The 72,089-nt window shown below is 44.0% G+C and overlaps 2 protein-coding genes across 2 annotated transcripts; both read left to right on the top strand.

Moving 5' to 3' along the window:
- Positions 1–27,568: 27,568 nt before the first annotated feature.
- IL36RN (interleukin 36 receptor antagonist) lies at positions 27,569–31,631 on the top strand. Its single transcript, XM_055539104.1, has 4 exons — positions 27,569–27,704; positions 29,037–29,122; positions 30,099–30,226; positions 30,398–31,631. Exons 1-4 carry the CDS (start codon positions 27,676–27,678, stop codon positions 30,620–30,622), a joined length of 468 nt encoding a protein of 155 aa, XP_055395079.1. The 5' UTR covers positions 27,569–27,675; the 3' UTR covers positions 30,623–31,631.
- A 12,228-nt stretch (positions 31,632–43,859) lies between these two features.
- On the top strand, positions 43,860–47,091 carry IL1F10 (interleukin 1 family member 10). The gene is made up of 4 exons (XM_055539105.1): positions 43,860–43,891; positions 46,083–46,168; positions 46,471–46,598; positions 46,879–47,091. The coding sequence occupies exons 1-4, from the start codon at positions 43,860–43,862 to the stop codon at positions 47,089–47,091; spliced, it is 459 nt and encodes a 152-aa protein (XP_055395080.1).
- The last annotated feature ends 24,998 nt before the right edge of the window (positions 47,092–72,089 follow it).

Raw genomic sequence — 72,089 nt, forward strand, 5'->3', positions numbered from 1 at the left:
ATAGTCAAAGGCTTTGGCATAGTCAATAAAGCAGATGTTTTTCTGGAACTCTCTTGCTTTTTTGATGATCGAGCAAATGTTGACAATTTGATCTCTGGTTCTTCTACCTTTTCTAAAACCAGCTTGAACATCTGAAAGTTCACAGTTCACATACTGTTGAAGCCTGGCTTGGAGAATTTTGAGCATTACTTTGCTAGTGTGTGAGATGTGTGCAATTATGCAGTAGTTTGAACATTCTTTGGCATTGCTTTTCTTTGAGATTGGAATGAAAACTCACCTTTTCCAGTCCTGTGGCCACTGCTGCGTTTTCCAGATTTGCAGGCATATTGAGTGCAGCACTTTCACAGCATCATCTTTCAGGATTTGAAATAGCTCAACTGGAATTCCATCACCTCCACTAGCTTTGTTCATAGTGATGCTTTCTAAGGCCCACTTGACTTCATATTCCAGGATGTCTGGCTCTAGGTGAGTGATCACACCATTGTGATTATATGGTTTGTCTAGTTCTTCTGTGTATTCTTGCCACCTCTTCTTAATATCTTCTGCTTCTGTTAGGTTCATACCATTCTATCCTTTATTGTGCTCATCTTTGCATGAAATGTTCCCTTGGTACCTCTAATTTTCTTGAAGAGATCTCTAGTCTTTCCCATTCTATTGTTTTCCTCTATTTCTTTGCATTGATCACTGAGGAAGGCTTTCTTATCTCTCCTGGCTATTCTTTGGAACTCTGCATTCAAATGGGTGTATCTTTCCTTTTCTTCTTTGCCTTTAGTTTCTCTTATTTTCTCAGCTATTTGTAAGGCCTCTTCAGACAACCATTTTGACTTTTTGCAAGATGGAGGAGGAATAGGACGGGAGACCACTTTCTCCTGCCACAAATTCATCAAAAGATCATTTGAATGCTGAACAACTTCCACAAAACAACTTCTGAACACTGGCAGAGGGCATCTGGCACCCAGAAAGACAACCCATTCTCTTCAAAGGAAGGTAGGACAAAATATAAAAGACAAATATACATATATGTGTGCGTGTGTGTATACACTATTGATACTATATATAAAATATATCATTAATGAGAGTCCAATGTATAGCACAGGGAATGCTACTCAATGCTCTGTGGTGCTCTACATGGGAAAAAAAAAAAAAAAGAGTGGATATATGTACATGCTGTGCTGTGCTTAGTTGCTCAGTCATGTTCGACTGTTTGTGACCCCATGGACTGTAGCCCTCCAGGCTCCTCTGTTCATGGAATTCTGTAGGCAAGAATACTGGAGTGGGTTGCCATGCTCTTCTCCAGGGGATCTTGCCAACCCAGGGATTGAATCCAAGTCTCCTGCATTGCAGGCAGATTCTTTACCAGCTGAGCCCCAGATATATGTATACATATAGCTGATTAATTTTGCTGTACAGTAGAAACTAACACAACATTGTAAAAAAAAAAAAAACTATAGTCCAATAGAAATTTAAAAACAAAAACCTATCTGCTCATGCAGGTTGCGGACTTAGCATAAGTCTTTTTGTTTATGATTATATGGATGTGACAGTTGGACCATCAAGAAAGCTGAGGGCTGAAAAATTGATGTTTTTGGTACTGTGGTATTGGAGAAGACTCTTGAGAGTCCCTGGGACTGCAAGGAGATCAAACGAGTCTATCCTAAAGGAAATCAGTCCTAAATATTCATTGCAAGGACTGACGCTGAAGCTGAAGTTCCAGTACTTTGGCCACCTGATGTGAAGAACTGACTCACTGGAAAAGACCCTGTTGCTGGAAAAGATCGAGGGCAGGAAGAGAAGGGGACAACAAAGGAAGAGACAGTTGGATGGCATCACAGACTCGATAGACATGAGTTTGAGGAAGCTCTGGGAGTTGGTGATGGACAGGAAAGCCTGGTGCACTGCAGTCCATTGGGTCGCAAAGAGTCAGACACAACTGAGAGACTAAACTGAACTGAACTGATATTCCCTATGCTTACAACACTGTCTGTGTGCTTAATGTTTTTCTCACCATTTGAATAATGATGAGGATAAGATGATAAAGGGCTTCCCTTGTGGTTCAGCTGGTAAAGAATCCGCCTGCAATGCAGGAGACCTGGATTTGATCCCTGGGTTGGGAAGATCCCCTGAAGAAGGGAAAAGCTACCCACTCCAGTGTTCTGGCCTGGAGAATTGCATGGACTGTATAGTCCATGGGTTCGCAGAGTCGGACATGACTGAGCCACTTTCACTTTCACTAAGACAATAAACATTCTTCAGGAAAAATAAAAGCATCTCTAGATGGATTCAAAATAATAATAATAAATCCTCTAAGAATTTGTGCTGGAAACAACACCCCAAAATGTATCTTCCTAGCATGAGGATTTGTTTAGGCTGATTATGTTTAAGAAACAGAAGACCTAGGAGGTTTTCTGTTTCTTTTTTTTTTTTTTAACTTTCTCCTGCTGCCCAAAGAATGTAGATAGAGGGCTTGTTCCAGGAATAGATCTTTGACCATAGATAACTATTAGTATGGCTTCCCTGGTGTCTCAGTGGTAAAGAATCTGCCTGCCAATGTAGGAGACCTGAGTTCAATCCCTGGGTTGAGAAGATCCCCTGCAGAAGGAAATGGCAACCCACTCCAGTGTTCTTGCCTGGAGAATACTGTGGACAGAGGAGCCTGAAGGGCTACTGTCCATGGGGCCCCAAAAGAGTCAGACATGACTTATGGACTAAACAGCAACTATTTGTATGAAGTAGGCAGAGTGAACATGCAGGAACTGAGCAAAGTCTATTTGTTAAAATTTCTCTCTGTCCCATTATCTGTGCCTGGCCCAGCAAACATTTGCTTATAACACCCTTGCTTTTCTATCTTCATGTGAATTGCTTTCTTTTCCTTTGAAGTCCCAAACCACTACCCCCAACACCCTCTTTTGTCTTTAGCTGAAGATGTCATTTAAGGGGAGGATTTTGGTCATTTTTGTCTCAGTTTTCCTGGGTCTCTCCCATATGAACATGTTATTTTAACTTTTATTTGATTAGCTCCTGCTAATCTGTCTCATGTCAGTTTAATTTTTATACCAGAGAGAAGAACAAAGAAAGGTAGAGAAAAATTTCCTCCTCTCTGACAAAACCATATCCAGATCCTTCTCTACCTCCATGAATGTTCTACCAGCAAGAACCTTTGTTCTTTCTTGGAGTTCTCTTGAGACTTACATGTGGATTCTCTCAACAGACCAGAGAGTACAAATCTGTGTCATTTCAGAAGACCTAACTCCTGTAGAAGACCCAATGAGTCCATACTTCATGTTTTTGTACACTCTTCAAATTATTATATTAATAATGAGATTTTCTACATATATATAGTATATATAAATTTTTATATTTTATATGTATTTATATATACATATGGGCTTCCCTGGTGGCTCAAGGGTAAAGAATCTACCTGCAATGCAGGAGACCTGGGTACAATCCCTGGGTCAGGAAGATCCCCTGGAGGAGAGCATGGCACCCACTCCAGTATTCTTGCCTAGAGAATCCCATGGACAGAGAAGCCTGGCAGACTGCTCCTGCCAGGAGCAGGGTCACACAGAATTGGACACGACTGAAGTGACTAAACAGCAGCAGCATAAATACATATAGAGACTCTTTAGGAAATTTGTTTTAATCAATTTTATGCTTTAGAGGTAAATTCTTATCAAATTATAAACTAAATTTTGTGTACTGATTTCACCCTTAATCAGATCAATTAAAGGAGGAAACATATGGTATTACAAAATTTGCATAAGTAATTTTCTGTTTCTTAGACCAGTTTAATTTATGCATCATAATTAGGGTAGATCTGCAATGAGAGAATTTTTCTGGGCAATTTCCTCCTTGAGAGAATGAATCAGAGTTTGAATGAGACTTTGATGATGACATTTGAAGTCCAGTAATACTTCTTCTCCTTGGGTTAAATGACAACTTGAGAAACCCTTCCCTCCCCTCCACTACAAAGACTTAAGTGGGTCTGAAATATACCCAGAGGACAGACTGTATGGATTACTTGGGCCTGGGGACAGCTGGGGATCTGTGCTTTGCACTTCCCAAACAGGGAAGACACTTTTCTTCTTGCTACAGGGTGATAGACAGGAGGCCTTCAGAGAACAGGGTACCCAGTTCACAATCCCAACTGCTCAGAGTTTTTCAAAGCTGTCTGGGCTCAGGGATCTTCCTTCTCTAGGAGATCTTCCTGACCCAGTGATTGAACCCATATCTTCTGCATAGGCAAGCATATTCTTTACCACTGAGCCACCAGGGAAGCCCAAATTCCTGGTAGAAGATTTCTAATCCAGCTGTGACCTCCAGTTGCTCCTCTGTTGTAATTCATAGAATGAGATGTGTGCTACTGGGTGGCATCCTTGAGTCTCAGTGCAGTTTGGTCACACATTGAGGAGGTTGGTTGATATGGGGGGCAGATGTAGAACAGTGAAGATTTCAAGCCTAAGGCTCAGATGAGAGGCTTTGGGATGGGTTATCTGGGGAGATCCCAGGAGAAAAGATAAGCTTCACAACTTCTCAGCAGGTAAAGAATCCATCAGCAATGCAGGAGACCCTGGTTCGATTCCTGAGTTGGGAAGATCCCCTAGAGAAGGGACAGGCCACCCACTCCAGTATTATTGGGCTTCCCTGGTGGCTCAGCTGGTAAAGAATCACCTGAAATGTGGGAGACCTGGGTTCAATCCCTGGGTTTAGAAGATCCCATGGAGAAGGGAACTTCAGTATTCCACTCCAGTATTCTGGCCTGGAGAATACTGGAGTATTCCCCCTATGGGCTGTATAGTCCATGGGGTTGCAAAGAGTTGGACATGACTGAGCAAATTTCACTTCACTTCACGACTTCAAGGACTGTTGTTAGGAGTGAGAGACCAAAGACAGAGATAAAGACAGAAGATAGAGATGCAGAGACTGTATGGATTCAGGGACAGGTGGAAAGAGCTCATTCTCTCAACTGCTCCATCTCCATCTCTGCTTATTTTTCAGATGAAGAACTCAGCAATGAGTGCTGCTCAGTAGGAAACTGTCTATTGCAGACCATACAAACCATGTCCTTTTGTGACCTACTCCCCTTATCACCAGACTGAAGGCAGATAATCGTGGGTCCTGTCCTTTAAGTTCAAAGGCTGAGGAGTAAGAGTAGATAGACTTGGGTTTCTGCATACAGCCTCCTTTCTCTAGGTTGGATACCAAAGTGGTCCCTGATGCCTGACTCGCTCCACTCATCTTGGATGTCCAAGAATGTAGTCAGTATTTGCTTTGTTGGGTGGAGCAGGTACCAACTTTGAATTCTGCCCTTGCTTGGCTCTTCAACAAAGCCATTACAAATGAAATGACAGAGAGTCACCTTCTGTCTGCATCACAGCACTCAGGGGACACTCAAGGAGGGAAAATTCAGATAACCCAGAAAGAAGTTACTATCCTACCCTCATAGCCACCCTCATTATGGCACAGTTCCCCAGCTAAAAATAACAACTAACTTTGTATTTAGTTAAGTCTAGAGAATCCCAGGGACGGGGGAGCCTGGTGGGCTGCCATCTATGGGGTCGCACAGAGTCGGACACGACTGAAGCGACTTAGCAGCAGCAGCAGCAGCAGGAAATGGCTAGAGTAACTATCAAAGTAATAGAGAGTATGTAACTTCCAAACTTGAGAGGAAAATGAATAAAGGAAAAACAAAACCACCTTCCTCCATCTGACTGAAAGTAGTAAAGGAAGGCGCAAAAGAAACAAACAAACAAAAAAAGATATCAGAAAGGAAACAATGAAAAAATGGAAGAACAGTGGAAGTAAATTGAAATCAGTCAATTTAACAATTCTCCAGTTAACATAAAAATAAGAGATCAGAGAAAAAAATGTCATGATGTGCTAATTATGAAAGCTATTCTTATAAAGATATGAGTTTCTTTTGGTGTCCTGAGTAGGCTCGTATTGGACCAAGACTTTCACAAAAACAGCTATAAGGCCTGGTAGGGAGGGGATCTGAGTGCCTGGGCAAGTGATCACAAGAAAACACATGCAGACAGATTCTAGAGTGAAGTAGCCGCTTAGAAAAAATAATCCACAAATGTCAGTTTCTCATTTTTGCAGTTTTAGACTGCAAACTAACTAATGCTGCATAATGTGAAACAACTAGAACTAACAGAAAATCCTACAGTCTTTGAAAGACCAGGGGAGAGGTTTGGGGACAACCACAGCCACTGGAAACTGAGAAGGTAACCTTAGAAGGAGAGAGGCAGTAAGAGAGAGTCACAAAATTCTATGTAAAAACCACCCAAATTTCTAGCTGATCCTTGAAACATACATAGAAACCCAGTTAAAGATAAAAGAACTGATCTAAGATATATGTTGTTGTTGAAAGACAGACTTTGCATTTCACATCTAAGTGAACTGAGTCCTAAAGCAGAAATAAAAGCTTCTCCAGAGGAATGTAACAGACGTGTTCTGTAATACACAATTACAATGTCCAGAGGGCAATTCAAAATTACTCAACATATGAGGAACTGAGAATATGACTCCCTCCAAAATGATTCGCTTTCTTCTTCCCTTGCTGGTAGCACAAAAGGATTTTCCTCTGATGTTTACTGTAAGAACCTGGTCCACAGCCTGGAGGTAAAACTCACAGTGTATGGGGATTCCCCACCATGCACCCTGGCTCCCTAGTTTTTCACTTTCAGACTCTTCCCCTTTGCTGCTGCTGCTGCTGCTGCTGCTGCTAAGTCGCTTCAGTCATATCCGACTCTGTGCGACCCCATAGACGGCAGCCCACCAGGCTCCCCTGTCCCTGGGATTCTCCAGGCAAGAATACTGGAGTGGGTTGCCATTTCCGTCTCCATTGCAGAGCCTCCAGCAATTTGTCAATTACAGTCCTGCTTTTCCAACCCTGGCTCTGGTTCCCATAGAGATTTCAGTTCCTGTCTTTTTGCTCTGATGCCAACTGTATGTATCATCACCATATGTTGAAAAGACCATCCTTGTCCCTAACCCAGAAACCTTGTGTTTTCTGTCAGTGTTCGTGAAGCTTGGCAGGCTAACTTGTTAGTAGCCTGCCCATTTATAGAGAGTGGAGGTCCCAGATCAGGGTACCAGCATGATGGAGTTCTGAAGTGGGTACTTTAGTCCTTGAGTATCGGGTCTTATCCATCCATAGTGTTTTCATTTAAATAAAGACACATTAAGTTTCTGCAAGACCAAATTTGTCATGATGAAGAGATGCAGACTAATGAAAATCCATTCCTTTTTTTGTTTTTACACTAGTTATAATTACAATAGGGCTTCCCTGGTGGCTCAAATAGTAAAGAATCTGCTTGCAATGCAGGAGACCAAGGTTCAATCCTTGGGTCAGGAAGATGCCCTGGAGAAGAAAATGGCAACCAACTCCAGTATATTCTTGCCTAGGAAATCCCATGGACAGAGGAGCCTGGTGGGCCACAGTCCATGGGGTTGAAAAGAATCAGACCCAACTGAGTGACTAACACTTTCACTTCACTTCATAAATATAATATGAAAAATACAATCATTTCATGTCTGCTTTAATAGTGGCCTTTGACCAAATTTTGCCGTATTTTAACACAATGATAAAACATGTACAATTATTTTAATTTTAATTATACCGCAGAGCTGTTTTTTAGATGTTTGTTCTAAACTTAAAATCTAAGTAGATCTGTAGTAATCCTCACTTTGTGTATGCCTGTGGGCATGCTAAATCACTTCAGTCCTATCTGACTCTTTTTGACCTTGTGGACTGTAGCCCACCAGGATTCTTTGTCCACGGGACTTCCCAGGCAAGAATACTGGAGTGCGTTGCCATGCCCTCCTCCAGGGGTCTCAACTCAGGGATGGAACCCTTGTCTCTTATATGTCTCCTGCATTGGCAGGCAGGTTCTTTACTACTAAAGCCACTTGGGACGCCCTTGTGGATGTCTACTTACCTCGAACTTGCACTGTTTAATAGTAAAAACATGTAAATGAAGGTGAAAGCACTGAAGTAATTTATATATGCATTGACAACTGCCGGGGTCCAGCCCCGGTGGATCCAGGGAATTCGAAGCGGGGACGGCGTCGGCGAGGATCAGGAAACAACTGCTTAATTAAACTTTAATTAAGGATATAAAGAGTAATAGAATAAGGATAGCTCAGTGAGGAAATTCAGTGGAGAAAAGAGGCTGAAATAAGGATAGCTCAGTGAGGAAATTCAGTGGAGAAAAGAGGCTGAATAATTCAGCCAGAAGGTGAGAGAAAGAACGACATGGGGAGACCAAGTTTTGGTGAACAAGGCCCGCACTTTATTTTCCAAAGTAGTTTTTATACCTTAAGTTATGCATAGAGGATAATGGGGGAAGGGGTAGAGTCATGCAGCAAGCCAGGCTTTCTTCCTGCAAACTTATAATATGCAAAAGCTTAGGTGATTTGCATCATCTTCTGGCCCGGAGGCCTGTTAACATTTTAAGACCCTTTCTTCAGAAAGCTTATTTTTCTCTAAGGGTGATTGGTCAGGAGCCACCCTCCAAAAGCATTAGATAAAGTTGCATTCCTACAGAGCAAAGGTGTGGTGGGCTATAACAAGAAAAAGAATTAACTCAAGGGTCCCAGGTTACAAACATTAAAGCTACTACTTACACCAGTTATATTAATCAATACACTGCCAGGGACACAGCAGGTAAGGGATATGGAAACTTAGCAGCAAACATTGGCCCAACAAGTGAAAATCCCTTCACCAATACAATTTCTAATCAATCTTTTAACTGCTCAAAGGAATCTGTATTTAGACAGTTTAGAACATCTCATGCCTCTTACAGTTGGGAGGCTCTGAGCAATCACATGTGGCCAGAAAAACCTATTCAGGCAGGCTAGAGGACTTCCAAAGGAATTTGTAGGTTGAAACACTATCACACCCAGGAACTTTTTTAACTGGAGCTGTAAGTTAACTCTTTTTTCAGAGAGAGGTAGTGGGGGACAGCCCCCCGTAAAGTCAGAGGTGTAGGTGAAAGCACAAAGCAGAAAGTAGGCAGACTCTGGTTTTGGTGGGTAGATGCTCGAGAATTTCCAGGGGGACTCCTGAGGCTCGATCCCGCCTTTGCGTATGCCGAGCCTCCTTCCTCATGACCTTTGTCATGGGTGGAGCTCCTCACGCTGGCTCCCAGCAGTGATAGAATTCCAGTTGAGCTATTCCAGATCCTGAAAGATGATGCTGTGGAAAGTGCTGCACTCAATATGCAATATGCACTCAATATGCAATATGCCGGCTCCCGGCAGACAACGTATATTCATAGTTTACTCATAAGTTAAATATATAGAACTCACATCACACCAGACACTATCTCATTTAATCCTCTCAGTAACCCTATAACTATGGTCACAACACTTAACATACAAACCAGGGTACTTTTGAGGATGAAAAGGAGGGCTATTAATAATTACTTTGGGAAAATAAGCAAAAACCAGGAAGACTAGTCACTCCACCCATAGGGTGAAAGTTTTCATGACTAACTCATTCCAGAATGATTTCTTCTTTCTCAGCAGTTGTTACCCCACTTACAAATGAAGAAATTGAAGGGAGGCAAAGGAACTTACGTAAGTCCCACATCTATTAAAGTATGTTAGTAGGGATTCAAACTTGGGACACACACTAAAGGTGACTGCTGTCATAACAAGTGAAGAAAACATGCAATCGCTTCTCGGCCTTTTGACTAAGATCAAGCAAAAATACGCACATTTTAGAACAGAAATTCTGGCCATTTTTCTTTACATATATATTTTTGTGCCTTATCTTCTCCAAAGATTTCAATTACATATATTAGGACATTTGGAGTTGGCCCACATTTCACCACATTTCACTGGTTCTCCTTTTTTTTTTTAGTTTTGGCAGCACTGGGCCTTTGTTGCGGTGTCTGACTAGTGGCACGCAGGTTTGTCTAGCTGCAGCTTATGGGTTTAGTTGCCCCATGGCATGTGGGATCTCAGTTTCCCTGACCAGGGATCGAACCCAAGTCTCCTTCATTGGAAGGCAGATTCTTAACCACTGGACCCCCAGGGAAATCCCCTGATTTTCCTTTTTTGTTGTTGTTGGATTTTGTTTATATTTTTTCTCTATATACATAATTTAGGATATTTTCTATTGCTGTGTCCTCTAGTTTACTAATCATTTCGTCTATAATACCAAATACTCTATTAAACTCATTCAGTGTTTATTTCATCTTAGACATTGTAGTTTTCATCTTAGAATTTCATTCAAATCTGTTTTTGAAAAATCTTTCATGACTCTTAACCTTTTTTAAACATGTGAACTTTAGTTTTAATAACTAAATTTCTTATTTTGATGTCCTGTATTTTTTAATTTGAGCTTCCCTGGTGGCTCAGATGGTAAAGAACTTACCTGCAATGTGGGAGACCTGAGTTCAATCCCTGGGTCAGGAAGGTCCCCTGGAGAAGGGCATGGCACCCCACTCCAGCATTCTTGCCTGGAGAATTCCATAGACATAGGAGCTGGTGGACTACAGTCCATGGGATCAAAAGAGTCAGACATGACTGAATGACTAACATTTCATTTAATTTTTTTCATTTTCTACTTTAACATCTGTGCCAGTTCTGGTTGGTTTCAACTTATATTCTTCTCCTTCTATATCTTTTTTTCCCTGTTTCTTTGCTTGCCTAGTAATCTTTGATTGGATGTCAGACATTATGAATTTTACTTTGTTGGATGCTGGTTGTCTTAACTAAATGTTGAATTTTTCCACAGCTTTAGATTTACAAAATCATCTCACAGATAGTACAGAGAGTTTTATACATTCAGAACTGTTTTCTTTATTATTATCATTTTTCATTAGTACAACACTAATGTTGCAATTAATATATCAATAGCTACACATTGTTATGCCTTTTTTTTTTCCATCTAATATCCATTTTCTGTTCCAGAATCCCATTCAGGGCACACACTAACTGTCTGCATTTCCAATTCCAGATAGTTAGGACTTCTTGATTTTTAAAAACATATAAGGAAGAAGAATACTGGAGTGAGTAGTCATTCCCTTCACCAGGGGATCTTTCTGACTCAGGGATTGAAGCCGGGTCTTCTGCACTGTAGGCAGATTCTTTACCATATGAACCATCAGGGAAGCCCTATTTAATCATTTGGGGTCTTGATTTCAGATTGGAGAGGTGGGACCACTGCAGTATTTAGTCCAGGTCTAATTTTCCACTTCTTAAGCCAAGTCCTTCTGAATAATATACTCCAATGCCTGGGAATTATGGGATTCCCAGTCCAGCTGGTGAAGACAGGTATTACTCCCACTCAACTTTTAGAGTGTCTTAACCTTCAGCCTTTTCATACTGTTTGAAATCCTAAAGGAATTCCAGGGGAAATCAGTTCTGAGTATTCATTGGAAGGACTGATCTTGAAGCTGAAGTTCCAATACTTTGGCCACCTGATAAGAAGAAGTGACTCATTGGAAAAGACCCTGATGGTGGGAAAGATTGAAGGCAGGAGGAGAAGGGGACAACAGAGTATAAGATGGTTAGAAGGCATCACTGTCTCGATGACATGAGTTTGAGCAAGTTCTGGGAGTTGGTGATGGACAGGGAAGCCTGGCATGCTGCATTCCATGGGGTTGCAAAGAGTTGGACATGACTGAGTGGGTGAACTGAACTGAATCTCCAGCCTTGGGTAGATTCCTCATCTATAATGTGTGAATCAGTACTCTGGTGATTGTGCAATGGGGACCCTCTATAGATCTTCTGGATTCTCCTTCTATGCAACCCTTCATTCTTATACTCTTTTATATATATATATATATATATATATATTTAAATCTCCCAGTATCTTTATTTCCACAGACTGAAAAGCTCTATCTCCTGTACTCAGAAAGAATGCTGAGCCCCTGGGTTTCTACTGCAAAGTGGGGTTAATTATTGGGTTGCCACATTTGTTTCCTGTCTCTTTGGGATCACTGTCCTTCACTGGCTGATGTTCAGTGCTTTAAAACCATGGCTTCATAAATGTTATCCATTTTCTTTTTTTTTTTCAGTTGAGTCAGGTGGGAAGTTAAATTTGGTTCTTGTTACCCCATCTTGCTAGAAGGAGAACGCAGGACATTTTAATACTATAGAAGACACATTTACATTTATAGAAAGAGTCAGATTAGCTTTGTATAATGCAGTATGATTCAGTCTCTCAGTGTGCTTGATGAACTAGTCTTCTCAAGATTTTACTTCATATCTAGAGAGATAATTCACATGCAGATGAAACTGTTATCAGAAACACTAGATCAAAGTTGGAAGGCAGGTAGGTGATAATTTAAATAGTTGTTTATAGCATAATATTGGGCTTCCCTAGTACTCAGATGGTAAAGAATCCGCCTGCAATGTGGGAGATCTGAGTTCAATCCCTGGGTCCGGAAGGCCCCCTGGAGGAGGGCATGGCAACTCACTCCACTATTTTTGCCTGGAGAATCCCCAAGGACAGAGGACCCTGGCGGGCTACAGTCCACGGGGTTGCAAAGAGTTGAACATGACTGAGCGACTAAAGAACATGGTCTTCTAATAGTCTTTGGCCACCTGATGTGATGAGCTGACTCATTGGAAAAGACCCTGATGCTGGGAAAGATTGAAGGCAAAAGGAGAAGAAGGTAGCAGAAGATGAGATAGTTAGATAGCATCACTGACTCAATGACATGAATTTGAGCAAACTCTGGGAGATAGTGAAGGACAGTGAAGCCTGGGATGCTGCAGTCCATGGGGTCACAAAGAGTTGGACATGACTTAGCGACTGAACAACAAATATAGTCTTCTAATATAGGGGGTGGTGCTCAGGCCTGGAGAGATACAAAAATACTAAGATCATTTCCTGTTCTTTTGCCTGTCATCAACCTGGTGGGCAAAGAAAGCCTAGGTTCCCCACTTCATAAAAGTGCACAATGTGAACTTGAGTTAGGGAAGCCTGGAGAGGCAACATTTGACTGATGATCTCGGGGTTGCCAGGCTTCCCTGGTGGCACTAGTGATAAAGAGTGAGTGAGTGTTAATCGCTCAGTCATGTCTGACCCTTTGCAACCCCATGGACTGTAGCCCATCAGGATTCTCTGTCCATAGAATTCTACAGGCAAGAATACTGGAGTGGGATGCTATTCCCTTCTTCAGGGCATCTTCCTGACCCAGGGATTGAACCCCAGTCTCCTGCATTGCAGGCAGATTCTTTACCCTTTGAGCCACGAGGGAAGCACAGGGGTAAAAAACCCACCTGTAAATACAGGTAGATGTGAGAGATGTGGGTTCTATCTCTGGGTCAAGAAGATCCCCTGGAGGAGGGCATGGCAACCCACTCCAATATTCATGCCTGGGGAATCCCATAGACAGAGGAGCTTGGTGGGCTACAGTCCACAGGGTCACAAAGAGTCAGACATGACTGAAGTGACTTAGCGCACATGCTAGGGGTTGCCATACTTTTTCTATAAAGGGCCATATATTACAAGAAATATTTTAGGCTTTGTCAGTCATATAGTCTCTGTGACAATTATTCAACTCTGCTGAAGTAGCAGCGCAAAAATAGACAACACATAAGTCACTGAGCAAAGCTGTGTTAAACCTTATCTGTGGACAGATAAGATAAAATTTGAAATTCATATAAATTTTACTGTTATGAAATATTATTCCTTAAAATTTATTTCACTCATTTATTTTTTATTTTTATTAAAACATATTTATTTATGTATTTATTTGACTGTGCTGGGTCTTAGTTTTGGCACATCGAATCTTCAATCTTCATTGCAGTACGCAGGATCTTTAGTTGTGGCATGTGACCTCTTAGTTGTGGTATTTGGGATCTAATTCCCTGACTAGGGACTGGCCGTGGTCATTGGGAGCATCAGAGTCTTAGTCATTGGACCACCAGGGAAGTTCTTATTTCACTCATTTAAAAGTGTAAAAAATGTTCTTAGTTCATAGACTGTACAAAAATAGTTAGTGGGCCAGGTTTGGTCCATGGGCCATAGTTTGCTGACCCCCAGTCTAAACTGGAATAAATATCTCTATCTCACACTTTCTTCTAAGAAATAAAAATTTAATTTATTTGAAGCACATAAAATCAGTCCTGAGCAAGGTCTTATAGAATATAACATGCTAAATAACGAATAAACATAAATTTTTAGAGAAAAAGAAAAATACATTTATTTATTTATTTTTTTTTTTTTGTACAAAATGTGTTAGTTTACTAACCCTACTTTTGTCATACATTGGCAACCTCTTTAATATCTAGAGACTAGATATTATAAAATTGGGACCCATTTGTCCAATATATACATAATATATACAGTAAAGTTAAATGAAATGCACTTAACATATAAAGCAATGGTAAGCTGAAATGTTCTAGTACACACTAGCAAAACATCTTTTGCAAACTTCCCTCCCACCTCCCTCAACCCAGTGAAAAAGCAGAGTATACTGTTTGGAGAGGAGGTTTAACAATTTCAATTACAGTTATTTCCCATCAGTTTTAAAAAGCTATTTACAAGAAGCATTACTACACTACATCTACTGTAAAATGCATCAAGCACTTCTAAATATCTAGAAAGACTAGATATTTCATATAAGAACTTACTTGTCCACTATGTACACAATATTGTTAAGTAAAATTGCACACAGGTAACAATGGCTATAATTTGAGGTATCTCCTAAATATGACGATTTTGGCCTGAACCATTCCCACCCTCACTTCCTTTTCTCCACCACCAATCCAGTGGACAAGTACAGGCATGTGTAACGCTTAGAGGTGTCTGAATACATTCATATAAAAAAATCATTTACAGAAAACAAGCATTCCTATGAATTTCAACACAAAGTGTACAAAATGTGCTAATTTTACTACTTTGTCATACACTGGCAACCTCTTTTAACATCTAGAGATTAGATGTCACAAAATTAGGATTCATTTGTCCATTATATACACTATATACACAGCAAAACAAAATGCACATAAGATACAAAAAAGGGTTCCATCTGAAAATGTCAGGTGCAAACAACTAGCATATTACCTTTTGTAATCCTTTCCCTCCCACCTCCTCCAAACCACCGAACAAGTGCGGGCAACAGTACACTGCTCAGAGTGGTTTAACATTTACATTCTCAGAGACAGCGCTTCCTATGAATTTGAGCAAAAAGTATTTACAAAGCGGTATTTCACTACCTCTACATTTAACATACGTCGGGCACTTCTAAACATCTAGGTGGGCTAGATGTTTCAAATAAGGACTTAATTTGTCCACTATATACAAAGCAGTCTTGAATAAACTGCCACATGTAACAGTTCTAATCTTGAAATTGTCTTCAAAATATGAGTATTCTAGCCTAAGACCCTTCCCTTCTCTTCTCTCTCCTTTCCACCATACCCAGGGGGCTATAATGCTCAAATTTTGAGAAGACAATCTTTCCTAGAAACTTTTAACACAAAATGTACAAAATGTATTATTTACTAACTCTACTTTTGTCATACACTGGCAACCTCTTTAACATCTAGAAAGACTAGATGTTGTAAATTAGGACTCATTTGTCCATTATGTACACTATATATACAGCAGAGTGAAACAAAATGCACTAACGGAAAAGACAATGGTTACTCTTGCCTCACTATAAACACACTGGCAGAGATCTGCACTTCCCTCCCCTCTCCCGACACTGCACCAGTGCACAAAACACAGAGTGTACTGGTCCAGAAGTGGTCTGGCCAACCCCCCACTCCCCATCATTTCGTATGAATTTTAACAAAAAGCTCTTTACAAAATGTCCTTTTACTACCTCGACTTTTAACATGTATCAGGCACTTCAGAACATCTAGAAAGACTAGGTATTTCAAAAAAGTACTTATTGTCAACTATATATACAGTAGTGAGGAATAAAATGCACACACAAAACAATGGTTATATAGAAATGTCTTCTAAGTATGACCAGTCTGGCACAGAACTTTCTATTCTTCCTCCTCAAGGTCTTCCATTCGACGTCCTCCAACCCACTGAACAAACGGCGACTTCGGTGGCTCCGGAAGTTGCTTCTAAACGTAATCAAACAACTCCATTTCGAAAAGTCATTTCCAGAAGACATTTCTTTTCTACAGTTTTTTTTTTTTTTTTTAAACAAATGGGCATTTACAAGACGTGATTTTTCTAACTATTTTATCATACGTCGGCAACCTCTTTACATCTAGGAGGCCTAGATGTAGCGAAAGTTTTCTTTTGAAAGGTTGGGGGTAAAGTTGAGAGCAGCTTTTTCATATTATATACACAGGCCTTTTATCAGCGGCCAGTAAATCTTCCCAGAGGGCCGCGGGCACTTTCTGTTGGCCACAAGGGGTATGTTATTCTACCATTTCTATCTTCCGACATCAATGTCTCGGTAGAACGACAATCACCGCCCGCTGGCCCGCAAACGTTCCACCCGTCGTCGACCGCGGCTCCGCTCACCTTGCGGGCCCGTTAAGGCCTTTGTCCGTCGTTGTCCGGACGAGGTGAGGTCTCGTCCAACTGGGACAGAGCGGTCACCTCAGGTCGCGGATTCGGGTGGCCCCAAGGCCTAAGGGTGGACGAACTGGCGTCCACAATCCTTCCCGGGCCTCCGAGGCTCTAACGGCCCTCCGCGGAGTTAGAGCGGCCGCCATTCTTCTACTCCTGCCACGCCCGACGCCGAAAGGCGCCACGTTCTCGGTGGCCAGGCGGAGGCTTCGCCTAAGCCCAAGCCCTGCAGTTCTGGGTGAAGAGACCCAGCGGTCGGCAGGATCCTGGCTCGGAGGGGTCGCCGCCATTAGGTCGCGGCGGTGGGGGTGGGGGTGGGGGTGGGGGGAGAGGGTCGCGGCTGCTTCCAGTCTTGGGCCCTGCCAACTGCCAGCCTCGGCGATCGCTCTGCAAAACACACCCGAGAATGTCCCGGGGCCCCCCAGTTCACCTACCGACCAAAGGCCGGAGGGCCTGGAGGGCCCCAGGGTAGAAGGCCACGATCCGCTTCTAGCCGCGCTCTCTGCCCAGAAAAATACATTTAAATCTGTGTATCAGAAATTAGTTAACCAGTATAAAAGTAAAAATAGAATTGTATGTTTCTAACATACTAGAAGAAAATGAATTGAAACAAAAAAAGAGTGAATTGAGCAAGCAAAAAGTATGAATGAAGCACAACAAAAATTATGGTAGACAGAAACCTAAAATAAAATCATAGGATAGATACAACAAAAAACATTCATAATCTCAATAAAAGAAAAGGGATTAAATTCACTACTCAAACTAGGGCACTTTAAAAAAGCACATATAAAGACATACTAATAGTAATACTTATGCTGAAATAACAGGAGTAAAACTAAACAGTTCCCAGCCAAGTGGGGACTATTAAAAAGCAGATAGTGGATGCTAGGGATTAGGGATTGGGGGTGAAGCCAAAATGTGAGTTTGAAGGGATAGCATGAGAGAGCCTTGTGGGGACAGAATAGTTCTCTATTTTGATAGTGGTGGTGATTGTACAAAGCTACAGGGTTTCCCAGGTGGCACTAGGGGTAAAGAATCTGCCCGTCATTGCAGAATATCCCCTGGAGGAGGGCATGGCAACCCACTCCAGTATTCTTGCCTGGAGAATCCCATGGCCAGAGGAGCCTGGTGGGTTACAGTCCATAGGGTTGCACAGAGTTGGACATAACTGAAGTGACTTAGCATGCACGCACTGAGGTGCTATCATTGCAGAGAAACACATATGACTATGTGTGATAAAGATGTCAGTTCTCCAAAAAGATGTAATAATCTTAAATGTGTATGCTCCTAACAGCAGAGCTTCAAAACACATGAAGCAAAGACAGAATAGAAAGGAGACATAGACAATTATAGTTGGAGAATTCAACATTCCTCTCTCCATAATGGACTGAACAAGTAGACGGGAAATCAGTAAGGGTACAGAAGACCTGAAAAACACTGTCAATAGAGCACTCCACACAACAACATCAGAATGCACTTTCTTTTTTAGTGCGCACAGAATATTCACCATGATAGGTTATATTCTGGGTTGTATAACAAAACCCAGTGAATTTAAAATAAGAGAAATCACACAGACAATAACTGAATTAACTAGAAATTAACTAGAAAAGAAAATCTTTAGAAAAACTCCAAGTATTTGGAAATTAAACGATATACTTCTAAGTAATTTGTGGGTCAAAGAGGAAGGCTAAGGGGAAGTTTGAAAATATTTGAATTAAATAAAAATACAATATGTATAAATTTGTGAGATGTAACTAAAGCATGCCTAGAGCGAAATTCATAGTGTTTAATACTTATAGTAGAAAAGTCAATGTGTCAAATTAATAATCTAAGCTTCCATCTTGAGAAACTGCAAAGAATATAAACCCATATATATATATATATATATATGGGCTCTCCCAATGGCTCAGCGGGTAAAGAATCTGCCTGCAGTGCAGGAGACACAGGAGAGATGGGCTCAATCCTGGGTCAAGAAGATCTCCTGGAGGAGGAAATGGCAACCCACTCCAGTATTCTTGCCTGGAAAATTCCATGGACAGAGGAGCCTGGTGGGCTACAGCCCAAGAGGTCCCAAAGAGTTGAACATGACTGAGCGACTATCTGTTTAGTCATTAAGTCGTGTCTGACTCTTGGTGACCCCATGGACTATAGCCTGGCAGGCTTTTCTGTCCATGGAATCTTCCAGGCAAGAATACTGGAGTGGGCTGCCATTTCCTTCTCCAGGGTATCTTCCCCACCCAGGGATTGAACCTGGGTCTCCTGCATTGCAGGTGGATTCTTTACCAACTGAGCCACCAAGGAAGCCCTGGGCAGCTAAGTATATTTATATATATATGGGGGATAATTTTACCTTCTCTGTTGCAAGCATCACTAAGGTGAAAAAGTGAACATTTGACCCAGGGATTGAACCCAGGTCTCCTGCATTGCAGGCAGACTCTTTACCATCTGAGCCACCAGGAGTCTTAGAGCCTCCCTGCAGGGAGCCCTGATGCAGCTCCCCTTGTCCTGGCTGACTCTGCTGCAGGTGCTCACTGCTCCAAGTCCTCTGTTGAAAGAAGCAAAGATCACACGGACCAGTTGCATGAATGGTTGGAAGTGATGGATCAAAGTGTGGCTGGCCTGATCCACCCTGTCCGAGAGTGCCCTCTGATGAGATCATGGCCATGCACACAGAGCTTAGGGCACTTGACAGGCAGAAGGTGGGGAGGACCCAGGGAGAATGGAGCCAGACCAGCCCTCTTTCTGAACGGCTGGCTTTTCCCTTCCATGTTTTTAGTTTAATTCCAATTTCACACCCAGGTCCAGAATCTGGCTCAAGTCCCAGCTGTTCTTCAGACAGAAGTCTGGTCGTGCCCAAACCGCACAACCCATGGGAGGGGAGTCCTTAGGCTCTGGGGGCTTCTGAGGTGCAGAGGACAGAAACCTCTGGACCTGCTTGGGAGTGTCTTATCCGCATCTGGGGTAAGGAGTTTGCCAGTGGCTCTGGCCCTGCCCTGGTGACTCAGTCAGGAGAAACTGTCGGGTGGGTGTGACACACACAGAACCTCACCCTGCCTCCTGGGTCACCCACACACTCCTTGATCCCTGCTTGTAGAACTGGCCCATCCCCAGCCCTCCCCTACTGGAAGATGCCACTGAATTAAGCAGAAACAAGGCACTCAACTGCAGCCAGTGCCCAGACCTCAAACCTTCCTGTGACCTCATGGGGAGCCCAGGGGTTCTCAGATGTGCTAAGAGCCCAGGGGCACCTTCCCCTATGTCACTCCCACAGTGACCACAGGTTGTGGCTGGAGTCGGGGGAGGAGGTCCCTTTCTGCTTGGGGCTCCCTGGAGGCTGTGTGTGCATTGCCACTGTCTCTCCTGTGCCAGGCAGGGTCCTTCGAGGATGTCCTAAACACCTTGAAGTCATCCCAGGGGGTGAGCAATCCTTTCCATTTGGATGTCCAGCACTGCATTTAAAAAAATTCCATAATCCAACACATTCTTTTTTACAAAATTAATTTATTTTTGGCTGTGCTGGGTCTTTGTTGCTGCACGCGGGCTTCCTCTGGCTGTGTTGAGCAAGGCACTCTCCAGTTGTGATGTGCAGGCTTCTTACTGCAAGTGGCTTCTCTTATTGTGCAGCGCAAGCTCTAGGTGCATGGGCTTCAGTAATTGTGGTTTGTAGGTCCTAGAGGGTAGGGGCTTAGTTGCTCTGTGATATGTGGAATCTTCCTGGATCAGGGATGGAACTCGTGTCCCCTGAATTGGCAGGCAGGATTCGTATCCATTGGACCACCAGGGAAGTCCTGTCCACCACTGTATTGTCTGTACTGGTGAAGCCTTTTGTCTCTGAACCAACTCTGGGGGTTCCCACTGTCTTTCCTGTTCTTGTGAAGAAAGACGCCCCTGTTCTTCTGGAGACTTGATCCTTCCTGCAAACAAAACCCTGAGAGGGAGATCAACTAGTTCCCATCTCTGCCCCACTTTCCTCTGTCTCTTGAATCCGTAGAATTCCATGGTTTATTTGTTCACAGTTGGGGATGGAGCTTGGGAGGGGGGACAAGTTAGTATGGAATCCAACTGCCAGGGGACCAATACTGGGTCCATTTCATACTAGTTTGTGATCTTGTGAACCAAACTCTCTAAGCCTCATTTTGTCTTATCAGTCAAATGCGAATAAGACTGGTGCTCATCTCCCAGGACCCCAGGCACAATGCCTGTACTGCTTTTGAGATGGTGCCTTTCACTTTTTCACCTTAGTGATGCTCGGAACAGAGAGGGCTTCCTTGGTGGCTCAGTTGGTAAAGAATCCACCTGCAATGCAGGAGACTCAGGTTCAATGAGCAGCCAATGTTAGCCAATGTAAGTAACGTGGAAATCCCATAGCATGTGCTATGGCCTCTCAGCCAGACTGGGGTGGGGCTTTCTCATTCTCTGGCCCAGGTAAGGGCATTAACCTGTGCAAGGAAGTGTTTGATCTTGAACCAGCCTCAAATTTAGGGGAATGTGAACCTGGCCTCTGCTATGTTCCCAGTTTCCTCTTTATGTACCTGGGGAGGAGACAGGGAAACACAAAGAGGGCAGTAAGCAGGTGTCTGTGGGTTCGTGCCAAGTGCCTACCATGCTCTTCGCAGCCTCTGTCTCATCCACTCCTCGTGACAACCCAGTGAAGTGCCTATTACTCTGTTTTTATAGAGAAACAAAAAGGTGAGATGAATCATCACATCAGAGAGAAGAAGAAAATTCCCAAGGCCACGTAGCTGCTGCTGCTGGTGGTAGTGATGATGTAGCTGACATTTAAGCATCTACCATGTGCCTGGCAGGCTTCCCAGGTGGCTCAGAGATAAAGAATCTGCCTGCCAATGCAGGAGATGCAGGTTCGATCCCTGGGTCTGGAAGATCCCCTCAGAGAAGGAAATGGCAACCCACTCAGTATTCTTGCCTGGAAAATTCCATGGGCAGAGGAGACTGGCAGGCTACAGTCCATGGAGTCACAAAGAGTTGGACACGACTGAGCCACTAAACATGCCTGAATGAATGTGCCTGGCACTCTTTTAAGTACATCACATATATCAACTCATTTAAGCTCAACAACCTGAGTAAATACTATTTTTATTCCTGTTTCACAAATGAGGACTTCAAAACACAGAAAGATTCAATAACTTGATCAAAAATACACACTGATAAGTGACACATTTAGGACTTGGATCCAGAGTGTCTTGACCAGACTTCAGCAAATGTTTTCTCTCAAAGGCCAGGTACGAAGTATCTTAGGTTTTGTAAGCTCTGTAGTTTCTGTCATAAATATTCAATGTTGTTCATTGTAGTACAGAAGTGTTCATAGACTGTTTAAGCAAGTGAACATGACAGTTGTTCCAATAAAACAAATAGTGGGCCCAACTTAGCCCATAGGCCAAAGTTTGTCCACCTATGGTCTTAACTGTTACAGCAAGAGAATGAAGAGTCAAAGGCATCAATACAGAGTAAAGTAAGAAAGAGAAAAATGAATGTCATATATTAACACATATGTATGGAATCTAGAAAAATGGTACAGATGAACCTATTTGCAGGGCAGGACTAGAAACAGAAGAGAACAGTTTTGTGGACATAATAAGAGAAAGAGAGGGTGGGATGAATTGAGAGTGTAGGATTGACATATATACACTGAAGTGAAAAGTGAAAGTGTTGGTCACTCAGTCATGTCTGATTCCTTATGACCCTATGGACTGTAGCTCACCAGGTTCCTCTGTCCATGGGACTCTTTAGGCAAGAATACTGGGGTGGGTTGCCATTTCCTCCTCCAGGGGATCTTCCCGATCCTGGGATTGAACCTTGGCTTCCTGAATTGCAGGCAGTTTCTTTACCATCTGAGCCACCAGGGAAGCACCTCCATACACTACCATGTGTAAAACAGATAGCTAGTGGGAGGCTGCTGTATAGCACAGGGAACTCAGCTCAATGCTCTGTGATGACCTAGAGGGATGGGATAGGAGAGTGGGAGGGAGGTTCAAGAGGGAGGAGATATATGTATACGTGTAGCTGATTCACATTGTTGTATAGCAGAAACTAATAGACAATTTAAAGCAATTATATTCCCAAAAAAAGTTTAAAAAAAATCTCTGAGAAATAAAATCATAATTGTGAACAAAATGTTAGGCAATTGTCTGGCTTTTTCTACATGATACAGTGTGTAATTTACTCAATGTCAATGCAGCATCATTTATCAAAGGCATTATGTGTCTAGAATATGCCAATGAAGAAAATAGAAAACATCTCCCTTTGAGTTTGTTTTCCAACAGGACTGGCAGGGGAGCTGATAAGTAGTACACCCAAATTATTCAATGTGCTTACAAGTGGTGAGTGCTGTGCAAAGAAATGGAGCATGGAAAGGGGAATTGGAAGTAGGAGAGAGCAGTTTAGGGTGGTGAGTGTAAGTTTTGTTCAGAAGGCGACAGTTTAGCAAAGACTTTAAAGAGTAAAAGAGTGAGCCATGCTGATGTCTTGGAGAAGAGCTTTCCATGCTGAGAGAATGGCCAGTGCAAAGGCCCCGAGGCAGGGACTTGCCTCACTTGTTCAAGAAAGAGCAAGAGGTTCATGTGCCTTGAATGTACTGCATGGAGTGGTGAAAGGATGAGGTCAAGAGTTAAAGAGGGCCTGATTTCGTGGGGCTTTGAAAACATGGCCAAGTCTTTTCTTTTACTCTTAGAGACTCTGGGAGCAGATGGGCTGTGATCTGACTCAGACTATGAAAAGATCACTCTGACTGCTGTGTTGTGTTTTGGAGTCAATAGCTTTGGATTCAGGTTTCCTGGGCTTGATTCTAACTCTAATATTAATTATAGGTCCAGGGCTCCAAAATCACTGCAGATGGTGACTGTAGCCATGAAATTAAAAGACGCTTACTCCTTGGAAGAAAAGTTATGACCAACCTAGATAGCATATTCAAAAGCAGAGACATTACTTTGCCAACAAAGTTCTGTCTAGTCAAGGCTATGGTTTTTCCAGTGGTCATGTATGGATGTGAGAGTTGGACTGTGAAGAAGGCTGAGTGCCAAAGAATTGATGCTTTTGAACTGTGGTGTTGGAGAAGACTCTTGAGCGTCCCTTGGACTGCAAGGAGATCCAACCAGTCCATTCTGAAGGAGATCAGCCCTGGGATTTCTTTGGAAGGAATGATGCTAAAGCTGAAACTCCAGTACTTTGGCCACCTGATGCGAAGAGTTGACTCATTGGAAAAGACTCTGATGCTGGGAAGGATTGGGGGCAGGAGGAGAAGGGGATGACAGAGGATGAGATGGCTGGATGGCATCACTGATTCGATGGACGTTAGTCTGAGTGAACTCTGGGAGTTGGTGATGGACAGGGAGGCCTGGCGTGCTGCAATTCATGGGGTTGCAAACAGTCGGACATGACTGAGTGACTGAACTGAACTGAACTGATCAGGTGAAAGTTAATCTTTCTATTCTTGGTTTCCATGAATGAAGCATAATAATTATGGTATTAACTACCCAGGGCAGTTCTGACCACAGAATGAGAACATTCAGGCCAACCACTAAACATAGTTCTTGGGACATAGTGAACATCAAATGAATATTGGCTATTTTAATTATCGTTTAATTTATCTTACTAATAAAAATGACCATTTTGCTATAATAAGCTGTTTGTGAATGTGTGCTTACCTAGTAGTACAGGTGTGTACTCTTACACTGTTTGAATCCTTATCTCCCCATCAAGGACAGGATCTGCACTCACCTCCAGGGCACTGCCACTCAAAGGTGGTGAGAAGTCTCCATTGGGAGCATTACCCTTCTGCAGGCTGGGACAGCCTCTGGGCACCTCCATGGTCCATAAGATATTACAGACAGATCCAAATGAACTTTTTGGCCAACCCAATATATTCTTTAGTCACTAAATCCAGTTCACACTCAAAGGAAAGAGAATTAAGCTCCGCTTCTTAAAGGGTGGAGTATCAAAGAATCTGTGTATATATTTGAAAACCACGACACATGGTGTGTGAATCTGGGGCAAAGGAACATTGTTTTATATAATGCCAGTTTAATTTTCAAAAAATCCAAAACATGACTTTCACACAAACATACAATGAGCATGCATCAAAGATATATCATTATTAATAAATGAAGGAACTGGAAGGATGATAAAGCTGATTCAAAGGGTAAGTCAAGGAACAGAAGCTTATATGATCAATCAGGAAAGAAATGATGGAGTGGATTGGCTTAAATTTAAAAAAAAAAAAACAAACCTTGCTTAATGAATTCTAAAGCAATACAACTGTACCCAGATCAAAGCAGTCAATTCTGAAGGAAATCATTCCTGAATATTCATTGGAGGGACTGATGCTGAAGCTGAAACTCCAATACTTTGGCCCCCTGATGCAAAGAACTGACTCATTGGAAAAGATGCTGGGAAAGTTTGAAGGCAGGAGGAAAAGGGGATGACAGAGGATGAGATGGTCAGATGGCATCACCGACTCGATGGACATGAGTTTGAGCAAGCTTTGGGAGTTGGTGATGGACAGGGAAGCCTGGCATGCTGCAGTCCATGGGATTGCAAAGAGCTGGACATGACTGAGCAAGTGAACTAAACTGACAGCTGATACCTTTTAGGACTATCTTTTCTATCAGGCAGAAATTATTTGCAATTTATCAATCTTCTCTTAGTTCACACCTAACTTCATGGAGTCTGATAATCTAACCCATGGTAATTGATAAGTCAAACAAAGACGGACTTTCCCCAGAGAACTATGCAATTGTTGGTGGGACTGTTTGACAATGCTCCAGTACAACACCGAGAGCACATGCCATTATCATTGTGTTTTATTTTCAAGTTTGCAGAAGTTTTCTTAGCAGGGATTTGCTTTATATTTCTTTCTTTCATTTTCTTGGTTCATCCATTCATTGCCCCATCCTTTCACTCTGTATTGCCCCCTTGTTATGCACAACCCTCTGGATGTTCAGCATCATGGGGACGAGGGGAAGGGGACCACATACTGGCTTCATTCTTTATTAGCAGAAGGAGGAGGGAGCTTGATGAAGCACCATGGCAGCGTCCTGTGGTCACACAGGTGCAATTCACTAGAGTCAGGGGATCACAGGGGGCAAACCAAGCGGTTGGCATTTTACCTTTTTAGGAGAAAAAAAACCTTCCCTATTACCACTTCACAAATGAAAGCCTGTTTGCTTAAAGTCATTTTGCCTATTGGCCAACTCCTTCTGCAGTGTCTTTTTTTGTTTTGTTCTTTTTTGCAATTATTTGCACAAATAGTGTCTTTTCTATTTGGCCAGTTTATGGCCAACTTAATAATTTTTACATAAGGATATAATTTTCTGAAAGGTGTTTATCACAGTAGCAGCATTATGAGTGATGAATTCCTACCCTTTGAACCATGTGATATTTTATTTATTTTTTAACATTTTAGGACATTTTAGTCCATTCATCTGAAAACAATATTTTTACATTAACAATAAATGGTTTTATGTGGTGCTCAAGACATAATTAAATTGTTATTATGCACTGACCCTTACCTTTCATTTAGATCCATTACATGGAGCATATGGAAGGATTAAAACTTCACGAAATGTCATACAATCACACATTATTTTATCAGTTATGTACTGAAGAAAGAGCAATAATAGATGGCCCAAGCTAGATTTTTTCAAGGGAAATAATCAGACACACAAGCAAAGATGTTGATGCAAAGATGTTTGTCACTGAAAGATTTTCAATAACACATTATGATAATAACAATGGCTAATAATAATTGATTGCTGTAATTAAATGATGTTGCATAGAAATACTCTGCAGCTTTTCAATGTTCTGATATCATTATGTCAGCCAGTGAAGTTGCTCAGTCGTGTCTGACTCTTTGCAATCCCGTGGATTGTAGCCTACCAGGCTCCTCCATCCATGGAATTTTCCAGGCGAGAGTACTGGAGTGGGTTGCCATTTCCCTCTCCAGGGGATCTTCCCGATCCAGGGATCAAACCCACATCTCCTGCATTGCAGGCAGACACTTTACCACCTGAGCTACCAGGGAAGTATATCATTATACTTGATATGAAAAGAGATTCTGCTATTTTGCTTACATGACTAAAGCGAGTTGAAAGTAGGGTAGGCGGCTCAGACGGTCAAGAATCTGCCTGCAATGCGGGAGACCTGGATTCTTTCCCTGGGTTGCACAGATCCCCTGGAGGAGAACATGGCAACCCACTCCAGAATTCTTGCCTGGAGAATCCCCATGGACAGAGGAGCCTGGCAAGCTACAGTCCATGGGGTCACAAAGAGTCGAACAGGACAGAGAGACTAAACAGAGCACATCTGGGATGTAGTATGTGTAAAGTGATGGTTACAGGTATGTATGTGCAGAGGAAAAACTGTTGTTCTTGGTTTGCTGATGATACACAAGCTGGAGACGAGAATTCTTTTTTTTTTTTTTTTTTTTGTCAATCTGGATTTTCAGGTTTTTCTACAATGAATAATCTTAACAGTACCTAAGCAGGCGAGCTCCACCTCCAGCATTTTCCATAGTCTTGGCAAAGGCATACAGGAAAGAAGGAAGAAGGGAAGGAAAGGAGGGAGGAAACGAAAGAGGGAGAGAAGGAAGGAGGGCAGGGAGAAAGGAGGAAAGGGGGTTGTTCTAGCTCACTGCATGTTGCCCTTGGGTCTGGCAGGGCCAGATGTCTAGGAGCTCAGTGATCACAAAGGGCTGGAAAGCCCCTGGAAGTTCTTCAGAATTGCTCGAAGAAGAAGACTGTTTCCAAAACTTTCCTTCTCTGAGTGAGATAATGAGCAGCAGGTGTTTCTGGAAGCTTAAGGTGGTATGAAATCACTCTGGAAATCCTGCTCCTCCCGAGACTGAGGCAGTTTCAGGGGCCCCTCCCTAGGGATCATTAAAAGGGCTGAGGCAACCTTGGAGGAGCAGGCAGACAGCACGGGCTCCGTCAGGAGAAAGGAGAATTCCAAGGTGTCCTCTGGGGAACTGAACCTCGCCTCTCCTGACCCCAGACTTAGAATTCCCCTGCTCCTTGGGGGTTCTTCCCATGCCAAGGCAGAGGGTTGAGGGGGGAGGTGGAGAGGGCTCAGGGGGCCCAGGTCCCCTGCAGCTCAGCCTCCATTTCCACCTGAGATTTTCCGTTATCTCAATATAGGAGAGTCTACACACCGGGAAGCTCAAGATGGTCCTGAGCGGGGCGCTGTGCTTCCGGTGAGTATCTGAGCCCCTGACTGATTTGTGTCCAGTGGGAAGGGGCGCAGTTCCAGGTAGACCTGTTGTCCAGTCTTTCCACTGAGGGCATGCTCAGGATTGCCTACAGTGGGGGTGGCTGGAAAGGTGTGAACAGGCACCTACCTCCTTGCCTTTAGACCATCTCTTCCAGCCTCTCCAGACTGGGGCAGGCTTCCCTCTTGGGGGTTACCTGATGAGAAAAGAGCTGTGGCCTCGTCCATCATAATGAGAAAGGCAGTTAGGAGCTTGGATCCCTACTGTTACCTACCATCCCCGCCCTCCAATGTGATGAAGTGAAGTCAATTCAGGCATTACTTCCTTACTGTCCTTTAGGACAAAATAGCATTAGCAAAACTCTTCTGTCAGTCTGTCTGTCCACTGGCCTATGCTGAGTCAGGCGCTCCACTCTGGACTTGGAACAGTGAATGAGAAGACTCTTGCTCTCACCGAGCTCAGGGTCTAGTATAGCTTGCCCCCAAGAGAAGCCAGTCTTATGAGTGGCTTTATATAGTGGTGCTCTTTAGTCAAGGATATGTGGAAAATAGGTTTTCTAGGTCCCCTTTCGAAGAGGATTGTAGCACAACTCAGCATATTAGTTACTTTGAAGTAGAGATTTCTTTGTGTTTAGCCAACATTTAACCAATTTGTATATAGCATACATTTTTTTCCCATATGACATCTGGAAGAACCCCCTTCAGAATATATCTTTCACCTCACAGGATGTCAGAAAATCAACTGAGATTGTAAATGTGAATTAAATTTGAAAAACAAAATGAAAGAATTTTAAATGTAAAGAAATCCTTCACATAGTAGGGACTATATAGGCAATGGAAATATTAATAAATGCACCAAGCAGAAGAAGTAAAGGTAGAAGTTGATCAAGGCACATTTTAACCTTGAAAAGGCCTGAACAGCATCTATCCCATCTTCCTAGTTTAGCAATGAGGAGACTCAGGCCCAGAGAGAGTGAACCATTTGTCTATTGCGACGACGGTGGCAGAGCCAGGGTGAGAACCCAGGACTCTGACCCACAGTTTAGTTTCCTTCCCAACGTGGCACATGAAAGAGTCTGGTTAGTGTAGAAAAGATTGCAGAGGGAGAAGGAGAAAGTCCCAAACTCAGATGGGAGGCTGTGGTGTTGTCCCGGTGATAGGTATGTGCCCCCAGGGGTGGGAGAGGAGGCTGTGCCATTACTTCATGCTCAGTGGGAAGAGAGGGCGATAGTGCCTGAGATTGGGGGAGTCTCAAGAGACCAGGTAAGCTGGAGCAACCCCTCCCCTAACTGAGTGTCATCCTGTCCTGATATTTCAGAATGAAGGATGCAGCATTGAAGGTGCTTTACCTGCATGATAATCAGCTTCTAGCTGGAGGCCTACAAGCGGGGAAGGTCATTAAAGGTTGGTGGCCAAAACCTGACCCTACTTCCCTAGGTCTCTCTATATGCTCAGAGGGAGGGGTTCTGAAGAGGACTTAAAAACACTGGCACAAACCTACAGACCTGACACAGTAGATAGAGAATCAAAAAACCAGGCTCTGAGCAAGGACAAATGAACTACCACACTTTCCAGAATGGCGCCATGCCCCGGAAGCCTCTATGTAGAGGTGGGATTCTTTTCCAAGATGGCTGTTTTGTCATTTCCTCAGTAGGTGGAGCTGCGTCCAACATCCCTTTTCCTGGTAGCCCTTGCTGAGGACAGCACTAATGCAGGCTGTCTAAATCTTTACTTCCATGTGAGAGGGGGTTTCTGCCTCTTTACTCTGGGTCCCCTTGGCTCTCTGAGGGTCCTTGGTCACTCAGAGTGGTGGGACTTAGAGGGGCAGGTGGCACCATCTGGCTTTGTGCTCACAGCATGACCGGGCCTGCTCACTAAGCAGCACACACCTGGAACACTCTTACCAGGTGTTAGGGCCAGGTAGAGCTCTCTGTGAGGTTGTGTGTATGTGTGAGAGAGAGAGAGAGATGGAGGAATTATACAGAGAGGAACGAGACCTTTTTCTGATCTCAGGACTCTCACAGGAGGGTAGGAAGATGTCCAAATAACTCTAATTGGGAGTTTTATCAAGACAGGTAGCAGAAAAGTCTGGGGGGTCAAGGGGCATTGAAAGAGGTGATCAAATTTCCCTTGCGGTTTGGAGACCTGAAGTTTTTTTCTGGACAAGGGAGTGGATGTGGGGGTGGAAGATAGTATCTTCTTCAAGGTCCTATGTGTCTTGACGTTCACTGGACCACCTTAGGAGACCACCCTTCCCTACATAGCAGCTGCTATGAAGCTCCCCTTCTGCCCAGCCGTGGGGGAGGGTGTCCGATACATCCCACAGTTGGGGAGAGAGAGGAAGGGCAGTCAAGGTTCCCGCATCCCCTTCTTCCTCTAGGTGAGGAGATCAGCGTTGTCCCCAATCGGTCTCTGGATGCCAAGCTTTCTCCAGTCATCCTGGGCGTCCATGGTGGGAGCCAGTGCCTGTCATGTGGGACAGGGCAGGAACCAACCCTGAAACTAGAGGTGGGTCCTGTCGGGGCACTCTCACCACTCTCTGGCTTCACTAAGTCAAAGATGCTGCTGCTGCTGCTGTGGCTGGGGCACCTCTCCCTCACAGGATTCTGTTGATCATGGCTCTGCCTCCTTATGTTCCATTTGCTCCTGTCCCTCACCTGTCGTGCCCTCTGTCCGCAGCCAGTGAACATCATGGAGCTCTACCACAGTGCCGAGAAGTCTAAGAAATTCACCTTCTACCGGCGGGACACAGGGCTCACCTCCAGCTTTGAGTCGGCTGCCTACCCAGGCTGGTTTCTTTGTACGGTGCCTGAAGCTGACCAGCCTCTGCAGATCACCCAACTCCCGAAGGACACCAGCTGGGACGACCCCATCATCGACTTCTACTTCCAGCAATGTGACTAGGGCAACATGTCTCCAGGGCTCCCTGCAGGCCAGCTCTGGCAGGGGCTGGAGGTGTAGGAGGACACCCGTGGTGTCACTCTGCCTCTGCTCTCATGGCCCCCACTTTTGAGGGCTGGGCATACTGCCAGTCTTCCTGCCCTTGTTTCCCAGTTTGGGTAAATCCTTCTGAGATGTGGGGCGTTGTACAGTTTCTTCTCCTGCTGATTGGCACGACTGGTGTGAATCCTTCAAAAAGCCCCATGAAATAAACCTCTAATGAGTCAGGGTCAGGGGAGTGGTGGGAACCCTCCATGCTGTGATAAAGTACCTGGTAGCTCTTAGCCCCACAGGGCAGCACATCTCTGGTTGAGCCTATCAGGGCCACCAGCCGGCCACACGAGGTCCCCACTGTGCAGAAGAGGGAGAGTGTTCATAGAGTTGAGGACACAGACCCTGCCCCCTTCTCTTTAATTCAGCCGCCATCATATGCTGCCTTTTCCCTCTCTACCTTCATGTTTCAGCCATGGATGGGAGAGGGTGGTGGTGTCTGAGGAAGTGGCTCCAACTCAGAAGACGGAAGATGGGCATGTCACACCTTTTGAAATCCAAGTCACAATTAAAACCCAAGATACTGATGTCTCTTCACATGGAAAGATGCTCATGACATATTGAGCGAGAAGAATGAGTTACAAAGTAGCATATCTTGTAATTGCAATTTAATGAAAAAAACCTATTTATATATATTTCGACATAGAAACAAAAGTCTGAAAGAGTTGACTTCCATTTTAGCAATGTCAGGGTAATGCTATTACAGGTGATTTTTCTTTCCTTCTTTTTATTTATCTGTATTTTCTAATTGTTCTACAATGAAGCTGGAGTGATTGATGATCCCCAGTCGCTTGGTATTCATGCCCCACCCCTGTGCTCCCTCCCACATTGGACCACAGTTGTTTCCATGACCAATAGAACACAATGGAAGTGATGTTATGCAGCTTGTGAGATTAAGTTATAAAAGACACTGTGGCTTCTATCTTGGTCTGTTTCTTTGTTCACCTGCTCTGGGGGAAGCCACCCACTATTGTGTGAGCAGCCCTATAAGGAGGCCCAGTGGTGGGAAATGAAGGCTCCTGACAATGGCCACACAAGTGACCTTGACAGTAGCTCAGCCTCCAGCCCAGCTAGGCCTTCAAGTGATGCACCTCTGAGTGACTGTAACCTAGTGAGAGGCTGAAGCAGAGTCACCCAGCTAAGCTCAGCCCAGTCCTTAGGAACTCTGAGAAAATAAGTGTTCCTGCTTTATGTTGTTAAGGTTTCGGGTCAAGTCACTTGTTACCCAGCAATACATGACTAGTATGGAGGGGAAGAGAAATAAATCATTTACTTTATTATGATTGCAATTTTCTCCAGTGCTTTTATTGTCCTGCTCAAAATGAACACCATCCCTTTATTTCCCCAAATATGAAACTTAAAAAGCTGACCAGGGACGTCCCTCATGGTCCAGTGGTCAAGAATCTGCTTTGCAATGCAGGGGACGTGGGTTCGATCCCTGGTTGGAGACCTAAGATCCCACATGCTGCAGAGAAACTAAGCCCCTGTGCCACAACTACCGGAGCCCAAGTGACACAACTAGAGAGTCTGTGCACTGCAATGGAAGATTCCATGTGACATAACAAAATCCCGAGTGTGGCAACTAAGACCCAACACAGCTGAGCAAAATAAATATATTTTTTTTAAAGCTGACCATACTCAATTGGTTGAATATTCTGTTTCCACAAGATTTAGATCTTTCTCAACTACCTTTGCACCTTCAGACATATGGCCCAGAGGCTGTGACTCCAGGGTCTCTGCCTAAACCATGGGGAATCATAGCAGAAGCCAGAGGAGGGTCCCAAATGGTAGTTCCATGTGTCCCCTCTGCACCTCACCAGTCAGACCAGCCTGGCAGGTTCAGCTGCCACTGAAGGATCAGCGAGGGAGAGGCCAGGCCAGAGGGTCTGGCTCCAGGGACCTCAGCAGCTCCAGCCCAGAAGCAGCATAAGGCCTCAGGCAGCAGACAGCAAGGCCACAGGCCCCTCAGGGCTGCTGAGAACAGACTTGGTTCACACTGTCTGCCAACACGCCCAGAAAAGGTCTCATATCGTCACCTCCTCCCAGGAGCCCTTGCTGAATTGAGAGCCGTGGTCATCAGCTCTGACAGTGCTTTGTGCTCGCCTGTATGCTAACTCCCCCTCCTTGTAATAAGTTGACTTGGGATCTGAGGCCCCTGAGATCACCTCAAGTTAAAGTCTGTCCCGGCTTGTTTCCAAGCACCTTGTGTAATGTTTGGCAAATTATTGGAATCCAGAGAGTGTCAAATGTGGAGACTATTCCTCCACCCAGAATATTCTTTCACCCTCTTCTGCCTGTCAAAATAGACCCACCCTGCAGGGAACAGCTGAAATTCTTCCTCATTCTTGAAACTTTTTCCAGCTTCAAATGTGATTGCTGTATCACTTGTAGGCTGATAGAATTCAAAAGGGCTTTAGCAGGAATGAGCTGACAGGAGTAGTTGAAAGAGGAGGAATTATATAAAGGGCTAAAGCCCTTTCAATTCTAGGAATTTATCTTTCTACTCAAGGAGGTTCTCCCCTCTATTGTCTTCAGTATTCCCTGGGCTCAGAGATTAGAGAGTCTGGTCTTTTCAAGTGTTTATGACTTAGCTCCCCAGTCAGACTGTAAAGCTACTTAATAACAGGGACCATGTCTTACATGCATCTGTTACAGGTCTTGTTAATGCTCAGTGAGCACTCATTGGTTGCCTGGTAGAATGCTCTGTGCTTTGATGGTTTCCATTGAGAGGACAAGAGTTTGGGAGAAGGGGTGAAGAATGACTATTGGCCTTAGGAAACAGAAATCTGTTTCCACCTCTGCCCATATTTTTTCATTGCTCACTCTGCAGACATCTGGGTATAGGACTGACCTCTCCCTTGTCCTCATCAAGCCTTTATGAAATTTTGCAAATGACCCATGAAGGAGAATTGCAATAAAGCAGTTTGTCCCCAGAGAATACCATGCCTAAGTATCTCTGCCCCTTGTAAGTGGGTGGATAGATGGGTAGACATTCTGATTGGTGGATGGATGGGTAGATGGATGGATGGATGGGTGGATGGGAAGATGTACTGATGGTTGGATAGGTGAATAGGTAGATGAACTGATGGATTGATGGATAGATGGATGGATGGACAGATGAGTGGCTAGATGGACTGAATTAAGCAATATCAATCAGAGGCCCAGGTGTTCTTCACCCCTGCCCTGCTTACACTGTGTCATATACCCTTGTAGTCTAGGGCACAGGGCACCTGCTCAATCCCAGGATAAATCTAAGGTCAATGTCTTCTGACTGCAGTGGATTTCTTTAGAGATTCATCTCATCAAGCTGGTACCAATTAATAGAGCCTGTTGAAAAACAAAGACGTCCCTTTCATCTTTCCCAACAGGGGCTATTCATAATATCATCAACTCCCATTCTCACATTGCCTTGATGGCCACAGCCTGGCTATGGACAAAAATTTGTCTTTAGGCCCTTCAGACACACTCACTCTTGCCTCTTCTGCCTCCCTAAGTCTAGATGGAGCCCCATGGGAACCAAAGGGAAGGTGATATGAAGATGTCTGACCCCAGCATCATTTATCTGGCTGCCAAAACCACCAATCAACGACAGTAGCTTTGAGCAGGGTCCCAGCACTTGGCTTCTGCGAAGGCTTTATGGGCGGCTCTCTCCCCTTTAACAAACATTCATTAATGTTCCCACCTTCTTATTAGCTAGACTGTACCAAAGACCTTGTAAAATCCCAATGCCTTTCTTCCCCATCCTGGAGCCAATTATAAACATTGCTATAGGCTGACCCACCCTGATCAGGAAATATAAACTCAGTGTAGACAGCCTGGAGAAATCAGTTGGAGGTTCCAGGCACCCAGGATCTTCAGGTCAGTGGTGGAAAGCAGTGTTCTCTCTTTTTCTCTTTTCTTATCCCTCTATCAATAACTCTGATTGGCAACCTCCCTTTAATTCCTCCTGGCAAGCTCTCTAGTTAGCAAGGTATCCCCTACATAGATATCATAGGATGCTAAATAAGTCTAGGGACACATAGAAGAATTTGAGGAGAAGGTATAGCTAAGTCATGTCAAGGTTTTTAAATGTTTAGGATGACAGATTTTAAATAAATTTTAAAATACTTTTAAATTTATTTGGCTGCATTGGATTTTTTGTTGCAGCATGCAGAATCTTTTGTTGTGGCACACGGACTCTGTAGTTGTGGCTCAAGTGATCAGTTGCTCTGCACCTTGTGGGATCTTGGTTCCCTGATTGGGATCAAACCCATGTCCCCTGCATTTCAAGGCAGATTGTTAATCACTGAACCACCAGGAGAGTCCTCAAGGAGCACGGATTTTAGAAAGTAATTTCAGAAGAAATCATTTAGGCCAGTGGTACCCAGCAATGTTTGATGAAGCCTGATTTTCTTTAGGGATGCCCCAGTGCCTTTGGAGGGGGGAGGCAGTGTAATTAATATATATTTTTTTTAATTTTTAAAAATTAAAAAAATTAAATTTTATTGTTGATTTACAGGCTTGCCTGGTGGCTTAGCAGGTAAAGAATCTACCTGCAATGCAGGAGACATGGGTTTGATCCCTGGGTCATGAAGATCCCCTGGAGGAGGGCATGGCAACCCACTCTGGTATTCTTGCCTGGGAAATTCCGTGGACAGAGGAACCTGGCAGGCTACAGTCCACAGGGTGGCAGAGAGTCAGACACGACTAAAGTGACTGAGTATGTGTGCATGCACGCATAGTTGGTTTACATTGTGTTAGTTTTTGCTACGGAGCAAAATGAATCAGTTATATATGTTTGCACGCATGAATGCATGTGCCGGGGACCAGCCCCGGCTGATCCAGGGTATTCGAAGGGGAGAAGGCGTAGGCGACCTATTCAAATGTTAATTAGAGCTATAAAGAGTAATAGAATGAGGATAGCTCAGTAGGAAAATTCAGTGGAGAAAAGAAGCTGAGTAGCTTGGTTTACGCGGATAATCAATATAACCCATGACACCAGGTTAGCTCTGACCACGGAGGCCGCAGGCGCCCTCTCAAATAGCGGAAGGTGCCCCACCTTAGACACCTTCTCGAGTGGGTCTTAGAAGCCCAGGCAAATAATTGGTCGCAGAGGATATCCGCGCTCCAGATGGAGACTCAGCTGGAAGTTAAGGGGAAGAATGACATGGGGAGACCAAGCTTTGGCGAGCAAGGCCCGTAGCTTTATTTTCAACAGGGGCTTTTATACCCTAAGTTACACATAGAGGATAATAGGGGATGCAAAGTCAGCAGTCTTTGATCCTTATCAAAAACCAGGGTTTCTTTCCTGCAAATTTATCGTATACAAATGGTTTAGGTGATTTACATCATCTTCTGGCCAAAAGGCTTATTAACATTTTATGACTCTTGACAAAGACTTATCAACAAAGACTTATTTTCTCTAAGAGTAATTATTTTAAGGTTTGGCGCCATCTTCCGAAGATAAAATTGTATTCCTATAGGGCGGATGTGTAATGGGTTTACAAAGGAAAGAATTTATTACCTTATGGGTCTAAAGTTACTAACACCAAGGCCACTACTTATTTTTTTCTACATACCAACTATATTAATTAATACACATTCAAGGATACAATTCAGGGGATGTGGAAACTTGGCAACAAGCATTGGCTCATCAATGAAATCTTTTACTAGTTTTATTCTGACAGTTTCTAACTCTCTGAGAGGCTCTAAGCTATTTGAATATCTTAAGCTTCCCGTGCCTCTCGAGGCTGGGAGACTGTAAACAATCATATGCATAGCTGTAGGTGTCCGGGTAAACTTGTCAGGCGAGTTAGAGAGCTATCTGAGGGGTTTAGATTTAAACACTCCTGATTGCCCAGAAACTTTATTAATTGGAGCTGTAAGTTAACTCTTTGACAGAGAAAGCGAGATGGTGGTGGGGGACAGCCCCCAGTAAAGTCAGAGGTGAGAGCACAAAGCAATAAAGTAGGCAAACTCTGGTTTTTGGTGGGGTAGATGCTCGAGAATATCCGGGGGGACTCCTGAGGCTCGATCCCGCCTTTGCGTATGCCGAGCCTCCTTTCTCATGACCTTTGTCACGAGTGGAATGCCTCACCGGCTCCCGGCATGCATGCTAAGTGGCTTCAGTCATGTCTGACTCTGTGTGACCCTATGGACAGCAGCCTACCAGGCTCCTCCGACCACAGGATTCTCTAGGCAAGAATAGTGGAGTGGGTTGCCATTTCCTTCTCCCACATTTCCCGAAGGAGGGGAAATTTCCCAGCCACCCAAGACCAGACCCTGGCCTCGCCAGCCAGTCAGCACCTTGTACAAATGAATGAGACCTGTTTCATAAGACATTTCTTTCAACTCAGGAGGCACCAAATAATTGGGGTCAGCAGCTTGGCATGCTGAGAGAAACATCAGGCTCCCCCTATCTCTGAGAGGTAGCCAGGGAGGTAAGGGCCAAGGCAGAGTCCATTCTTTACTGGCATCTACACAGACACGTCCTTGTTATTTAGAACAATCAGTTTCCAGTGTAAAAACCTGTGGGCTTATTGCATCTACCCCACTGATGGTTTATCTTTTTCTTTCCATCAGACCTGCCATGAGGGCGTGGTTTGTTAATTAATTTGTTAATTTCCAGGGATCTCAGACTCACAGATCCTTCTAGGCATACAGAGAGACTATCTATTAACACAGTGAAAGTGAAAGTTGCTCAGTCTTGTCCAACTTTTTGCAACTCCATGGACTGTAACCCACCAGGCTCCTCTGTCCATGGAATTTTTCAGGCAGGAATACTGGAGTGGGTAGCCATCCACTTAGTTGTTTAGTTGCTCAGTCATGTCCATCTCTTTGAGACTCCATAGACTTAGCCCACCAGCCTTCTCTGTGCATAGAATTTCCCAGGCAAGAATACTGGAGTTGGTTGCCATTTCCTTCTCCAGATATACAAATATATCCACTCCTTTTTCAGATTCTTTTCCCATTTAGGTCATTACAGAATATTGTGTAGAGTTCACTGTGCTATACAATAGGGTCTTATTAGTTATCTATTTTATATAGAGTAGAGTGTTTGGTTACCAAGGGGAAAGGTGTAGTGAGGGATAAATTGGGAAGTTGAGATTGATATACACCCAGTGCCTACTTCAGTGGTCAATGCTTACTGGGTTCCCATATCTCCATTTCTCTCTGATTCTGCTAAGCGGGTACCTTTTATCCATTTAATTTTCCTTAGGTTTCCATGAAAACTTTTCTTTGAAACTTAAAATATCTTTGAAAACTATTTATCTTGCCCAGCATTTCATTCTAATGATAAGAAATTGGAGGCCTAGGGACAAAAAGGGACTTTCCAAGGTGGCAGAACAAACTTGTAGCAGAGTTAATTCTAGAACCAACCTTCCATTTGAATCTGCAGTGTGTGTCCTACTTGTAAGCATGGATGTATCTCAGCTGGGGCAGGTGGAGAGAGCTACAAGCTTTATTTTGTGGCCTAAAGAGCCTGTTCAATTTAATAAGGGAAATAAATGTCTACATATAAAACAATAAATAACACAATGAAACTTAGTGGGAGTTCAGAGTAGGATTGCAATGGTAAAGAAAATAGTCTTTAAACATTGAGTCATAGAATCACTGATAGTTTGATCTGGAAAGAATTTTAATAACCACATACTCTAATTCCATGATTTATAGATGCTGAAACTGAAGATTGGAGGTTAAGTGACATGACTTTGTAAGTCTGAGCTGATAATTAACTAGGCAGAACTAGATACTCAACTATAGATAATAATAATGGTATTATAATTATGGTATATTATTATCTATCTTGAATTCACAAGCTAACATCCTAAGCACTTTTCTTTCATATCCCATGGAGCTACAATCCATCCATTTCCACAGGTGCAATGATCATCTTTCTCTGATGCCTCCCAAGCCCAGATTGATCATCCTCTATAATTATCCATCTATAATTATCTATATCCATGTCCAGTGACCTTAATGCCAAAAGATCTGAATGGACAACAATTAGATGGGATGACTTTGGAGGTAGGGAAATCAAAGATAACTTTGAAAATACCTATGAGGAAAATAAGAAAGAAGTCTCATTGTCTGGGAGGTGGTTTAGTGTCCCTGGAGAAGTGAGATACACCTAGAAAAGTGTATCATACAGTGGGAAACCACTGTAGACTGGAGTGGGGTGGGGATGTGATGAGAGCAGATACAAGTCCAGAAACCTCAGATAGGTTGGGCTGTACTGAAGGTGGAGAAACCAGGAGTATAGGCACAATTTTAATGGCTATGAAGAAAACAAAGGTTATATGTTAAAGATATAATTTATTGGAACTTGTTGATAAATCTGTCATAGAGTCAAGAAGGTAGGAGAAGTTGTCAACAGTTCTCAGGTTTTGATCTCACTGTCTAGGGGAATATTATGGCAGCAAGAGAAATGATCCCGGGAGGGACGAATGGACTTGGAGGAGGAGAAGATGAATTTGACTTTGGATGCATTTGGTTGAGAATGATGGCAGGATATCCAGAGGGTGGTATCCTGGAGGCTGCTGGAGATAAAGGAGGATGATCAATCTGGGCTTGGGAGGCGTCAGAGAAAGATGATCATTGCACCTGTGGAAATGGATGGATTGTAGCTCCATGGCATATGAAAGGAAAGTGCTTAGGATGTTAGCTCGTGAATTCAAGGTTTAGGGATGACCCCCACAAAAAAGGAAGAATCCATAATGGAGCTGAGAAGCAGAGAATGGAGAGGTGTGAATCAATATCAAGGGATCCAAGGGAGGCAGTTGCCAAAGATCTGACAAATCAAAAAAGTCATTGGATTTGACTCTACAGAAGTTAATATTGGTCTTGGAGAGAACAGATTCGATGAAGACAATGTGTAAGAGGATGAAGGAGAGGGTGGGATCAATGTGAGTGTGATGTGCAAAAGAGCTTAAGGAAGCCCAGGGATATTTTTTGGTGATATTGGGTCCAGGACAGGTGAATTGATGAGAACTGAGATATCCAAAGATGGTGTCCAGAGAGGGCTATAGCCTAACGTCCAATGAAAGGTCACTTGGAGACAATTGGGAAGGCAAAGCTTTGGGGACTATGTGGTACTTTGGGAAGAACTATGGCAGATGCTCCACACCAGGAACCCAGGCTCTCTGATGAACTAGAAGCCGGCTTCTCATTCCTACTCACTTCTATATATCATAATCTATACCAAGACCCCAGGCAGGGATTCCTGATTTGGGGGTCTTTAGGAGAGAAACAGGTTTGAGGCCAGACCAGGAAAAGAGGCTTCTAGAGTCCCAGAGATCCTGCTGGACTGGACCATTCTTGACTTTCTGTTGGCTCTGAGTTGACATTGACCAAGAGGAGGAGTCATCAGCCTGTCTGGCCTGACGCTTGGCCCTCTACTTGGTCTACCGCAGCCAGCCCTTGGCACAGCACCAGGCTGCCCATATTTCTGCTGCTCCAACCAAAGTTTCTCCAGTAGTTTGGCTGAGAGTGAGTGCAGCATCAAGTGGGTTTGCATCAAGACCATGCTGCTGTCAGCCTATAAGGGCTGGGGGATCATGTGTCCTTTGACACTTAAAGTGTCATCCAGTATTAATACCATTTGGTTGCATGTTTGAAATGCAGAGTTTTAGGTCACCCCAGACCTAGGGAATCAGAATCTGTATTTTAACAAGAGCTGCAGATGATTTATATGTTCATTTAAGAGTGAGAAGAACTGAACTCTTGTACCATTTCCCCAGCCCTGTTGATAACAAAGTAACTTCAACAAACTTTAGTCCAGGAAATAGTACTTCTCAAGAGTCCTCCAGGTGATTCAATGGGCAGGCACATTCTGGAAAACTAATGACTTGGATTGAAAACTTCATTTTTTTAAAAATTGAAACTTAGCATATACTTCCCCCATTCCAGTATTCTTGCCTTGAGAATTCCATGGACAGAGGAGACTGATGGGCTACAGTCTATGGGGTTGCAAAGAGTCGGACATTACTGAGCAACTTTCATTCATTCATTCACAAAGGAAATTCATATTCATATAAAGGAAAATGTTGAAATGCTAAAATAAATAAAAATCACCCATAATCATGTCAGCCATAAATAAGTGCTGTAAAATATTGATCATCTTTGTTTCTATGTATGTGGGTAGATTAAAATGGAAACATAATACACACATTATTTATAACCTGCACTTTTCACTTGGTATTTTGAACATTCATATATCATAAAATGTTTTTCCACAACATTGTCTTTCATGTACACATACTTTCTTATTTACCATAATTTTTGTTGCTGTTGAGTTGCTAAATTGTGTCCGACTCTTTTCGACCCCATGGACTGTAGCCTGCCAGTCTCCTCTGTCCATGGGATTTCCCAAGCAAGAATACTGGAATGGGTTGCCATTTCCTTCTCCAGGGGATTTTACCAACCCAGGGATTGAACCCATGTCTCCTGTATAGATTCTTTATCACTGAGCCTCCACTTTCTTATTTACCATTTTTACCAGTCACCTATTATGGGAAGATAGATTATTTCCAATTTCTTGTTATTATAAAATATGATGCCATGAACATCTTTATTATTAAATACTTGGGCAATTCATTATTTTTCCCTTAGAATATGGAAAACAGATGAAATTACAAAGTACACAGAATGCTTTAAGACCTTGATTCACATCACCAACATCTCTCCAGAATTTGTACTCCTGTTGGTGTCCCATGATCCTTTGTCCTTACCAATGCTCAAACTCTCACTGCAAAGCTGAGAGAGAGGAAATGACCTGTTCAAGGTGATCAAGTGGCAGGTCCTGTACTAAAAGGAACCTTGACTACAAGCATCCTTCTAACATCCAGGCCAGGAGCTCAGGGAGGTTGAGATGGTTGGAAGTCCTGCCATCTGCAGGACTTCCATCTTGTAGATTCCCAAAATGTTGCTCAGGATCACCCTCTCCCTCTCTGAGCCCTGCTTCTTCATTTCTACCTTTCTCCCATTTCCTCTATGTTTCTCCTTTCTTTCCTCTTCTCTTCTCTTTCCCTTCTTCCTTGGTGAGAGAATCAGATCTATTCTTTAGCCTCAGCCCTAGCCATCCTTGTATTTACTTTTCTGGACTCTTCTCCAACTCCTCCCAGCCTCATGCCATGATTGGTTCTGGGTTTCTTTCTGTGCTGGATTCTAGAATGGCCTTTCTGAAAGTGATCATTTCAGGGAAAAGCTCTAGGGACAGATGATCCAACTGGCAGGAGCGGAGCTGTGTGAAGCTCTGTGGTCTGAGATCTGTATAGAGGTCACTGGCTTCAGTTTTTGGACAATTTCTTCCCCAGAACACAAGTCTGTGTCTCATGTGTGTGCTGTTTTCCATCTGGAATAGAGCGGGGGAGTTTGGATAACCTCTGGTAGGTCACAGTCTCAGCAAAGCATCCCCCAGAACAATGCTCTCTACCTGCAGGGAGATCCTGCCCATCCCTGGTGCAGGCTGCAGGTTCTTCCTAGAAGTGCTGCCCAGAGGAAGTCAGGATGGTGTCTCTAAGGCCAGGCTGGGGAGTGGGACAGGGTCTAAGCCAGGTTCTTCCTCAAACTGTGATGCTGGAGCCCACCCACCCCCATCTAAGCCCTGGGGAATGTCTCTTGGCTGAACTCTTTGGGGGTACCTTCCAACCTGTTTCCCAGAGCTGGCCCCAGGGCACGGTCATGGCTCATACTCCTGCCAGCTCAGCTAGATGTGATCCTGCATGGCCTCAAAGGAAGGCGATTCAGAGGGCCTGGAACTGGCTGGACTGGGGGCACCTTGGTGAATTCTCAGAGGCCAGCGATAGACAAGTTCCTGGTGAGAACTTTCTGCCTTGTGATGGGGTGATTTGGGGCCTTTGGGGTATCTGTTCTCCAGCTCCACCACCTTCCCTTTTCTTTTCTTAAAATTTCAGCCATTCTTTTTTAAAATTTTTAATTGAATTATAGTTGATTTACAATACTGTGTTAGGTTCAGGTGCCCAGAAAGTGATTCAGTTATACATAGATAGATAGATGGATAGATAGATAGATGGGTTTCCCCTGGTGGCACAGTGGTAAAGAATCTGCCTGCTAAGCAGGAGACATGGATTTAATCCCTGAGTCAGGAATATCCCCTGGAGGAGGAAATGGCAACTCACTTCAGTATTCTTGCCTGGGAAATCCCATGGAAAGAGGGGCCTGGTGGACTACAGTTCATGGAAGTCTCAAAGAGTCAGACAAGACTTAGTGAATAAACAGCAACAACAGCAGCGGTATATATGTACAATTCTCTATGCTATACAGGAGGTCCTTATTAGTTATCTATTTGTATATCAGTTCAGTTCAGTCGCTCAGTCGTGTCCGACTCTTTGTGACCCCATGAATCACAGCATGCCAGGCCTCCCTGTCCATCACCAACTCCCAGAGTTCACTGAGACTCACGTCCATTGAGTCAGTGATGCCATCCAGCCATTTCATCCTCTGTCATCCCCTTCTCCTCCTGCCCCCAATCCCTCCCAGCATCAGAGTCTTTTCCAATGAGTCAACTCTTCGCATGGGGTGGCCAAAGTACTGGAGTTTCAGCTTTAGCATCATTCCTTCCAAAGAAATCCCAGGGCTGATCTCCTTCAGAATGGACTGGTTGGATCTCCTTGCAGTCCAAGGGACTCTCAAGAGTCTTCTCCAACACCACAGTTCAAAAGCATCGATTCTTCGGTGCTCAGCCTTCTTCACAGTCCAACTCTCACATCCATACATGACCACAGGAAAAACCATAGCCTTGACTAGACGGACCTTTGTTGGCAAAGTAATGTCTCTGCTATTTGTATATAGTTGTGTGTATATTTTAATCCCCAACTCCTTATTTATGCCTCTCATTTCCCCTTTGGTAACCATAAGCTTGTTTTCTATGTTTGTGAATTTCTTTCTGTTTTGTAAATAAGTTCATTTGTGTTATTTTTAAGATTCCACAGATAAACAATATTTTATGATATTTGTCTTTCTCTGTCTGGCTTACTTCACTTAGTATGATAATCTCTAGGTCCATCCACGTTGCTGTAAATGTCATTATTTCATTCATTTTTATGACAGGCTATGATTCCATTGTGTATATGTACATCTTTTTTATCCATTCACACTCTGACAGCCCTTTTTCCCCCCTCAGTGAGGACCAGTAAGCCTGCTTGCAAGAATGTGCTCCCTCCCCATGGCAAAATACTACATGTAAGTCTTCCTGGAGTCTACCTTTCCTAATCAGGGGTCTGGGAATGAGAGAGAAAGAAGAAAAGAAGGCTGAGTCAGAAGGATGAAGTTCCCTCTCACCCAGAAAGCTCAAGTGCCCCATAATTAAGGCACTTACCATAATCACAGAAGCTTTCTTCCCTGAGCTTCTGCAAGAAGCCAGCCATCCTACTGCCTTGCCTTCATCCTGAGAAATCTACAAGGGAGTGTTACTAAACCCATTTTATAGATTTGAAAACTGAGGCTCAAAAAGGTTATTAAGTACCTGATGTCACACAGGACTAGGACTCAGACTCACATTCTCTGTACTGCTTCAGCGTCCTCTCTCTAAAAGCTCAGAGATAATTTTGAATCTCAATGATAGCATTTCATATATTAACCTCTGTGGTTTTTACTCCCGTTCTGGGCTTCTAATTCTTATTTTTTTCTCATTTGATATTTGAGTCTTTACTTTTCAGTTACCACTTTATTATCTGTGTTTTTTGTTGTAAACTATCATGAGCCCTTCAAGGAATGAATTTGGGCATAATAAAAATAGAATAGGGTTAACACCTGGGATGCATTCCCTCAGCTTCTCCATGACGACTTTTTGCGACTGAGTCCCTCCCCATGGACTGTAGCCCGCCAGGCTCCTCTGTCCATGGAATTCTCCAGGCAGGAATACTCGGAGGGGGTAACCATTCCCTCCTTCAGGGGATCTTCTTGACCCAGGGATTGAACCAGGTCTCTTGCATTGGTAGATAGGTCCTTTACCACTAACGGCACCTGGGAACATTGCCTTCTCTGTGGCCCCATCCTCTCCTAGACATGGGGGATTGGTCAGGGCCTCCAGGAAGTTACAGCATGGCTGAGAAGGCAAGACACATGTGCATGGAGCCTGCAAATGACAAAACAGGATGTCAGCTCTCTGGGGTCTCTAGCCTGGGTTCTGTCCCTGAACAGAATGCGGATGGCAGTTCCTGGTAGTTGAGGTTGGAGGGAGAAGGCCAGCTGCCAAAACAGGTTCTTTTCAGATCTTCATTTTTATTATACAAGGGAACCTGCTTTAAACACATACAGTCATGAGCTCAGGGTACTATAATTAGCTGTTACTGAGAAAGAAGAGTCCCCTAGAAGTAGTGGTGTTGGCCCAGAGGTTCTGCCCTTGAAGGTAAGGAGCATCCCCAGGCCTGAGAGCAACTGATGGCCATCTCTGAAACCAGCCAGCAATGGGTTAACCTTGTGGGCGTGGCTTTGATCTGCACAGACTCACCATCGTTCCTTTTCAGCCTCCCTGCACATGTTTACACTCCCACACTGATCATTAGAACCACTGCCAACCCCACTGCCAGTCATCAGGGCCCTGCTCTGACTCTCTGCTGACTATCTGTATTTGGTACACCCAAAGCGGCCTACTCCACCCCCCCGCCCCACCCCTTACATACTTGCATGCTGGAGGGCTGGAGGGTCAGGAAAACTCTGTACACCTCAGTGAGAAGACCCTGGCTCCCATCACTGCCCTGAGGGCCTGACAGGGTCCAGGCTTGGTAAACACAGAGATGCAGTCTCTGAAAAATGCCCAGCCCCAGGAGAACTTTCCTATAGCCTATGGCTAACCTAGTCTTGACCTACTTTTGGATGGAGTAGCATCCCTTCTTCTCACCTGCAGGATGTTGGGGCAGTCTAAGTGCGGGTTGGGAAAGAATTTCCAGAGAGCATTTCAGAAGGGAGTGAGTTTATTAAGAACAAAGAGCAGAGATTTACTGCAAGTGCAATGGGCTGACCTCCTGACAGACCAGGGAAAGATAGTTCTTGTGAGTTAATAGCTGATTCTTATAGCCTCAGGACAAAGATAATTCCTGCTGGAAGGATGGCATTGGGTGATTGGTTAGGGTGTTATGGGGTGTTTACTGGAGCAGGTGTCTTTGCTTAATTGGGAGTCAGGAAGCTTGTTAGTGATGATCAGGGGGGCTTTTGGGAATGGTTACAAAGGGGCTCAGTCAACTTTGCAGGTGATCTTGGTTCTAGGTTCTGCTTCTGTGGCCATGGTGCAAGGCCTCGCACCCGTGGCCTGGGGCAGGACTCAACACAGAAGAACTGCCAATGAGCAGGTCATTCAGAGCCTGGGGCAGAAGGGCTGGGGGGCCCGGGATGTCTGAAGGGAGTGGGCAATCAGCATCAATTCCTGTTCCAGAATTAAGGATGCAGAGCAGAAGGCTCTGTACATGAGAGATGGCCAGTTCCTGGTGGGAGATCCCGATGCAGACAACTGTCATGCAGGTGAGTATCTGGGGCCTTGACCTCCTGGGACTCATACAAACTCCATCTGCCCCAGGCTCTCCTTCCCCTTCTGTCTCCAGTGACAGTGAGAATTGAGGCAGGGAAAGCTCTCCCATTGAGGGATCAGGGCCCTGATAGGAGTCCCAGCCTGCATGCAGGGGCCAGGTCAGCTGTGCCCTGGCCCAGTTCCTTCCTACCCGAGCTTCCTACCCAACCTTCCTACCTGAGCTCTTAAGCTCGCTTAAGAGCTTGCAATCTGGGGTCCCCTCAGCACCTGGCTCTCTTCTCTTCTTCCCTCCTAGAGACCATCTGCATACTCCCCAACAGAGGCCTGGAACGCACCAAGTTCCCTATCTTCTTGGGGGTCCAGGGAGGTAGCCGTTGCCTGGCATGCGTGGAGACGGGGGAGGGGCCTTCCCTGCAGCTGGAAGTGAGCAATCGCACCCTGTGCTGGGGGCCCCTATGGACCTCCAGGGTGCTCTGGCATCTCTATGCCCATCTGTGGTCCAGCAAGGTCCACATGTCCCTCTTGTTTGGATTTCCACCATCTCCCTTTGCACCCAGTGCCCAGACCCTTCCTCCTAGAACCTGCAGAGGGAATTTCCCTGGAGAAAGACTCACCTTTTGGTTCCCTCATTGGCCAACTCCCAGAAGCCTCGAGCGATGACAGTCAGCTGCCCCATCCAGCCTCCTCTGCCTTGTCCCCACAGGATGTGAACATCGAGGACCTGTACAGGGGCGGAGAAGAGGCCACCCGCTTCACCTTCTTCCAGAGAAGCTCAGGCCCTGCTTTCAGGCTCGAGGCTGCTGCCTGGCCTGGCTGGTTCCTCTCTGGCTCCTCTGAACCCCAGCAGCCCCTGCGACTTACCAAGGAGAGTGAGCCCTCAGCCCACACTGAATTCTACTTTGAACAGAGTCGATAGGGAGGCAGGAAGCTTCCTTGGAGCTGATAATTGAATGGGAGAAACACTAAACAAGCAAATACACAAACAAGAAAACAGACAAGGGCAATTTGCATGAGAGAGGGTGAGGGCAGTAGATATTCAATGGTAACATTAGAGAGGGCAGTCAGGGGAGGTGACTCTGACTTTTTGGAAGAGGTGACATTTGAGCTGATGCTGAAGGATACAAGGCAGTGCAAGCAGGAAGGGATGCAGGAGAGAAATAGCAAACACACAGCCCTGAGACAGAAGGGGCTCAGTGTGTCCAAATAGTAGTGGAAGGCTTAGGGGCTGCATCCTGGAGAGGGTTAGGAGATGGACAAGACCAGCAGAGGACTGGATCATGGTGGGGATCTTGAAGGCAAATAAGTATTTTCACTTATTTTTAAGTGCCAAAGGATATGGGAAAATTTTAAGCAGAAGAAAGACATGCCAGGCTTTGTGGCCCTAATAAATTTAGACTCTTTCCCTGCATGTTCCTCATAACTTGTCACCTGGCTATCATAACTATGTATTTTTTTAATTAATTAGTTATTTTACAGTTTGGATGTAGTGGGTCTCCCCTGCTGCACGAGGGCTTTCTCTAGTTGTGGTTAGTGGGGGCTACTCTTTGTTGTGGTGTGCAGGCTTCTCACCGCAGTGGCTTCTTTTGTTGCAGAACACGGGCTGTATGTGCACAAGCCTCAATAGTTGCTGCGCATGGGCTCAGTAGTTTTGACTCGTGGGCTCTAGACCACAGGCTCAGTAGTTGTGGCACATGGGCATAGTTGCTCTGCAGCATGTGGGATCTTCCTGAATCAGGGATCAAAGTAGTGTCTCTTGTATTGCAAGGTGGATTCTTAACCACTGGGCTACCAGGGAAGCCCCATAACTGTGTATTTATGTCCTGGGATTACCCTGTGCTATTTAAGGGCATGTTCTGTTCAATTATAGGCTTCCCAGGTGGTGTTAGTTGTAAAGAACCAGCCTGCCAATGCAGGAGACATAAGAGATATGGGTTCGATCCCTGGGTTGGGGAAATCCCCTGGAGGAGGGCATGGCAACCCACTGCAGTATTCTTGCCTGGAGAGTCCCATGGCCAGAAGAGCCCAGCAGGCTACAGTTCACAGGGTCACACAGAGTCAGACATGACTGAAGGGACTTAGCATACATGCATGCACTCTGTTCAATTTGGATCACCAGTGCCCAGAGTAGTTGCTGGTACATCGAAGGCCCTAAGTGCAGTCTTGAATTAATGAGCGGATGATCACCTGGTTCTTGTTGGAACTTTGGGATACACCAGGAGGACACCTGGCAGCAAGGTAGATGACACCACGAAGTGAGGGGGTATAGCTGGCGGAAAGGGCTAGACAGCCCTACACAAAGGAAAGAGCGCTTTATCTGGGCCCCAGAGAAAAAGTAGTTTCCAGGCAGAGAATGTGGGAATAGAAATTTCTAAGCAGAGGGAATAACTTGGGAAGGGGTGATGGAGGAGTTCCCAGCACATTTAGGGTATGGATGAATCACCCACGTGCAGGGAGGGACCCAAGGCTTATGGCTGGGGAGTTGCCAAAAAATTAAGATGGGAAGATAGGTGGGGCCAGATTATGGATACCTGGTGAAGGAGGAGACCTGGAGGAAACATCCAGGTATTTCAAGTAGGACCCAGATTTCAAGTCTGGGACCCTAAGATCAGCACTGGACCAACAGGCTCTTACTAGGTCTTCTGTTCATCTCAGCTTCCTCTTTGCTCTGCCTCTCACCCCCTCCCACCCCCTGCCTTCTGTTTGGCCCTGTCCTGGCATCAGCTTTGATGCTGTGGTTCCAAGGTTGGCCTGACCCCTGCTTCATCTTCCCATACCAGCTCCTCTCCTTGACCAGTGATAACTCAACTTGACCCAGCTTGGAACAGGGCCAAGGAGTGGGAGTTGCCTGGGTATGCCTGGGTGGGTGGCGGGCACAGTTCACAAGAGAAGGGCCAGCAAAGATGAGTTGGATCATATTCTCTATTTAAGTAAAAAACATTTGGAACATCTAATATATGTCAACACAGTATTAGTGCTTGGGAGGGGGAGAAGATACAAGAAGTTTAGAAGACATGGTCCCTATGCTTTAAAGATGAAGAGACCAGGCATTATGAATAAAAGCCAACATCCACTGACTGCTTTCTATGGAATGACTAGAAAACACTCCAAACAGCACTCAGGGAACCTTGGGTTGAAATAATGATGGGGTGTTCTGACCCTGGGGATTTAAGAGTAAGAAATGAAAGCAGCTTCTGACAGACATGTTGGGATGCCAGGCATATATTCTTCGCCCCGCCCCAAGTATTGTCTCTGAAATTCTTCCTCCTTCCTGGTGACCACACCAAAGGCTTCATTCCACAACCAGCCCATCAGAGAGCGGTTATTATGCAAATTCCTGGGAGAGGCACACTTGAGGTCTTATCCACCATTGACATCTCAGAGTGAACTGAACTGGCAGGTCCTGAGCCAGAAACTAGTAAACAGGTGATTGGAACACAGTGTGGTAACCTCTCATTCAGGTAGCACCAGGGAGCTGGGCTACTGGATGGTCCCATCCCAAGGGGTCAGGAAAGGATTGAAGAGGGGTAACGCACGCATGAGAGCCAGCCAAGTGAGGGGCAGGAGGAGCTGTGGGCAGACACAGGCTTCAAGGAAGTCCTGAGTGCAGCTGTGTGTGTTAGTGCATGCATCTATGCATATGTACATACCCGTGTGCACAAGTGTATGGTGTGCATGTATGCATGCATGAATGTGTCTGCTTGTGTGTGTATGTATGCTGTATATGTGTGTTGACAAAAAGTTCCAGACATAGGCAGTGGCTTATGCTTAAAGGACTTTCTCTTTATTCTGAGAAGCTCTGAAGAGACTTTACACAAGAGGATGATGTGTTCAGGGTCTCCTGTAACTTGTATGCCCAAAGTCACATGGACTGAAAAAAATATCACACTTCTTTCACAACCCAAATGTTCACTTTGGGATTCCATGCCCACCCTAAGGCCACTGTAGTACTATAGCCCCTGCAAAACAAATGCTGAAGATATCACACACTCCATAGGCTATATAATACATGGAAGTCTGGGGAAGCCTAAACCCAAATTTAGGGAGGAAAAAGTAAAAGTGAAGAAGAAAACTCGAATGGAAACCAAATTTTCCTGAATACTGTTGGGTCTACCTATGCACAGGCTTCACCTGTGCATAGTGAAGCCAATTTACTGACACCAGGTTGTGGTGAAGGCAAGTGTAGTGTTTACTGCAGGCACCCAGCAAGGAGTCCAGGTAACTAATGCTCAAAAGGCCCACTCTCAATGGTTTTCAGGGAAAGATTTTTAAAGACAGGGTGAGGGAGAGCATCCCAGGATCCTCCAACATTCTTCTGATCGGTTGGTGGTGAGATAACCAGGAATCAACATCATCAACCTTCTTGTTCCAAACAGTCTTGGGTCTCCGTGCTTGTAGGGAGCACGTACAGTTAATTTTTACCTGGTGGGGGTTTCAATATCTGTAAAACAGCTCAAAGGACATGAGTCAGAATATTATCTATAACCCTTAGTGAAGTGAAGTTGCTCAGTCATGTCCTACTTTTTGCGACCCCATGGGACTGTAGCCTACCAGGCTCCTCATTCCATGGAATTTTCCAGGCAAGAGTACTGGAGTGGGTTGTCATGTCCTTCTCCTGGGCATCTTCCCTACCCAGGGATTGAACCTGGGTGTCCCACATTGCAGGCCGACGCTTTACCCTCTGAGCCACCAAGGAAGCCCAGGGAAGATATCTATAGCCCTTAAAGTGAGTGAGTGAAGTCGCTCAGTCATGTCCGACTCTTTGCGACCCCATGGACTGTAGCCTACCAGGCTCCATCCATGAGATTTTCCAGGCAAGAATACTGGAGTGGGTTGCCATTTCCTTCTCCAGACGATCTTCCGACCCAGGGATCGAACCTGGGTCTCCCGCATTGCGGGCAGACGCTTTACCGTCTGAGCCACCAGGGAAGCCCATATAGCCCTTAAGGAGAAATTAATTGTCCTTAACTTCATTTAATGGCTAAAGTATTATTATTTTGTCATGCTTCACTGTTTTCCTTTATTTTTACATTTTTTCACTTCTCTGATTAAATTCATTCTTTGGAACCTGGGGATGATTTGTGAGGCTAAAGCTTTACTATAAACAAGAGGCAGGCAGAGGACATGCTAGGTTTGTCCAGGGAAGGCCCCTATGGGGTATTGGTTGGTAACAGCATTTTGCTACAGTATACAACCATTTCTTAAGTGAGCATGTCAGAAATTAACATGATGAGCATAGATAGAAAAACTAATGTCTTAGAAACACTGGCATTTGAGTTATTGAACTGTATTCCCTGGTGGCTCAGATGGTAAAGAATCTGCCTGCGATGCAGGAGACCTGGATTCGATCCCTGGGTTGGGAATATCCCCTGAAGAAGGGAATGGCAACCCACTCCACTATTCTTGCCTGGAAAATTCCATGGACAGAGGAACCTGGTGGGCTACAGTTCATGGGGTCACAAAGAGTCAGATACGATTGAATGACTGACACTTTCACACTTTCCAGTTGGATTTTACTTTTGTGTAAATTAAAAGAGTTTGTTAGTGATTTGACAAAAACAAAAAAAATTTATGTATCCCCAAAGTAAATTCCCATCTCTGCCTGCTCAATAGGCACAGACTCGGAGCAAATCCGGGATCCACATCCCATAAGCCTATTTCTGAGGCCCGGAACTTGCAGTGTGGTCTCTGGGCTGCAGGTGGCGACAAAGATCAATTTCCTACGGTGCTTTTTGGGAGCGGAGCTGGGTGAGCAATTATGTCCCCTACACTTGAACAAATACCCTTTGGAGATTGAATTCCTAAGTCCAATTTGTTCTAAATTCAACAAAGTTAGCCTAGATACCCAACTAACACAATCAGCTCTCTAGTGCTGCTGCTGCTGCTGCTAAGTCGCTTCAGTCGTGTCCAACCCAGTGCGACCCCATAGATGGCAGCCCACCAGGTCCGTCCCTGGGATTCTCCAGGCAAGAACACTGGAGTGGCTTGCCATTTCCTTCTCCAATGCATGAAAGTGAAAAGTGAAAGTGAAGTTGCTCAGTCGTGTCCGACTCTTAGCGACCCCATGGACTGCAGCCTACCAGGCTCCTCCATCCATGGGATTTTCTAGGCAAAAGTACTGGAGTGGGGTGCCATCTCTAATACTGTACTATAATAAGTTTATAATAATTTTCATACAAAGAAGACATAAAAGACAGACACACAAAAATAAAACATTTTAAACCTTACAGTCCAGTACCTTGAAAAGTACTCTAATACAGTTAGCAGATAACATATAGAGACTAGCATTGAATGAACAGGCAGGAAGAGTTAGTGACTGGAGGAGGGAGAGGAGGTGGGAAACAGTAGAGCTGAAGGAGCATCATCAATAGGACATGGAGGGCAAGCTGCAATTTCACTCACGCTTGACGTTAATGGCACAGGCTGTCCTTGCTGGGACCAGACGCGTGTTCACGTCTTTGAAAGTTCACAACTTGAAGGTTCATGTGTACTCAATCGTACCCAACTCTTTGTGACCCCATGAGCTCCTCGACCCATGGAATTTCCTCGGCAAGAATATTGGAGTGGGTTGCCATTTCCTCCTCCAGGGGAGTCTTCCTGACTCAGGGGTTGAATCCGAGTCTCTTGTGTCTCCTGCTTTGACAGGTGGGCTCTTTGCCAGCTGAGCCACCTGGGAATATAGGGACCTTATTGTAATCCCTCCAGTATTTAGTACCCAGTGAATCCTCCTCTCCTACACTCATCCCCTCCGACTCCCTTGCTCAGACTCTGGTCACAGAATTAGAAGGACAGAGGAGGCTGGCAGCCTGCGGTTTTAGCACAGGCTCTTCTACACTGAACCATTTCCTGCAGACATTTTCTGAGGGCCCATCATTCTAGGACCTGAGACACAGCAAATAGCACAGTCATATGAGCCTGTCTACTCTGAGCACAGGTTATCTGCAGACACAGGTATCTCCACGATAAGTATTTTCCAGACTGGTTCCAGGGGACACTATTCTAATGAATGTTCATGGGTTTATGTGGATAATGAGACAGTTAATGTATGTGTCAGCTTGGCTGACTTAGGGCTTCCCTGGTGGCTCAGGCCATAAAGAAACTGCCTGTAATGCGGGAAACCTCAGTTCAATCCCTGGGTCTGGAAGATCCCCTGGAGGAGGACATGGCAACCCACTCCAGTATTCTTGCCTGGAAAATCCTATGGACAGAGGAGCCTGGTGGGCTACAGTCCATGGTGTTACAAAGGGTCGTACATGACTGACTAACACTTTCACTTGACTGAATTAAGGGATGCCCAGACAGTTGGTTAAATATTACTTCTCTGTGTGTCTGTGAGAGCGTTTTCAGAAAAATTTAGCGTTTTTAAAAACAAATTTCTTTAAAAATTTATTTTTTGCTGCTCTGGGTCCTTTTTGGTGAACGTGGGCTTTCTCTACTTGCAGTTCAGTAGTTATGGCCCAAGGGCTTAGTTGCTCTGTGGCATGTGGAACCTTCCCAGACCAGGGATCAAACCTGTGTCCTCTATATTGGCAGGCAGATTCTTTACCACTGGACCATCAGGGAGGTCTGAGGTTAACATTCCCATCAGTAGAACCAGTAAAGGAGATGGCCCTCACCTACATGGGTGGGCATCATCCAGTTCACTGAGGGCTTGAATCCAACAGAAAGGCCGAGGAAGGGTGAATTTGCTCTTTTCTTGAACTCGGATGTCTATCATCTTCCCCTGTCTTTAAATAGTAGAGTTCCTGATTCTAGGGTCTTTGGAGCCTAAGACTTGTACCAACAGTGTCCCTCCACACACACAGCTTCCTGGACTCAAATCATACCACAAGCTTTCCTGGTCCTCAAGCAGACTGCAGGGCTTCTTGGCTTCCATACATGTGTTATGTGTGTATATATATGTTCTGTATAAATAATACATATATATATATGGAATATATATGTGTCTGTTATATAACATATGTGTGTTTTATATATATGACATATATATATAATATTTAACACATAATACATTGTATGTATATATATATATATCCTACTCTTTCTCTGGAGAACTCTAATACAGCTGTCTGATCTATTCTCCTCTATGACTTTCTCTGTTTACTCTGCTTCAGCCACATCACACTCCTTGCTGTTTTTCAGAGACAAATGCTCCAGGCCGATACCACCCCAGGGCCTTTGCACCAGCCTGGTGTGGAAGTCTCATTTCCTCAGACAAGGGTCCTCTGCTCTCTTTATGTAAAACTGCAGCCTGTACCCCTCTCTGAATCTCAGCTCTCCTGAGCCCCTCTTGTGCTCACACTTTCTACCACAATCTATGATTTATTATTTATGCATTGCTCTGTTGAGAAAAAGTTAATCCACAGTCGATCTAAGAAAGAAATGGAAAATTTTACTCTAGCCAACCCGAAGATTATAACCCTGGAGACAGTCTTTCAGAAAGCCAGTTAACCAGTCAGAGGTCAAAGAACAGTGATACATATTTTTGAGATAGAGGGTTACACATCAGATGATATATACTGACAGTTTATACAATCCAGATCTGCGTGTACAAAGTGAGTAGTGGGTCATCATGACCCAATTACGTACGAGGTTAGGAAGGAATGTTATCTGCTAAGGAGGTCTGGTTAATGCAGTCACACAATACACACTAAAGGGGAGAGAGAAGACCTAAATGGACAGAGAAAAATATTGTTGTTGTTCAGTCGCTAAGTCATGTCTGACTCTTTGCCACCCCATGGACTGCAGCACACCAGGCTTCCCCATCCTTTGCTGTCTCGGAGTTGACTCGAACTCATGTCCTTAAAGTTGTTGATACCATCCAACTATCTCATCCTCTGTCATCCCCTTCTCCTCCTGCCTTCAATCTTTCCTAGCATCAGGGCCTTTTCCAATGAGTTGGCTCTTCATATCAGGTGGCCAAAGTATTGGAGCTTCAGCTTCACCATCAGTCCTTTCAATGAATATTCTGGGTTGGTTTGCTTTAGAATTGATTGGTTTGATCTCCTTGCTGTCCAAGGGATTCTTGCCATAAAATATGAAATTTATTTTTCATCAATATATTTCCCTCTTCTCCTTCCACTAGAATGCAAGTTCCATAGGTGGGGGGTTTTGCCTGCTCTGTTCATTTTTATTTCATGACATGAAAAAATTCTTATCACATGTGTAAGGCACTCATCAACATTTGCTGAATGGATAAGGGAATAAATGCATAAGTTGCAGGACTACTTGTTATGGTCATGGTACAGAACAGTCCCAGGAAACTCAAATAGTACTTCACAAATGATCTGATTTGGATGTCAGGCTCTATGGAGAATAGCCCCAGGACACCTATCCAGATTTGTCAGGAAGGACTTTGGCAGTGGGAGGGAGTAGTGGAGAAGAATCTAGTTTCCAGAAAGAGGGCTGGTGGAAATGGATGGGGCCTCAGGGCTCCTAGCCAATGTCTGAGGCCTTTTGCATGGTCTCTCAGTTACCTATTGCTATGTAACAACCAATCTTAGTGACTTAGAACAATAATTTATTATTTTTCATGATTCTGTGTGTTGCCCCCAGCCATATTTATTATGATAAACGTACTTGTGCTATTCTTCTGATATTGCCTTCTTTTTATTTTCTTCCTTCTCTTCCTTCCATGCATATTTTTAAGCTTTTTTATTTTGTATTGGCATGTAGCCAATTAACAGTGCTGTGATGCTTCCAGGTGAACAGCAAAGGGCCTCAGCCATACATATATATGCATCCACTCTCCCCCAAGCTCTCTTCCCATCCAGGTCACCACATAACACTGAGCAGAGTTTCATGTGCTGTACACCAGGTCCTTGTTGGTTATCCATTTTAAATATAGCAGTGTGTACATGTCCATCCCAGACTCCGTAACTATCTCTTCCTTCCGGCAAACCTAAGTTCATTCTCTAAGTCTGGGAATCTGTTTCTGTTTTTAAGCTCATTAGTACCATTTCTTTTTAGATTCTACATATAAGGGATGTCGTATGATATTTCTCCTTCTCTGTCTAACTTACTTCACTCAGTATGATAATCTCTAGGTCCATCCATGGTGCTACAAATGGCATTATTTCATTATTTTTGATGACTAATATTCCATTGTTTATATGTATCATATCTTCTTTATCCATTCCTCTGATGACTTCCATGTGTATTTACTGAATCCTCCTTTACATTCTGTACAAGGAGATATGTGTAAGGTTTGACCTCCTAGTATAGGAGAGAAAAATTTACCACCCAAAATCTCTGGCATGGGGATTATTTTGAGCTGAAAACAATCAAAGCCCCAAAGATTTGGGGTGAAAGTTTGAGCTCTCCCCTGGACTGTTCCAGGAAGGGAGCTGTCCCCATAGATAACTATAGCATGAACTAAGTGTGTAATCAGGAAGGGACCTATCAAAGTCTGTTTTTTTAAATTCCCCTCTGTTTCCCCTAGTCTCTGCAGGGCCAGCAAACATTTGTTTGCCAAACATTTGCTTTTCCATCTCCATGTCAGCTGCCTTTCTCCCCTTTGGAGTCCCGAAACACCCTCCACACCCTCAATATCCTCTTTTGTCTGTAACTGATATTTAAGGTGAGGGTTTCAGCTATTTTGATGAGTTTCACAGGTTTCCTAGGTCTCTCTCACGTGTACATGTTATTAAACTTTTGTTTGATTTTCTCTTGTTAATGCCTCATGTCAATTTAATTCTCAAACCATCCAGAAGAACCTAGAAGAACAGAGGAAAATTTCTTCTTCCCCAACACCAGTCTTCTTAAATTCTTGCTTCATTTCTTGTTTTTTTTTTAATATTAAAAAAAATTTTGTTTCTTGCTCTCCGAATCCCTGAGTTCAGTGCTGTGCACACAGTGAGAGCTTCATCAATGGCTTTGAATGATTCTAAGAAAACTGTAGATGCAAAGAACATTTGCATCAATATCCTCAAGAATAATGATGTTTGGGGTCTTCTCTGTAGTTGTAATGCTAGGGCCTCTCTTTTTGAGGAGTGTGTGGGCTCAGTAGTCGCAGTGCTGGCTTCTCTTGTTGTGGCCCTTGGGTTTAGTTGCTCCACAGCATGTGGGATCGAACCCATATCCCCTGCACTGGAAGGTGAATTCTTATCCACTTGAATGCCTGGAAAGTCCTAACAAGTTGTTTACTATGTTAAACTATAACTTGGCCTTAGAGCACCAGAGGTTCTCAGATTCACTTGACCACTTATATCAGGATCAGCTAGTTTAAAATGATTCCTGGTGGAGAGCCGGTCCCCACCTCCAACTGGCTAATACAAAGCTATGCGGCTAAGCCGAGGAACCTGAATTTCTAATAAGCCTCTACGTGATTCTTGGTAAGAAAGACTCTAAGGATCCCCATTGTACATCAAACTTCTTTCAGCATCAGCCCCCACAGAAATTAGGTCCCAATCAGAGTACATGACACTCTGTATGGGTTTGTTTCCATGACAAAAAAAAAGGAATGACTAAAATAGGAAGTTAAGAATAAAAACATAACTCTCCTGTACATAAATATGTGCCTCAAATGTGACCCAAGATGTCATTCTCTGCTCAGGCTTATTAGTCATAGAAGACGGAAAATCATCCTCATTATGAGAGGCTGCTCATCAGTCATTACTTCCCCATAAGTCCTGAAAGAGAGGCCAAAGGGGTGACCAGCATGGACATTCAGGGAAGCTTCGTTCTGAGAATTCACTAGAATAGACTCCGTTGGGGCAGGAGGTGCTTTGCCCAGGGACTGACTAGTGCAGGAAGAGGCATGGCTTTTGGGTGATGGTTCAGGTTAATGTTACATGCATGCTTTCTTGTTCTGGAGGTACGGTGTCTCTCCTTATTGTGTTGTTTGTGGGTACACTTTTGTTATACCTTGTAGGTGGCATTTCCTAAGCTAGGACCAACCGCTTAACTAAAGGGATGAGAATTTCCACCCTGAAGAGATCCTGAAGAGGGAATGAATATGGGTGTGGGAGAGCCTGTTCTTACCTGCAGTACTCTGCTGGCAGTAGGTGGATACTTGCCTCTATCAACATTCTTATTTTATGGCACCAGACTGAGCTCCTAAGGGATGAAGACTTTGGCATTTTCATTCCCATATGCTCACAAATGAATATAAGCTGCTAGGATCACCTCATATAGTTATGTAGGTTTTATGCCTTGACTCCAGGGGTCCCATCCACATTTCAATATTATACTCTTTATTTTTTAAAATTATTAATTAATTAATTTTTGGCTGTGCTGGGCTTTCATTGCTGTTTGTAGGTTTTCTCTAGTTGTGGAGAGCAGGAGCTACTCTCTAGTGGCAGTTCGAGGGCTTCCCAGTGAGGTGGCTTCTCTTGCTGTGGAGCACAGGCTCTAGTCTCAAGGGCTTAGTAGTGGCCCCTCGGCATGTGAAATCTTCCCAGACCAGGGATTGAATCTGTGACCCTTGCATTGGCAGGGAAATTCTTAACCACTGGACCACCAGGGAAGTCTTATCATATCTTTATTATTTACTATGAGATTGCTTTGACAGTTGGCAATAAAGTGCCTTGTACTAAAAACAATTCAGTATTTCTAATGACTTTCCAGCTGATGAGAACAAAATCAGGAAAGGAAGCCTTTTACTAATTCTCTCCAAGAAGCCACAAGTGGCTGGAGCAAGGCATATAAAGAAAGAGGATGAGGCAAGGATGTGGCTTGAAAGAAAACAGGGGCCAGATCATGAACATATAAAGAGAGGATGAGGCAAGGATGTGGCTTGAAAGAAAACAGGGGCCAGATCATGAACTTAATTATGACATGCTGAAAGCCTGCTTTTCAGCAAGAGGCCCCTGTGGATGATTTCAAGCAGGGGAATGAGATGATCAGGTTTGTCTCTGTAAACAGTGGCTTCTGGCTGCTGGCTGGGGAACGGATGTTGGCACAGCCTCTCAAGTGGTTTTTCCTTGCTCCAGCATTGCTCTTGTCCAATCCAGCCAAGAGATGAGTGCCCAATGACTGTTGCAGGGGTTTGAGAGAAGTCAATTAATTTAAGGAACTCAAGTAATTAATTTAAGTAAGAAGGTAGAGTCTATAGATTTGGGTGATTAATTGTATGCAGAGTGAGATTGGTCCAGGTGCTAAGACTTCGCTTTCCAATGCAGTGTGTGCAGGTTCGATCCCTGGTTGGGGAGCTAAGATCCCACATGACTTGCAGCTCAAAAATCCAAAGCATAAAACAGAAGCAGTGTTGTAACAAATTTGATAAAGGCTTTAAAAATGCTCCACATCAAAAAAAAAAATCTTTAAAAAACAGAGTGGGGATACTGTATGGGTTTTTGGGTAAGGACATGAGTTCTGGAGAAAACATATCTTTAAATTTCTTCTCTGCTACCTCTCATCTGAGTAAATTGAATGAAATAGACTTACCCATTTTTTTTAAATTATAAATGTCAGGGAGTCATATTCTTTTATCTTTCCATGATACATTTGAAACAAAAGTGCCAACAACCTTCCTCAGTCTTAACAAGAACTCTTTCAGATCTTTATATCATTTAAGGATCTGGAAATGCTTTTTCAGCATTATTTTCAAGGCAACACTTTCATTAATCCATTGTTGTGAAATAAACTATCCTGAAATATAGTGCCTTAAAGAAAGAAAGAAAAAAAAAATGGAGGCCATACTTATTCTGCTTGTGAGTCTACAACTGAGCAGGGCTCAAGGGAAACTTTCGTTTCTTGTATACACAATATCCACTGAAGGAGCTAGAGTTCCTGGGTGCTCCATCACTCACAGGTAGGGAGGTAATACCAGGTTTTTGCTGGACCTCAGTGGAATTGTTTCCCAAAACACCTTTGCATGGTTTCTCCATGCTGGCTGGGCTTCCTTACAATATGGTGACTGGGTTCCAAGAGTGAGAGAGCCAGGAAGAAGCTGCATAACCTTTTAATAAGTTAATTAATTAATTAATGTTTGGCTGCACTGGGTCTTCATTGCTGCGTGCAGGCTTTCTCTAGTTGCATAGAGTAGGGGCTACTCTCTAGTTGTGGTGACCAGGCTTCTCTTTGTGGTGGCTTCTTTGGTTGCAGAGCACAGTCTATGGGTATGTGGGCTCAGTAGTTGTGGAACAAGAGATTAGTTGCTCTGAGGCATGTGGATTTTCGCAGACCAGGGATCAGACCAGTGTCCCCTGCATTGGCAGGGAGACTCTTAACCACTGGACCACCAGAGAAGTCCTGGAAGCTGTATAACTTCTGATGACTGGCTTGAGGAGTCATTTAGCATCACTCCTACCTCAGTGTATTCATTAGAAGTGCATCACTAATGTCAGCCCACATTCAAAGGAAGGGAAATTTGACTCCATCTCTTAATGAGAAAAGTCTCAAAGAATATGGGGGCATGTTTCTAAAGAAAAGCAACACATTAGCCCTTAAAACAACACACTCAAATTACAGCTGTCTTTTTCTAGCTTAATTTTAGAGGACACAGCAACTTCTGAAGGCTTCAATGCTGTCTAAGATCTTTTTGTTCAAATATTGCTTGCAAGGGCATATTTATTTTAACTAAGAACAGAAAAGTTGGAGATAGTAATGAATATTCATACAGATCACCATAATGCACAGAAAAACAATGAGAGTCTTGTGGCTATTCTTAACTTAATGTTTCTCAACATGGATCCTTTGAATTGGTTTCTGATGTATAACCATTCTTTCTCCTATGGAAGCTGTTGGGGGAAGTGAGCACTACTGGTATTGCTGAGATTTTTTGTTTGTTCATTATGAAGACTAGCACTGAGGGGCATATTATTTGTATAATAAACAAACAGCAGGCCTTTGGCTTAATTTTACCAGAAAAAGTGGGAAAGGGGACTAAATAGAAATTTATTTAATGATACTGGAATAAGGAGCATAAAATGTATTTCTCCCACCACATATAAACTTGGACTAGTTAAGGGGGTATATACTATGAGTGACCACCACATCAGAGACTGACCACAGTCTTTTGGAGGAAGACTGAGTAAGTTAACACCCCCAAGCTATTAGCATGGGGCAAGGCACACAAGGAGTCACAAAGTAATGGAGAATGACTGATGAGAGAAGAGCCTTGAGGAGGCTGAATGGGATGGCGCTCAGAGTAAAAGTGTAGAGACTGACCTTGGATAAGAGTGGGAATCTTTCTTCCACTGGATGACAGGAGAGAAAAAAAGAATAAAGATTCAATAGGTTTTAAAGTGGGTTGATGGGTGGTTAAGAAAGTCTTCCATTACTCTGATCTAAAGTGAGGGAAGAGGAAGTAGGGTAGAACACTGAAGAACAGGAGGATAATTTCCTGTGGGGATGGGATAGCCATCAAATTATGGAAACATGGAAGGGTTGCTAAGCAACCATAAAGGCCAGTTGGTTTTTGTATCATCAATGTGCAATGGGGTCCATGTTCTCTTTTTATTTTTTTTTTTTAACATTTATTTGGCTGTGCTGGGTCTCAGTTGCGTTGTGTGGGATCTAGTTCCCCAACCAGGGATTGAACCCAGGCCCCCTGCATTGGGAGTGCAGAGTCTTAGCTACTGAACCACCAGGGAAGTCCTGAGTCCATGTTCTCTTAAAGTGCTCATTGACTTTGGTGTAGGACTCGAGAGGGCAGATATTGGACAGATCCAGAACTTTGCCAGGAAGAGCAATGAGAGGGCAGAGGGGCCAAGCACGGGGGGAGTAATTGACAAAAGCTTGTCATATTGGTGGGGGGCTGAAAAGAAATAAAAATTGGAGGAAATGATGGAGTCAAGTCAACCAAAGGGTTAGAGATCTCTTGTGGCTGAAATACACAAATAGTGGGGATGCTGGAGAGAGTAAGGAACAGAGGGAGAAAGAGAGGAGGGAGGGAGGCCACAAAGATGGTCTGTTGTGGTCAGAGAGTAGGATGTTTGAATATGTTAGATGTGAAGAGGTTAAGAGTGATGACAAGGCACAGGGTGTGACCCAGCGGGTAGACAGAAAAGAAAGTAGAAGCAGAAGTGACTGGAGGTGAGAAAGGCAAAGGGCTGAAAGCCTGTGGTGCTGGTCATCCAAATGGATGTCCAGGATCCCTAGGTTTAGGTCAAAGAGGAGGACTTGGTTCCAGTTGCCAAATATTTAAGAAGTAGAGCAGGCTGATCAAGAGATCAATAGTTGAAAGTTACAAAGAGAGGTATACCATGGTCTAACGATCAAAGAACTGGGCTTTTGTTTGTTTTGGTGGGTTTTCATCTAACAAAGTTGCTGATGACATATTGTATTATCAGCAAAGAGGGGACCTGATGCTGGCCCCCAATTTCTAGGCTGAGAGATATCTGAGGGTAAAGGCTTGAGTTCTTTCTCTTGAGAAAGCTTCAGGGTAACTGTGACACCCCAAGGACAGCCAGGTTTCAGCCCAGAGGAAAAGTGAGAGAATACTTAGAAAAGAGGGACTTTCCTAGTGGTCCAGTGGCTAAGGCTCCAAACTCCTAAAGCAAGAGGCCTGGGTTCGATTCCTGATTGGGAAACTGAATCCTATGTGTTGCAAGTATCCCACATGCTGAGGGGAGCCAAATAAACAAATAAATATTTAAAAGGTATTTAGTAAAGAGAATGAAAAGATAGAGTCATCCATTTAAAAAATAACTGTGGAGCATTTGCTTTGTGTATGATCCTGTTTTAAGTATTGGGATGTATTAAGGAATAAATTCCAGTGGCAAGAAATGGAGAATAAACATAAAGCAAATATACACTGACTATAATTTCATTAGACATAAAATCTGTGATAAAAAAAATAGGGCTGTTAGATGGAGAATAAATGGTGTGAAGAGGAAATGGGGATTTATTGTCACAAATTGTTCCTCCAAAGGAAAGGAGGGTATAGTGGTCATTGTGTCAAACTGGATAAACCCAGATCAATTTTATTGGATTAATGCTTGCTAGAAAAAGCTTTAGAATTAGCTTTGCTGAATAGCAGATGGAGAAAAGCATGTTAGGACTTGCAAACCATCACTGTGGGATATGGGATTTTGCAAAATAACTGCCAGGGTTTTCATAGAAATTATTTCCCATATTGTTGTTTTAGTCACTAAGTCGTATCTGACTCTTTCACGATCCCGTGGACTGTAGCCCATCGGGCTCCTCTGTCCATGGAATTTTCCAGGCAAGAATATTGGAGTGAGTTGCCATTTCCTTCTCCAGAATATCTTCCCAACCTAGGGATCAAACCTGCATTGGCAGGTGGATTCTTTACCACTGAGCCACCAGGGAAGCTATATGGCCCCCTGGAGAATTTCTGATCAGTGTATGACCTCTCCTACTTGCTTGACCTCAAGGTCAATGACAAACACTTGTAATTGCTGTCTACAGGTCCCTTGGTTCACAGAACTGTGTGAGGCTTGGAGGCAGCTTCTAGGACGTCTCGGTTTGGATGCAGCTCAGGAAGCGATGAAGTAAAGGGAAGTGGACAGCACTTCAGACGTGACACTCATTGAAACTTGGAGGAGACATTTTTAGAACAAAGAAAAGGAAGTTTTACTTTACCAGGGGTTAGTAAATATAGGAGATTTACTTTCTGAATCGATCTCTAAATAAGGTCATAGAAAGACCAGGAACAGTATCTGAGAGATATAGCTGTTACTGGTTGGTAATGGGAACTAGGGACTTCAAGGAGGGCACCCTCCTTCCAGGTGGTCCATGAGCATCCGTTCTGGGTTCCTGTGAGCCTCTCTGGTGCCCTGATTGGCCAAGGCCTTGAGGCAATTCAGAGGCCTCTTGCCGCTTCCCAGGTGGCTCAGTGATAAAGAACCTGTCTGCCAGTGTAGGAAACAAGGGTTCAATCTCTGGGTCTGGAAGATCCCTCAGAGAAGGAAACAGCAACTCAGTACAGTATTCTTGCCTGGAAAATTCCATGGACAGAGGAGCCTGGTGGGTTACAGTCCATGGGGTTGCAAAGAGTTGGACACGACTGAGCACTTGCATCTTGCACTTGGAAATATCACTCAGGCCCAGATTGGTGCCCCCTCCCATGTCTGATTTTCCTTTTTCATGAATCCTATATATTTCCTCGTTCTCTCTTCACTGGTGCCTCTTCTTGAGAGCATGAGGAAGATGTATTTTTCTAGCTATTTAAAACCTTTCCCTTTTAAAATTACTAACTTAACTCATTATTGATTTATTTATTCCAACTTTTTGAGCTCTTACTCCATTAAGGTACTATTGTAGATAAAAGACTCAAGGAAAAAAATATTAGAGTTTATAACCCAACATAGGAAACAGATCATTTTTTTAAATGACATTACAAACTAATAAGTGCTATGAGGAGCTATATTCAATACCCTGTGATAAACCATATTGGAAAAGAATGTGAAAAGGAATATATGCATGTGTATAACTGAATGACATTGCTGTACAGTGGAAATTAGCACAACATTGTAAATCAACTATACATCAGTAAAATAAAGTAAAATAATAATAATAGTAAGTTCTGAAATGTTGGGTTGCCCTTCACTCTATACTGTCTTTCAGGTATCTCTCTCAGGCTTTAACCATCACTTACAGATCTTTATCTCTAGTGCAGCCTTTTAAATTCCAGGTATGTATGTCCAACTGCCAACTGGACAGCTCCACTGGTCATTCACATGCCAACACAACAGGACTTAACTTGAATTAAGTTAAGTCTCTTCTCTCTCCACTACCCTCAGGAACAATCTGTTCCTCCTTCTTCTTGTATCTTCTTTCTCGATAAATGGTTCTAGTGTTCCCCTTGTTTTCTATGCCCCCAAATAAGAATATCCTTGATTGCTACTGTCCTTCCATATTCAAGAGTCATGTCCCATATTCAGTAGTCACTACATGCTATTGATTTTATCTCTTAAATATCTCCTGGGTCTTCTGTCCATCCTGATGGTCATCACACAGTTCAGAACCTTGTCTCAGCATCCATGGATTACTTGAGACAACTTTCCAACCAGCCTCCTGACAGCAGTTGGCCTTGTTCTACACCTTGATCTGAACTGCTACATCTGCATAGTATTGTACCTATTCTTCAATGGCTCCCATGTGCTCTTATGATGTGATTTAATCCTCAGTCATGTCCAACTCTTTGCCACCCCATGGACTGTATTCCACCATGCTCCTCAGTCCATGGAATTCTCCAGGCAAGAATACTGGAGTGGGTTGCCATTTCCTTCCCCAGGAGATCTTTCTGACCCAGAAATTGAGCCTGGGTCTCCTGCATCTCCTGCACTGGCAGGTGGATTCTTTACCACTAAGCCACCTGAGAAGCCTGAAGAGAATGGATGACTCTTCCCCACATAATGCATTCTAAATTCAGGTCTCCTGTGGATGTGTCTTATTGGCAGATTTGATGTCACTGAAAATCTAAGGGAGTCTAAGAGTTGTGTTTTCAGCTTCCCAGATTCTGCAAGGACAAGCTGGAAGGAAGCTAAAAATGAGGCTGAGGAGCCAGGCTACCATGTACACTGCCCCTTCCCATGCCTACAGAATCATAGTAACCAGGCATGGTTTGTTAAGACCACAGAGAGCAGGCAAAGCACTACTTGGGGTGGTTGCCTTCCGCTTTCACCCATCTGCCACCCACCCTGACTGTGCAGGTTTGCTGGGTCTTATCCCATGGTATTTGAAAATCAAGTCAACGTTCTTACATTCTTCTTGAGGGAAGTCCATGTTCCTTCCTGGGTTTCCACCTTGCAGCTTGGAGCCCAATTTAGAATCAGCATATGTAGAACTCATGCTCATGTGGTGGCTGACTCACAGTGACAAGTCTGATATCTTTCCATGGAGGGGGTATAGTTGGCAGAGCACTGGACCCAAGCAGGGAATGTTGGGCAGAAGTCTTGTCCCACCATAAACTCAGCTCTCCAATAGCTCTGTGATTGTGGGCAAATTACTTTGACATTGATCTCATTCAGTGCTTCATGTCATCAAAATGCTTACCCATAGCTGGGGTGATTAGGATAACAGCAGCTTCCCCAGTGGCTCAGTGGTAAAGAATCTGCCTGCAATGCAGGAGATGTGGGTTCAATCCCTGGGTCAGGAAGATGCCCTGCAGGGGGGCATGGTAACCCACTCCAGTATTCTTGCCTGGAGAATCCCATGGACAAGGGAGTCTATAGACTATAGTCCATGGGGTCACAAAGAGTTGGATAGGACTGAAGTCGCTTGGCATGCACAGGATAACAGCGGTTGCTATTGCTGCCACAGATAATGCTTTTTTTAAAAAAAAAATTACTAAAGTATAATTGGCTTACAATGTCGTGTTAATTTCTGCTGTACAAGAAAGTGAATCACTTATACATATACACATATCCACTCCTTTTTAGATTCTTTTCCCATTAAAGTTGTTACTTTAATGAGTATTGAGTAGAGTTCCATTGAGTATTGATTAGAGTTCCTTATGCTATAGAGAAGAAGGTTCTTATTAGTTATCTATTCTATATATAGTAATGTGTATATGTCAATCCCAGTCATCAGAGATGCAGGTTTGATTCCTGAGTAGGGAAGATCTCCTGGAGGAGGGCATAGCAACCCACTCCAGTATTCTTGCCTGGAGAATCCCATGGACAGAGGAGACTGGTGGTCCACAGTCTGTAGGGTTGCACAGAGTCAGACAGAACTGAGGCGACTTAGCATGCGTGCCCTTTCCCTTTCGTAACCAAAAGTATGTTTTTTACATCTGTGACTCTAATTCTGTTTTTGTAAATAAGTTCATTTACACCATTTTTTTGATTCCGCATATAAGTGATATCATATGATATTTATACTGAGTGAAGTAACAATACTTTCTGTTTCTTTGCATCACTCCCTTGAGTTCAAAGTCCTCAGTCGGAGCACCCAATTGTCCCGTCTTTGGTCATGTGCCTGTCCCAGCTTCACTGTCTAGGGAAGAGGAAGGGAGTATTTGGTTCTTTCAAGTTATGAAATGGAAAGCAAAGCCCTACTTCCTTCCCAGACATGATCAGTGGAAGATTTCTCCTTAGTGGGAAGCATGTTTGGTTGGTGGAAAGAAAACAAAAAAGAAGCTACACTACAGGCATATATTTAAAACAGGAATTATCGACTTTAGCTTCTTCCTCCAATGACATCCTTGAAATCATTAAGTTAAAGTTATGATAACTTTAACATAAATCATAAGTTTCTGTTTCTATTTGGGTTGGTCAAAATGTTTGCTTTTGGTTTTTCCAGAAGATGCTATGGAAAGACCTGAACTAACTTATTGGCAAACCCAATATTACATCTAAAAATAAGCACATAATTATGCTATTGAAATATAAAAATATACTCCGAGATCTGAAATTGGCTCATGGACCGCCAGTGAGAGCTGTCACACGTCTTGTGACTACAAATGCCTGCATGGCAGGTGAAGTGTTGACAATCACAGTATGAAAAGTCAGTCACTGTGGACAGGTCTGTCTTTATCAGCCAGGTTCTGTGGGGAAAGTAATGGAAGGGAACTCAGACTAACGGAAATAGAAAAGTAATGAACTGAAAAAATTATCAGGTAGTTTCCAGAACTGACAGGAAGGTTGGGGAAATGGATAGAAATCAGGGGAGGCTTTTGGCAGGCATGGGGGAGGGGTGGGGGCAAACTGAGGGGAAAAGAACCAAGAGGAAAAAAGGATAGAGAGAAAGGCCACTCACAGAGGAAGGAGCATTCCACTATTCCACTATAGCATTCTGTTCTTTCTTTAAAGCTGGAGATGTTTTGTTTCTGCATGCGCATGCACACACTCAGTCACTCCATCATGTCCAACACTGTAACCCCACGGACAGTAGCCCATCAGGCTCCTCCGTCCATGGGATTCTCCAGGCAAAAATACTCGAATGGGTTACCATTTCCTTCTCCAGAGGATCTTCCCATCCAAGGGATGGAAGCAAGGTCTCGCACATTGCAGATGGATTCTTTACTGTCTGAGCCACCTGGGCAGCCCCATTTTGTGGTTAGATCCATCTGTATTCACGCCATCAGGGGCTAATTGAGTCCTGTCTCAGGAGAAAGAAAAAAGAAGCAGAAAATGTCACGATGTGGTACCAGGACAGAAGCTCACCAAGCTAAGGGCTGGATGTGGTGGGAGATGGAAGGAGTAGGTCCTCATCTTAATACTGATTACCTCTGCCTAATGGTTGACCTTGAAGGCTCTGTGTTGAGCATATTACCTCAGGGCGCCTCACATCAGGGGCACTTTCAGAACCTATCTGTATGATCTGGCCACTCAAGATGGTTGTTCTCTTGCTCTCTGGACCATGCCTGACCAGTGCCTGCTTCACTTACAGCTGTGTCCCTCGGTACCTGCCCCAGGCCCTAGCTAGTGATGGCTTATCAAAGTGGTGGTGAGGAGCATGCCATTCTGCTGGTTTCCCTGGTAACTAGTGAAGCCACCTTACGTTAATTCCCCTATAACTGGCCATTTCCCCTTCCCTTGGGAGACAAGATGGCCACCATGTTCTGCCCTGTGCCACACATGGTGGGGTGTTGTTCCAGAACCTTGCTTCAGATGTGTAAGTTCCCCCATCCATCAAACCACTGATGTCTCTGTTGCTAACTCCAGGCTCTTTCTTCGATCTTGTAGCTGGGCAAGCTCAGACCTCGTAAGGCCTGCTCTAGGGTGCAGCCCATCAGTATCATACAAACGAAGAAACCGAGGTTCAGAGAAGTTAGGTCACTTGCCTTGAGGAGTAGTGCTGTAGACTGGATTCCAGTTCAGACCTCCCTGACCAAAAGCCTATATTTGTCATCATCCCTACTCACTCCTCCTCCAAGCAGAGGGTGACTACCAAGCTCAAATAAGCCAGGGTTTGGTGCTGCTGGGAAGGCCCAAACAGCCTGTGAGGAGAAAGAGACTGTGAATGGCTGGGGCATCATGAAGGCTTCATGGAGGAAGCAGCATTCTGTGGGGGCTTTGAGGATCCACCAGGATTTCAGCAGGTGAATACAGGCAAGAAGGAGGACCTGGCAGTTTAAGGGAGCAAAACCAACCTAAGGAATGGGGAGTATGGAGAGTTTTCGATATGGTCAAGGGACTTCCCTGGTGGTCCAGTGGTTAGGACTCTGAGCTTTCACTGCTGAGGGCCAAGGTTCAGTCCCTGGTCTGGGAACTAAGATTCCACAAGTCACATAGTGTGGCCCCCCAAATAATCATAATAATAAAGATAAATGTAGAGACAGTAAAAGATCCATGTGACACATGTGGGAATTCATGGAGTGGTCTGAACAGGTGGGTACCCTGTGGTGAAGACCCAGGTTAGCATAACGAGCAAGATGGTCTCCTTTTGCAGTTGGAAAGAGGTAACGCATTTTTACCAATGAGGTATTAACATTTTTAGACTGAGAGTGGGTTGGGAGCAGGAGGTCTTCTATGATCCAAGTGATTATTTAAAACAACTATTCACAGACTTTTGAATAATTCACGCCAATAATTGTTTTAATTGGGGAAATCCTCTTTTACTTTTAACAAAGACCTTAATAAAAACTGCAAATTCTATTTAATATCACTATTACTTCATAAAAGAAAGAACATTTTTACACCCTTCCTCTCCCCCAATTAGAATTGCTTATCCATTATACTGGATTATTAGAGCTACTTGTCCAGGGACTTCCCTTTTGTCCTGTGTCTAACTCCCACCTGCCAATGCAGGAGACACAAGAGATCCAGCTTCAATCCTTGGGTCAGACAGATCCCCTGGAGGAGGGCATGGTTACCCACTCCAGTATTCTTGCCTAGAGAATCCCATGGACAGAGGAGCCAGGTGGGCTACAGTCCACAGGGTCTCAAAGAGTCAGATACAACTGAGGTGACTTGACAGGGAGGCAAGGCAGTCCATCTAACAGCTGGAACTTCAGGGACAGAAAGGAAGAAACAACAGTATTTTGAAAGGGAGACAAGTGGATAATCGATATATGAGTACCTACAGAGTTTGTGGTTCTTCACCAACTTATTGTATTTAATCCTCATAGCATCTTGAAGGTGTTTTTTTAAAACCTGATTTCACCGATTAGTGGCCCACATAAGTGGCTAGAGTTTAGAAAATGTGCTAAAAATTACTCAGCTACTAACAGATGGAAACCGGCCTCATCTCTGGGTCCATTCGGATTCCAGGCTGTGTGATTTTTATTGTTATGTGTTGTTATGTTTCGACTGCAGTTCTGAGGAAGGAAGTCAAGAAAGTTCCTGAGAAATGTCCTGATTCCTCTCAGTAACATGGTAGATGAGGTCCCCAGCATGTAATGTCAGGGTTAAGGGGTCACTTAGAGGTAACTTAAGTTCAGAGAAATGGTAGTAGACGTCGAGAAGCAATTTTTTGGTTACCTGGAATAGATTCTTCTCAGAAAGACAGTTTCTTCATGTCATGAGGTCATTGGCTCCAAGACCAGTGGGTGTCATGGGTGATGCGGTAGTGACTCACTGTCTTTTGGTCAGGACAGGGAGACAGTGGGAGCCTGGACAGTGGCTCGGGACTCTGACTCCTGCTCCTACATGATCTATTCCTGGGCCTTTCTTTGTAGGGGCAGAAGGAGATGGGTGAAGGGATTTCCCCAGTGCCTGAGGGCTCCCACGGGATAGGAGATGCAACATTTTCAGAGCTGGACTCATGTTGGCTCAAGGAGCAGGAGGATCTGTGCTTCACACACCTCTTCCTGGCCCAGGAAGTGCATCACTGATCTGGGATTCAAAAGATTTTGGTCTCTGGACTACCCTGGTGGTCCATAGTTAAGAATCTGCCTTCCAATGCAGGGGACACAGGTTCGATCCCTGGTCAGGGAATTAAGATCACACATGCCACGGGGCAAGTAAGTCCATACACCTCAACGAAGAGTAGTCCTTACTTGCTGCAACTAGAGGAAGTCCTCGTGCTGCAACAAAGACCCAGCTCAGCACACCTCCCCTAAAAAAAAAAAAAAAAAAAATCTTAAAAAAATAACAAAAAAGACTTTGGTCTTGGTCTACACCAGGTGTTCATTTCCTGAGTGCATAACTAAAATTTGTTGGACATTTAGCATGTGCTAATAAGCATGTGCTAATAGCCTAATAGGCTAATAAGGGCTTCCCGGGTGGCTCGGTGGTAAAGAACTCACCTGCCAATGCAAGAGCCATGGGTTCAACCCCTGTATCAGGAGAATCCTCTGGAGAAGGGAGTGGCAACCCACTCCAGTATTCTTGTCTGGAAAATCTCATAGACTACAGTTGGGCTACAGTCTATGGGGTCACAAAACAGTCAGACATGATTTAGAGACTAAACAACAACAACAAATAGCCTGCTGCTGCTGCTGCTAAGTCGCTTCAGTCGTGTCCAACTCTGTGCGACCCCATAGATGGCAGCCCACCAGGCTCCCCTGTCCCTGGGATTCTCCAGGCAAGAACACTGGAGTGGGTTGCCATTTCCTTCTCCAATGCATGAAAGTGAAAAGTGAAAGTGAGGTTGCTCAGTCGTGTCCGACTCTTAGCGACCCCATGGACTGCAGCCTACCAGGCTCCTCCGTCCATGGGATTTTCCAGGCAAGAGTACTGGAGTGGGGTGCAATTGCCTTCTCTGACAAATAGCCTAATGAATAGGTTTTCTTTAACCTCTAGAATACTGATGAAAGAACAGAAGTTCAGAGAGGCTCCGTAATTTGTCCAAGGTCAGAGTTTGTGTGTGCGGCCAAAATCTAAAACCATCTTTATCCAACTCCAGATCAACAGCAACCCACTCCAGTACTCTTGGCTGGAAAATCCCATGGATGGAGGAGTCTGGTAAGCTGCAGTCCATGGGGTCGCTAAGAGTTGGGCACAACTGAGTGACTTCACTTTCACTTTTCACTTCATGCATTGGAGAAGGAAATGGAAACCCACTCCAGTATTCTTGCCTGGAGAGTCTCAGGGCTGGAGGAACCTGTTGGGTTGCGTTTAAGGGGTCGCACATAGTTGAACATGACTGAAGCGACTTAGCAGCAGCAGCAGATCCCATATG

This window comes from Bubalus kerabau, chromosome 11 (genome assembly GCF_029407905.1).
Source record: "Bubalus kerabau isolate K-KA32 ecotype Philippines breed swamp buffalo chromosome 11, PCC_UOA_SB_1v2, whole genome shotgun sequence".
Classification (NCBI taxonomy): domain Eukaryota; kingdom Metazoa; phylum Chordata; class Mammalia; order Artiodactyla; family Bovidae; genus Bubalus; species Bubalus kerabau.

Bases quoted from the DNA above. Each gene is read 5' to 3' on its own strand.
- IL36RN (XM_055539104.1), top strand. From the start codon at position 27,676: ATGGTCCTGAGCGGGGCGCTGTGCTTCCG. The intron at 27,705-29,036 runs GTGAGTATCTGA...CTGATATTTCAG, and splicing joins AGCGGGGCGCTGTGCTTCCG to AATGAAGGATGCAGCATTGA. The intron at 30,227-30,397 runs GTGGGTCCTGTC...CTCTGTCCGCAG, and splicing joins AACCAACCCTGAAACTAGAG to CCAGTGAACATCATGGAGCT.
- IL1F10 (XM_055539105.1), top strand. From the start codon at position 43,860: ATGTGCTCCCTCCCCATGGCAAAATACTACAT. The intron at 43,892-46,082 runs GTAAGTCTTCCT...TTCCTGTTCCAG, and splicing joins CCCATGGCAAAATACTACAT to AATTAAGGATGCAGAGCAGA. The intron at 46,169-46,470 runs GTGAGTATCTGG...CTTCCCTCCTAG, and splicing joins TGCAGACAACTGTCATGCAG to AGACCATCTGCATACTCCCC.